Raw genomic sequence first — 63,652 nt, forward strand, 5'->3', positions numbered from 1 at the left:
CTCTTGGTACTTATGAACCAATAGGTGATTGAATATTCTTTGACTACTTGTCTTGCTCTCTGAACATGATTAGCTATTTATAGAACATTTGCACACTGCAGAAGCAACTGCATGCAGTAATGCTCTACAGCTGCTAAAGACTTGCAACGAGATTCACTATATGTATATCCTGTAATTTGAAGATTTTATAAAAACTAAAATTTCTACTGCAATAAAAGGAGTGTTAAATGTAATTTGCTAGGCTCTTCAAGCTTATTTTCTCTAACAACATACTGATGCTTGAACCTGGAAGTTGAGCAGAATGCTGTCCTTGTGTGTATGTGTGCATGTTCTTCTGTTCCCCACTGCTGCTTCTGAATGGGGACATAATGTCTTGTACATTTCTGAACTATAGGGAATTTTTGCCTTCTAAAGTGCAAAAATTTATGACCCTTTCCTTCAATACTTAACCCAAGAATAAGCACTGCGACAATGGTGTCTAATCAGAGCAGAAATCTAGACCTGCTTACTACCATTTAAGTTCTTCAACACTATTCTAGACTCTTTCATGTTACATGGTATATTTTTTGAGTGGTGACATCAGACTGTTCAGCTTTTTGCACCACTGATTTAAAAACCAATTTGGTCATCTAAGTTGGTTCTCCGTACTGGGAGTGGAAGGCAAATGAATACTTCTGTAATTACTGTAAGCAAAATGCTGTGTTACTTCTGAGCAAATTTTTGTGCTCTAAGACTGCTGTTATGGGGGCAGTCTACTGTTCCTTTAATGGTATGCTGTTATTAAATTAGAGAGGAGCCTAAATTGGATCTGATCGCAACTGTAACTGAAGGATGCAAGTCTTGATCTGACTCTGAATGGATGAGGAAGATTAAATGAATGAAATTTCAGTAGGAGAGTTGGAAGACAGTGTCATGAAGTAGAGCTTATATGTGGATGCTGAATTTCTTGTTAACTCTTCCTATTAAGTCTTAAAAATGGGTCAAATGGAGGAAGTTGTTTCACAAATGGGATTTGATTTGATTTGGCTAGTAGTATATTCTTGGCTTTGCAAGGAGTTGCTTGACAAATGAGGCCTGGATTTTGCTTATGGCCTGGTAAAACTTCTCTGATGTGCCAAGAAAACATGGAACAATGGGGTAAGAATAACTTCCAAGTAAAATAAACAGGTCAGCTGGCCTTCAGTCTGCATCAACTTTGATTTTTACTGCAGCCTTTAGGCTGCCTAAGTGATAATACTGAGTTTCCTCAGTGCTGGCAAAAATATTCTGTCCTTGTGCCTGCTTTCTTACGACAGTTTGTGATGGTTTCTATACTAACAATTAAATTAAACACGTGAAATGCTGGTTGTGTCCTGATAACTTGAGATTTTTCTGGTGAAAAGACCTGTGTGTTTGTGCTGCTGTGCTTTCAACAGCTAGCTGTGATGCAGAGACTGTACCAGAAGTCTGTGTTAGAGAAATTTTGCAACTGTATAAAATGCCTGTCAACCCCAAATGTGAAGCTGAGGAGTTTTTGTCCTACTGAAAGATTTTCTACCTGATGTGGTCATTGTTTCCACTGGTATAAATCATGCTGGTTATTGTTTTTATTATTTTAGCTTTCATAAGATAAAGTGCTGTTGCATAGATTCTGTGGGTAGACCTGCCCCTTGCTGTGCACAAGTTTGCTGTAGAAGTGGTGCTCCAGCATAAGACTTGTCTGTTCTCACCTGTAGATAAATAAAGCATCAGGACCTACTGGGTCTGTTGGAGTAGCTGATGACAGTTGGGATTTCTTACATGCAAAGTAATTCGCTAATGCATCCATCCTTTCCTTTATTGTCTTTAATTTTATACTTTCATTGTCACTTTTGTGCTGTCAGTTTTATGTTTTGCTCTCGTCTTTGATGGATGTTGAAGGGGAGCAATAGCCATTAATATTTTAAGTTACATGTTTTAAGGATTATAATCACGAGCCACTATTTGTTCCAACAGTTTTTTTAGTTGCTAACTATATATTTGATAGTACTGTCCAACAAATAATGTAGCTGGTTATTTTGTACTGTCTGTGTTGGACCTTTTTATTGTTGGGCACCAATGTTGCAACATTTACTGTACAGATCCCTTGTTAATTAAGGAAGTGCAGTTCTTGCCCATTTTACAGATAGAAACTGAGGCATGGAAGGAAAGACCACTTGTCTGAGGTGATGCAAGAGCTCTGGCAGAGCAGGAAATAGAAAAAAAGAGTTGGACAAACATCAGGGGGAACTGTGACTTGTTTTACACCACCTATGACTACTTGGTCCTCTTTCCAAAATGATAGTGCTGCTTAAACAGTTTCATAAAGTACTGTACCTTACGGTGCTCAGATTAAGGGTAGAAAAGACCATTGAGCTAGAACAGCATGTTCTTTTAAAGCAGTGTCAAAATTAATTCCCATGTGCAAGAGCTAGGTATGGCCCCTGGTATTATCATCTTTCTGGTGAGGAAAAATAATGCTACAGAATAAGATTGCAAGCACTTACATGCTAGATTTAGTAGGGTATGCTGATCTGTTGAAACTAATTTTAAATTGCTTCAGTGCAAGTATTTGTGGTTGCACTAAGCAATTTCGGTATATATAGTTTATCTTTGTACTGTAACTTTCATAGTGCTATAGTTTTCTTAAAATCACAGGAATAGTCAGGCCTTGCTGTTTTAAATGTCCTTTTAAGGACAGAACCTTAAGCAATCCTTTATTTCAAAGATGCATTATCAGTATGGATAATGTAATTGAATTTAGTCTTAAATGTGGATTCAAAAATATCTTTTTCATAAAATGTCAGCATTACTTATTAACTCTTCTGCAGAAGCTAGCTCTGTGATAATAGCAGATATTGCGCAGGTAAGAAAGTTTCATTGCTTAGTTCTGTGCCATCCAGATGGTACAAACTTCTAAAATGAATTGAAAAATTCATCTTTTACTTGTATTCAAAGACTGAGGCACAAAATGCTAATGTAAGGGCTCAGAGGGGAAATATAGTTCTCCTGCATATTTGAGAAAATGTGAAGTCCTTTCAAGAAAATCTAATAAACATAGTAATCACAGGCTGCTGACACTAAGGAAAAAGCACCTCATTCGCTCTTTCTTTTATGCAGTGATTTACCGGTCCCTACTGATTTTCAAATTGGATCACTGCAGTAAATTATCCATGCCAGTACCTGTGAAAGAAAGCACAGGGATCCATATTTGTTTAGTGGTGTGCTTAAATCAGCAAGAATGATAAATTTGATGGTATGAAATTGGAAATACCAAGGGCTTTTCTCAGTGAACGAGCGAGTATCTCCATTTGTAATTTATTGTGACCCTTTTCCACTGTATGTGCTTTGTACGTCAAATATTTATTTCAAAACAAATTAAATTGTTTTCTGTATTGATACAGCTATGGTTTTGTTGATGTTCTTGAAATCAAATTGTATAGTTTTTTTCTGGATTTAAAATATTACCAATGTTGTGTTGCAAAATAGCATTTGTTATTTAAGTTCAAATCTCTGAGTTACTGACCAACAGCTTTCCATGTTAAATGTTCTAGGTGTGTGTTGCGGGGTTTTTCCTGGTTTATTTGCGTGTTTAGTTGCAGGATGCAGTAAGCTACTGCGGCTTCATTTGCTTTTTCTAGAGAAAAAGGAAGACTAAGCTGTATATGAAAACAAAAAAAAAGCTGATCCCTGTCTTTAAGTCATTGGAGCTATTCTGCTTTATACCTGGCATAGGTAACACCAAGTCCAGTGAAAAAGTTTAGCTATGTGCTTGGTTTACTGCCATATTTTCAGTGCAGATGTTAATACAGAAAGTTGACTGTACACGTGTGTCTTGGGAGGAGTCCTGTCCCTGCCATTGGGGGTTTACATAGGTCCATAGGTTGCTTTGTGAGTATGATGACATCCTACTACCTAAAAAAGGGTTGCTGCTGAATTGAAAATTGTAGCTAGTGCTTGATTATGTGGAATTTATATCAGTATAATAAAAATTCATTTTGCAACTAGTAAGCAAAATTGTAAACTAGTGTTGTTAATAATGTGACCCTAAATTACCCTCTTTTTGAGGGCTAGGCTTAGTTCATTTGTGGTGGCATGTTAAATAGCTGACTTCTGTTCAACCCCAGTGCCAACCAGATGGGCTTTATTCTACCACAGCTGGCTACCACCATACAGCTGTGGTTTTGTAGAAGCAGTAATGTGGATTGTATTCTGGGGAGCCATGAAAGACTGCTCTTAAAGCAACGGCTAATTTGAGTTCATCTCCCTTTATTCTGGTTTCCATGTGCCTGACCGTGATATCTTACTTGTGAGGAGTGAAGTGTTGCAGCAGTCCAGACTTGTGCCTGCAGTGAGGAAACTGGTTTCCTTGAACAAGTGCAGGTCATGGTATTTTCATTTGCTGTGTGTTCCTTTAAATGTTCACTCGTGCACATTTGCCAGTGTAAAGAGCGAGAGTATGTTGGATGAAGATTGTGCATCAGTTGCTTGATAGATTTCACAGGAAAAGTAAGCTGCAAATCAGAAATTTTAAAGGTGCAGGGCTAGATTATCTGTAAGAGTTAAAGCAATGTCAACTATAGCTTTCACAAAGGTAGAAATTAATAGAAGGAAGAAGAATGGGGAGAAAAAACAAGAACGTGGAAGAGGTGCTCTGTTGCTTTCATAAACCCCAATTCACTATTCATGGTTTTATGCCATCAGTATCCTCTGGATAGTACTTAAGTTTTCTAGCTGTAAATTATTTCTAATTTAGTCTCTATTGAAATACTACTGCAATAGCATGTTCAGATGCTGCCATATTGTACAAGAGATGACAGGCTGATCTTGGTTTACTTAAAATGGAGAACGGCTGCAGTGGAATTATGTGTTCTTGGCAGTTATGTTTGAAGCTCCTGTGGTGGAAAAGTAGAGAAATAAACACTTGCTATGGTCTATATTGTTACTGGGCTTCTTGGCTCTTTTTGGTTTTTTTTTAAGCTTTTCTCTGTGTTGCTTTGCTACATTTTTATATTGGCAATCTAGGGGAAGATACCATATGTGCAACTGCATGGGGTTTTGTTCTGATGTATGTTTGTTTCTGTGTGCAAAGACACATATAGAACATGATAGCTGTAACTTAGCATTTTAACACTTTTGGATTTAATTTTTTTTAATCTAGAAAATTTGACCACTGTTTTCAGATGTCAGATGTTTGCCCGTTACAATTCCTTTCAATATGCTTTCTGCTATAGCAACTTCAGTTAGGTTCTGACTAAAGGACAACAAAAATCATTGTGAATCCTTTTGGTGAAAAAAGTTTAAATCAGAGCCACTATTAGCAAGTTTTTTTGTAACGGCAGATGGGAATCTGAAGTTGACTTTCTGAATTCTTGTTGGCATTTTATCAGTTGTATAACTGTATAATACAAAGCAATATTGAAACCTTAAAAACTACAGTTATAGCATCAAGCATTAGTTCAGTATGTGTTTGAGCATCCAGTTCTATTCACAGTTTTAATTTTCAAATGTCTTAACATCACGCTGGGGCAGAGGTAAGCAAGATGCTTAGTTGCATCAGTGTATATGTGCTGTGAATTGATGGTGGGTATGTATACTTACAGCAGCAGATAAATTACTAAAACACAGTATTTTGAGGGTTTTTTTGCCATTTGGATATGTTAATACTTTGCTTGTTATGATTAAAAAGCCTCTTCCTGCCCTCTGCCAGCCTTCTCTCTTTGCAGTGTTACACATCTGTAAGGGAAAGAGTTTTTAAAAAAGATTCTGGCGCTGCATAGGTGCTGCTTTTGTATGGTTAAAAAGTACTAGTCGAGCTTATTTCACATTCTTGTAATCAAGTTTTCTTTTCTTGCAAGCAGAAGAATCAAGCTGCTTTTAAACTGATCCTTGCTTTGTTCATGTGAGACTGTAGGACAGGTGGAGTAGCAGGATTCTGGACCTGATGATGGAGGAAAGTTCCTCCAGTTCTGTGTTCCTATGTATGTCTGCATGTTACTGTAGAGCATAAGAGTAGTTGTTTCAATGTATTATGTACCTAGTATTGTTTTTAAGAATTTTAAACTAGCTTTCTGCTTTAGGATGAAGATGAGTGCTGCTAACCTTAAGAGTTATTTCTCCTTACTCAAAGGCTGGAAATTTTGTGATATGATTTGGTCATTTGAAATGAAATGGAATTATTCTTCCATGTACTAATTTTATTCCAAACTACTGACCTCTAGTGGCTGGTTTGCAACTGAAGCAAAACATTTTAGTAATTTAATGTGCTCCTCATGTGTCTGTTGGCTACAGGAGAGTCTTTTTCCTTTTCAATTGCTCAGGAGAATAATGCCTCTTCACAATTTATTGTACTTTGGCTTTGCAAGTATCTATCTGTCTTATGCATTAGAAAGGAGGTCAAAAGAAAACCAGATTTATGATTAAGATTTCTTTAATGAAGTAGCTACTCACAAGCCCAAATATTTGTTGTGATTGGGAAGCTAGAAGACCCTATGATCTGTGAGAGCATCCCATAATAAAGATCTTAAAACACTTATTGTCAAATCCTTGCAGTTGTAAAGCATGGTAATTAGCAGAATCCTGATTCCTTTTTGCTTAGAGTGTTGCTGCTTTACAGTTGAAGTCCTTCCTACACGTGTGGGTATGCGATTATTGATCCAGGAATATCTTTTCCCTGAATAACCATGAAGCACATATTTCTGGATGTATGTTTTACGAATCTTTCCCTTTTCCTAATTTGATTGTAGCTGCGTATGTCCCAGTATAACTCCCATTGATTTTTGTTGAGATAGGCAAGTGGCTCTCCATTCCCCAGCGGGAGAGCAAATATTTTAGAGTAATGCCTCCCTTTAGGAAAACAGAGCATTGGGTAGCTAAAAGGAGTGCCTGCATTGGCATGCTAAATCAGAGCCATACTGGGTTTTTTAGGCAAATCCCCTGATTGTTCTCACTTACCATGAAACCAAACTGGAATGTCTGCTCTAGGCTCAGTCCTAATGAGCTCTAGTCTGTCAGGGATACAGGGCCTGACCAGTGTGGGGGCTGCATTCCTGCCAAGTTCTCTCTTGTGTGTACCAAGTGCACTTGGCAATGGAGGGTTTCCAAACCATGAAGACAACACATGGTGTCCTGAGGCCTTTTGAGCACTAAATAAAGGGTCAAATGATATCTCTGCCTCGATGTCTGCTGTCTACCCCTCAAAGCTTATTCCATCTTTCCCTTATCCTGATATACTTTCCCTTCTTTACCTGTCTTTATCTCCTGCTGTTGTCTGCTCTTGTGAAACCCTTTCTCTCGTCTGGAATTCCCTCCTTCTGCTTTATTGTAATCCCACTTCAACTGATTCTGTGTTACTGCTGTCAGCTTAGTCCCCCAGAGGATCTGGCATGTGTCACCTGGGTTCCCAAGGAAGGGATGGGGTTGACTGCCTGTGCTGTGAGAGGACTGCAAGCTGCTCCAGCAGCAGCAGGAGGTCACTAGCTGCCTGGCTGCTGCTGGGGCTGAAAGGGCTGGTGGAGCACTGCTGCACACAGTTCAAGAAACTGAAGATGACTCTGCTGGTGTTCAGGTGAATGAACTGCATGTGAATAATTGAAAACACTTATCTGCATGCTGGAAATGAAAGATACTTACTTCTAGTTTATGTTGATCTTTGACCCAGTGACCATGAAATAAGTTTACAGATGTATGTGACTGAGTGGTGCTATGCAGACTTCTGTAGATTCACCATTTTGTGCTTTGGAAGAGTCATTCTCCTCATGTGCCTGCCTGCTATTAATATTTTTCTCTTTTTCTGTTAATTTATTTTACCTGAAAAATGCAAATGTTGTTTGAGATCACTGGACACTTAATGTATTCACGCCTTTTTTTTGAACTGTCAGTCTGTATTTGCTTAGTGTTAACAATATATGCGTAGGATCATAAAAAGGTACAAAATCAAAGCAGTCTCCATTTTAAAAACCTTGCTATGCTGTGTGAAAGACACAAGGCAGGATATTATGGGAATCCCAAAGAGTAATTTAAACTATATTGTCATTACCTCAGCTCATGCTGCTGATCTGGGGACATTGCAAGTCTCCGTCACTGTATGAACTTGAAATCTTTAATGAATTTCAGATTCAAAAGTATTCAAATTGGCTTTATATTACATAATTTCTCATATAAGGAACACTAAAGTCCTTCACTGTGTTTCAGCCTTTACATATCAGCATTCTTGCTAGGCAGTGGCATTGGAGAATTTCATCATGATGTACTGTTGTAGATTGAATAATCCAGTCAGTCACTTATTTTAAATAAACAGGAACAAGTTAAAATGTTACCAAAGGTCTATATTTCAATCCACTCACCTGTCTTTACTTAGAACTGCTTACAGATCAAGAAACTTCAAGTTTCTTCATAAAACAGGTTCTAAATCTTAAAAGGTTGTACCCACACAGTATACGTTCTTCCTGAAGACCTGGTAAAGCAACTTAACCTTATAAGTTTTTTTTACTGGCAAGGTAGGCTTTATACAACAACATTCTAGAGTTTTTGCACAAGGATGCTTGAGGAAATTACCCTGATGTGGTAGCCAGCCTCCCATTTCTTACAAGCAGTATATCAAGATCTTCATGTGATAGGTATATGGGCAACCTCTGTCCCCTAGGCAGAGGTTCAGATGGCACAGAAGCCCCCGTACAAGCATGACATATATAAATAATAGTTTTTTTAATCAGGTCAGAGTTTAGCAACTTGAATGTGAATGAGATTTTTCAATTTTTATTTAAACTGACAATTCAATGAAATATGGGCTTAAAATATCTATTGAATAATGATTATTCAAAATTATACCTTAGGATGCAATTCCAACTATATTGAATGAAAATGTTGCCACTCAAGGAGAAACAAGATCTCACCTATTTGCTATAGCTATATATAGTAGTCTTTACCATAGACAAAAAGTTGTTTAATGTAGTTTGGATGTGCTGAAATACATAAACAGTTCCCAGTCATTTGGGGTGTTTCTCTATTTGTTGCTAGTTATTGATAACTAATGGGTGTGATGCTCGTAAATAAAGATTTGAGATTTTTATCTTAGGATGCTGCAGCTACATGCCATGAAGCATGGTAATTCATTACCAATTGCTTTATGTACTTGGCTGTCCCATGCTGAAGAGGCTGTTATTGATGCTCTTTTGCTTGTTCTTTGCCTCCTTCCTCAGGTTTCAGTGTTTATCAGTAGAAAGGTTCATGTAGAGCCCTTGATCATGTAAATCCTGGTTGACGGCCACACCGGCAGTATCTATTAATTTGTCTGTGGTATTCCAGCTTTATTATTTTCCTTCCTGTTTCATATTTACAACAACACAACCAGACAGTGTAAATTCAGTTACTCAGCTGGATAAAATAATATGAAATAGTTTAGTAATTCCATTTGGTTTTGGATAGGAAATGATAAACCTAAAGAAAAATATTTTTAGAAGTGATGGAACAGTTAGCATTTCTTCCAGAATATAGTAGAGACTTTGGGAATTACAAATTTTTCAATAATTTCTATATTCTTTCAGACATCTTTATGCAGGAAAAATAAAGGGAACTCTGTTAACCTCATGTTTCTTTTTTTACTGTTAGCCTCTTGCCAAAACAACAAGTAGACAGCAAAACATACATCAGCTGCATGTTAGACCCCAAGTAAAATTGGTGAATTGACCTCTTTAACTCCATTGCTGTACATTTGGTACTTAATGATACAGCATCTGTTGCAATATTCCTGATTCACCTGGTATGGCTGTGATTGGACTACTGGGAAGATGGATGTTAATTATTTTAGGCAAGTATTTTACTTCAATCTGCCTCCCTTGGCCTTCTAGGAAAACTTGTATTGGCAATGCTAATCACTAGCTGGCTGGTAAAGAAGTTATGTGCCAGCAAACCTTGTTCAAAATCTAATTGGGTATGTTCAAGACAAGGCACTGTAATAACTCTCAGTGATCAAATGCTTTGTGGATTATCAGGTACATTAATTATCCAAATTCCCTGCCAAGCTAACTTCTGGTGAGCTCCTGTGTTCCTCCCAGTGTGCAAATGAAGACGAGGAAGCCAGAGATGTTTTGTCAAGAGGCATGTAACCTAATACCAAAGCTGTTCTGGAAAAATGTAACAATTGCCCAAATGCTTTTTTTTTAATAAAAGTGTAATCGGATGCCAGTGGGACTAATTACATGCATGGTCCTGAGCCAGACGGTAGGCGTGGAGAGCTGAAGTGCCACAGCAGGGCTGGGATCGCTACAAGACATCACAACCCTCAGACCGCGTGATCTGCAGGGCGCTCTCTGGAGAAAGAAATAGGTGTTTATTAGATTATTAATTATTAGATTAATTAGGTGTATATTGTTTTATCAGCGCTGAGCCAGGAAGCACATTTTAGGGGAGATCTTAAGGTAGGGGAAAGAGTATTTTCACATAACATTAAAACATGCTTGCAAGATGTTTATCTCCCAAAACACTGTTACCTGGTTTTACCTGTGCTAACAGATTTACACACGTTACACACACACGCTCTTACTTCGAGCGTCAAATGAGCAGTTCCCAGCTAAACGCCGGCGCCGCCCGCCCCGCCCCTCCCGGGGCCGGCCGCGGGCGCGGACCTGAGGCGGGCGAGACGCTGAGGCGACGCGGCGGCGCGCGCAGGCGCAGCGGGAGGGGCGGGTGCGTCAGCGGCGGCCGCTGGGCATCGCGCCCGCCCGGCGGCCCCGCGCTGCCTCCGCACATCCGGGTGCCCCGGCGCCGCCCACCGCCGGCCTCCCGGCTACCGCTGCCGCCCGGGGCCAGCGGGGCCCGCGCCGCAGCCGCGCCGGGCTTCTCCGATGCGCATCGCCGCCCGCTCGCCGGCCGCTGGCGTGCGGCGGGCAGCGGCCGGGCTCTGCGTGCGGTCGCCGCCATGATGCCGGCCCTGGCCGCCCAGCGGCGGGGCTGCCGTGGCCTCTACCGCCTCTACCTGCGGTGCCAGGCGGCGCCGCTCTCCCGCGCCTGCCACGGTGAGTCCCTCAGGGCCCGGCCCGCTGCGCCGCGCCGGCCGGCTGCCGGGAACTGACCCCCGCCCCGGCGCAGGCAGGGCCGGGCCGGGCCGGCGCACCCCCGCCTGCCCTGCTCGGGTCTCCTGGGAAGCTGTGATCAAGCAGCGTGCTCGCGTGGGGAAAAGCGGGTGCCGACGCTGGCAGGGGCGGGAAGGGCACTGCCCCGGCTGTGGGCACCGCCCGGGCTGTGGAGCACTGCCCCGGCTGTGGGGCACTGCCCCGGCTGTGGGCACCGCCCGGGCCGGGAGCCGCCGGACGGCGCGGGCTGCCCTCCGCGTGGCGGGTTCCAAAAGAAGAAAAACGTTCAAGCCGCAGCTGCCTCGGTAGGCGAGGCGTATCCTGACGAGCCTAATACCTCACCGTGGCTATTTTCCCGCGCCCTTCGTAGGCCCTGCTGCCCTGTCAGCCCCAGTCTTACGTAAAACATACGTCATCCCCGCGTTGGGGTTGAAATTTGCAGTAATTATATAAAATGAAGCGTGGTTTTACGTGATTATACAGGTCTGAGGTGTGAGCCCTGGCTTTTCCTTTAGGCCACAGGTCCCATGAAATTTAAATTCTGACCGCTTTTGTCCCTCTTCATGTGGTCGCTTATGGGTGAATTGCAGCAAATACCCATTAATGGTTTCTTGTGTATGTATGGATTAATAGGAAAAACGCCCTCTAAACGTGTAGATTAAGTTTCCCTTTCTCAACTGCTCCAGTATCCCCAAAGTTTAGGAAACAACACAGCTCATCTTGTGCCATATATTGTAGTGTTTTATGAGTCATAATCACTAAGTTCACTGAGCTGTGTTGAATTGATTTTTCTGGGCTTTTGTCATGTTAGCAACAACTAATAGTCAATAAGAGCTTCTCTGATTTTTTTTTTGGTTAACTTGTTCTTCTGTAAGGTTCAAGTCAGTGCATGCACATGTGCAGATGCTTCAGTACTGCAGAGGGCTAAGATGAAAGCTGCTGAGACTTTTATACAATAAACAGTTTTATGAAATATTATCATTTTGTGAGAGGTGTGTTGTTCGTATATGGTTAGTCATACTTTGTATGACTTGATTTACCAGCACTGCTTAATTTTTTTTTTTTTTTAATTCTTTTAATGAGTGCTTTCCAAAGCAGCCAGTTTGCCTGTTGCACTTCTGGTTGGAGGAGTTATATACCCTCTCTACAGAAGTGTTTGTGCTGCCTAAAAGAAACTGTTTGCTAATGCAGGTTGGCCTGTACTGCATACAACTCTACTTTTGGCTAGTATTTTGAAATTGAAGATTGTCTGCCCAGGGTGATTTCTCAGTAGGATTTTTACATGCTTATCTTGTAACACGTCTGTTGTAAATGTTGCAAAATATAAGATTCTTCTGTATAAAATGTTTTATACAGTGTTGTGTGCTTTTCTACATAATTTCTATAGCAAGTTGCTCTTAATGTGTAATGCAATGCATACAGTTCAGTTTTTCTTAATTGATAAGCTGTGGTTTGTACAGAGTATACACAGAGTGAAATGAAACGACAACACTGGCTAATGGTTTTGTAGTGTAACTTATGCTGGTTTAGCCGGACCGCTTTCCCTTCTCGAAACATCTTTTTTTTCCTCTGCCCTGTTAGGATGGCAAGCTTCAATGAAAAGTGGGAGTCTCTCTTGTATTCTACCATGCAATCGTCTCCCTGTGCAGTTGATGAGTCAAGTGAGAGTTTATACCTCCAATGGTCAGAAAAAAGATCTTGGATCAGAAGATACAAATAGATCAACCCCTGAAGAAACCCTGCATAAAGTTGGAACAGGTAGTACTAAGCTAAAATAAAGAGTGTTTATATAAATGTAAAAACTGTATGTATTTAACAATGGATAACTTTTTTTTTTCAATTGTGTGATATTATGGTTGCAGAATTCTTAATATTTGTTGCTTGTGGGCATCTATATGTAAATTTCAAATTCAAAAACAGGGAGGAATGGTGAAATTTATTTCTTTGTCATTCCAGTATTTAAAGGATTTAAGTTTAATCACATTTAAAGTGATGATTATAAAATGTGGATTTTAGAAGGGATTAGGTAATTTAAGGGATAAGAAATGGAATGTATTACTTGTCTTTCACCGCTTTGCTTGCTTACTTGAATTCTTCTTGTAGTATTTCAGGCTTGTTGTGTGAAATGAACTAGTGATAAAGATTGAATGAGTGTGAATACTGGGCACTGTGACTTCTCCAGGTCAGGCTATAGATGACTGGTAAAGAAGGTTGAGCTATGTCATCTGCTAGAGCTTTCTAATCTGACAGTTTTCAGAACTGCAGCATTCACATTAAATACTTGATATAATGGATATAACCTGACCCTTCTTGCTGTTCAGTTTGATTGTCAATCTTGTGCTAGTTAGGTGCTTGTGAAATTCAGAACTGTCTTGTCCTTGCTTCATCATAGCATCCTCCGTTTTTTCTGCTTATTAAGCGTAGGACTGCACGGGTACGTGTTTGGAAGACTACCATGCTTAATAGATAACAAATGTTTTTTAAAATGAAAGCTCTCTTTCTGTGTCCTTTTGGCTAAAACTAAACGGTCTACTAAAGAAAATTTCTTTCTCTTCATTGTCAGTTTAGCAGGTATTCATTCTTTCTTCAGTAGCTTGTAAATTCCTGAGACTTGCAGCAGTCTTTAAAAAAGTTAGTAATTAGCCAGCTAAGAGTATTTTCTGATGTTTGGAAGTACAAAAGTAAATGTTAAATGTTGTTCTAAGTGTAACAATTAGATATTACTTCTTAAGTCTGTGATTGGGTTTTAGACCATTTCAAGTTTCTTGGGAAGATGATTGCTGGAGGGTGAGATTCTTGCAGAAGAATCCTGAATACAGCGAAAGACTGTAGGGCCAATTGTAGTTGTTGATATTTTCTGAGTTCTTAATGTGCGGTTACTGGTATTAAAAATCGGACATGTGAAAATAGTCTAGCACTATTGCTTTCATGATTGTCTTAAGTTTATATAATTGTTGACTGTTACCAGAAGGGGTGTTCCCACTTTCTCCCACCCTATCTGATTATTCCCTCTCTTGTGCTGGTATTAGTGACGTTTAGGCCTGTTTTGTGAAAAATCAATTGCTTTCTTGTTTTGCAGAGCTAGGGTAGAGGTAGGATGAATCAGTAAACTGATCCTGCCCCTGTCTCTAAAATGGCTGGAGGAGAAATGCTGCCCTTCGTGGCAGCACAGCCTTGAGTCATAGTAAGCTTTGAGCAGAACTGCGCCACATGGGCACCATGACACTTACCTTTTGTTGAGAGTGGGGACTGATGTATGCAAGTGTATAGGAAACTGCAGCCTAGAGGTGTGCATAGATGAATGATTGCTTTGAAGTTTATTTTGGAGTGCATATTGTTATATGCATGCTTCATATAGGGGTTGTTTTCTGGGGCCTAGTAGATAGAATGTTCTTATGCATTATGGACATATTACTACTGTTTATTTAAAAAAACGTGATATTTTGATAGAATTCTGTAAAGGTAATGTAATATTTGTAAAGATTGCCATACTTTTCCAGTAACTTAAATAATTAGCAAATCGTGGATCTCTTCTGGACCTCCCTTTCTTTATTAGTAAACTTGGGAAATGCTTTTCATGTTAATATGACATTGAAAATAGTAATGTATTCATCTTGAAGGTTCTATCATATCAACTTCTGCTTGACTGAAAGACAGTTATTGTGAATTGAAGTATTTTGTATTTTTGTTTTTCTTCATCGATACACTGTGATTTTGTCCAGTCTCTAGGCTAAGGTAGTAAACTTTAAAACCATACTTGATGTACATAGATTTCTGTGCATAGATATGAATCTCTATATTTTTGTGCCTTTCCCCCCGCCCTCTGAAATCTTATGACCCAATCTTTTGTTAAACAGTGTTGGTGATACTTCTTTTAATGACAGAAATGGTTGCCCGCAGTTTCTGAAAAGAAGCTACTGCTCAGTTTTTGCTAAGCAATCTTAGCTGAATTTTTTTTATCATGAATCTTGATAGATCATGTCTGTCTGGTGTTTTAAACCAGGTAGGAAAAGAAAGGAAAGGAACAGCAAGGGGTTTTTTGCTTTTGTTTTCAAGTCAAACAATGACTGATAGGGATGACTGTTTTAGGAATGATAGTTATTTATGGTCCAGCCTTATTTGTTGTGTAATAAGATCAGTTTTATGAATTTATAAGTGTTATTTTTCCAAGAAGGTATACTTGGATTGTTATTAGCCTTAGTCCTCAGTTGCTGTTAGGGCAATAACTAATTGCCTGATGGAAAGATAGTTATGTAGTCCGTGCTTCAGGAATTATCTGACCTTTGAGTAATTTGAATAGCATGTTAAATTAGGAGTATCTCATTAATTAACACAAACCTGCTTGAAAAATCTTCAATTTTTTTTAATATATCGCTTTCAATAAGGTCAATTTTAATTTTGTTAATGACTGTGGACGTGTGGCAAACCTCCAATGTTAGAGAGTGTTAGGGCATAAAAGAGTGGGTATGTTGGTTTGACATGTTAGAATCATAACGTTTTTGTTCTGAAAGCTGTGTCAAGATGTATGAGACAAGGATGCAGTATTTGTATTTTCAAGTAGTACTTCTGATATCTAAGTAGAAATCTCACTGAAATTACTGGAATTTATTATTTTCCAAATAGTAAGATTCACTTAACAGTACTGTAATTTATATTTTATTGGCTTTTATTGAGTCGTATCCTCAAATTTCAAAACCAGCTGAAGTACTTTGTCTTCATTCTAGCTCCAACTTGTGACACAAGAGTTGTGGATTTTAGTTTAAATACTCTGTGTTTTAAGGACCTAGCTTTTTGTAACTGAAAAAGCATCAGTCTCTTAAAATTGAATTACACCTTGAAAGCCTTTGAGACTCGGGTGATCAGCAGCCATAAACTATATAGAATTTATGTTTACTCATCTTAAATTTTGCATAAAACTTGCCCCAAACTATAAGTACACCATTAAACTATTTTTAAAAATTCAGGATACTTTCTGAAATATCTTGCAAGTTGGTGCTCTTCTACAAGGTGCTAGGAGTTTACAGATCAGTGCTATATTAATGTCTTATTTTGTTATTTATTTTTTCACTATTTCTGTCTTCTATTTTGAGAGTTTCAAACGTTGGAAATCTAGCAAAAATTGTTTTTTGATTGTCAGGTTGAAAAACAATATTAAGATATATTCTTACTTTGCTGTGCCAACCAAACTCTTTACTAAAGAGAAAAGTAGGTACTTCCATATTTACAGTGAGATTTATTTTTATTTTACAGGACAAGATATGACCAATGCAGGTCAAAAGCAGTCTTTCCTTAAAGAGCCAATCCAAGTAAAAGGTAAAGAAATACTTCCTGAATTTACGGCTGTCTGCTAGTCGTCAAAAATGTGTAAGGAAACTGTGATTCTTCTTCAGTTGTGTAACAAGTTATGTGAATAACATTTTAAAACACACTTGTATGTCAGTTTTATTTGGTACCCATTTGTTTGAAAATGACTCCTGAAAAATCAAATATAGTGGTATTCCTTCTAATTACTCAATCTTCTGTGTCTGTTTTTAATTGTTTCATTTAAACTGATGAGTTTGTCAGGAAAAGACTAATCTGTTTTCTCATCTGTTATCACAGTCTGTCATCCTTTCATGTTTTTAGGCATGTCCATTCACCATCTCATACTTGATCTTCCCCTGTTCCTTGTTCTAAGTCTTCCTCTGTTGCTTCTTGTTGCTGAGTTAATCTAATCAGTGTTGCTTCTAAATATATTTTGACCACATGAACTGCCTAATCTGAGTCCTGTAATGTTCCCGTTTGTGCCTGTAGTAATGTTGCGGGTTGACCCTGGCTGGACACCAGGTGCCCACTGAAACCACTCTATCACTTCCTTCCTCAACTAAACAGGAGAGAGAAAAATTATAACAAAAAGCTCATGGGTTGAGATAGGGACAGGGAGCTCACTCACCGGTTACTGTCACAAGCAAAACAGGCTCGACTTGAGGAAAGTTAGTTTAATTTATTACTAATCAAATCAGAGTAGGGTAATGAGAAATGAAAACTAAATCTTAAAACACCTTCCCCCCACCCCTCCCTTCTTCCTGGGCTTAACTTCACTCCTGATTTTCTTGACCTCCTCCCCAAGTGGCGCAGTGGGACAGGGAATGGGGGTTGTGGTCAGTTCATCACATGTCTCTGCTGCTCCTTCCTCCTCAGGGGGAGGAGTCCTCACACTCTACCCCTGCGCCAGTGTGGGGTCCTTCCCATGGGAGACAGTCCTTCGTGAAATTCTCTACCATGAGTCCTTCCCATGGGCTACAGTTCTTCATGAACCGCTCCAGTGTGGATTCCTTCCACAGGGTGCAGTCCTTCAGGCACGGACTGCTCCAGCATGGGTCCCCCATGGGGTCAGACATGGGAATGCAGGGGAATCTGCTCCGGTGCCTGGAGCACCTCCTCCCCCTCTTTCACTGACTTGGTGTCTGCAGAATTCTTTCTCTCACATATTCTCACTCCTCTCTGGCTGCAATTCCTGTTTTTTGTTTTTCCCCTCTTCTTAAATATCACAGAGGAGCTACCACCGTTGCTGATGGGCTCGGCCTTGGCCAGCGGCAGGTCCATCTTGGAGCCGGCTGGTATTGACTCTGTCGGACATAGGAGAAGCTTCTAGCAGCTTCTCTCAGAAGCCAGCCCTGTAGCCCCGCCACTACCTAAACCTTGCCATGCAAACCCAATACAAGTAATGCTTTCGTCTTTAGTTACATTGTTTAAAAACATAAGTGGATAAAATAAGAGCGTAAGTTTCTTTGAGGTTTTTAATTTATCATGACTTGATTTCACTCCATCTTCACTCTGATACTTTTTATTATGGTATTGTGAGAATTATGCTTTTAAAAACTCCTGTGCCTTCTATGTATGGAAATAACTTTATCAAAATAGAAATTGCCATTTCTCTTTAATCTCTGTCAAAAAAAAAAGAAATCTCTGGAGTGAAAGTGACTCAGCAGGCTGTAAACTGTATCAGAATTCTTTCTCATTTTTTCCCAAATTTAAAGGAACATCAAATCATAGTACTTGTTGGTAACAAGGTGAGATCAGTGTCTCTCTGTGTATATTTTCTGTACACTTTTGTCGCCCTCCTTTATGTCAGTTTCTTTGGGTCTGTTGTCAGTGTATGCATGCAGGGGGAACGTACAACATAGGAGAAATTAGACTAAAATAATTGTAAAAATATATATATATCTTTCAGTGAGAAGAGACTTCTGCCTTTGTAAAGTATAGATGTACAAGCAAGAGTGTTTGTATTAAAGAATATAAAGAACAGTGTCTAGAAAGTGGAATTCTAGTCTTCAGATGCTGCTGTGACTTAGAAACTTACTGACCCAAGTATTACTAAGACAATAACATTTTTAAAGGATCACTGATCTTAAAAATTTGTGCTATTTAAGGTGTTTTATGTACATCATCTTTTATTGGGCTTTGTCCTCTTGGAAAGACCAAATTGATTTTTTGTTTTTCCTCCACATTTATTGCCAATTTTGTACAGTTATTTGAACTAGGTGTAGGATTGTTGGGATATTCTGCAATGTACAATTGGTTATAGTATTTTCTTTTAATGAAATTTACCTGTGTTTCTGAAAGATGGATTAGTAAGTGGTAAATCCACAAGTTTTTTTGCTAAGGTTAACATACTTTGGATATATATCTCTTTTAAATAAGGAAAGACGGGAAGCATTCTTCTTGTTTAAAAATTCTCATCCTGTCCTAACCTTAGTAAATGATGGACTGTTTTTAGGAAATCTCTAATTTTTTTGTCACCTTTGCTCAGGAGCATTGTGGGATGAATGTGATTACTCAAGTACTTAAAAAAATTGTTTAAGTTCAAACTGGATGACAAATCAGATTAGTGTGGTAAATATTGATATCTGCAGTGTTAGTGCATTGTTGAGTGTCAAGCAGTGGATTTTGCCTTTAAGCTTTGAAAACTCAGAAATAAGACAATGTAGAACTCTAGGAAGATTTTTCTCAAAGTCTTTAAATGCAGTATCTTTCTGTAAGTATCCTGTGACTTAAGGAGAAATTCTGGACTAACTATAGCAATCATAAATCCTGTGATATGCAGGAAGTTCATGTGTACTCCTAAGTCTTCTCATCTGCAGAATTTGAGGTTTTTATTTTCAGTTGTGTTCTTTAATGTTATATCCTTCAGAAATTGTAACTCTTCTTCCAATAAGCATAATGTTTTTAATGGAAGTGAGTGTATAGTGACTTACACTTGAAAATAAGATGAAGTTATGTATCTATAGACAAGCAGGAAATAATGGCATAAATTTAAAATTCCATTTATCCTTTTTCTGAATACTATGATATTCTTTTCCTTGTGCATGAAAATCTAATGTGATAAGAGTACATCCTCTAGACATAGAAAACATTATAAATAAAGAATGTATATTTTTAATTGTTATAAATGCCCAATACTGAGTGTGCTAATTTTGAAAGTAATAGTTGAGAAAAATGACGTATGGAGTCTGTCTCATTTCTCTGTATGGTCCTCAAAGGTCAGAAATCTTACCTGCAGAAGGTGGAGTTGGTTAAGTATTGGAAAAAAAAGAAATGAAGCTCTGTGTTGCCATTTCAGTTGCTAGAGTGAGGGTTTCCAAATTGCCATGTTTGAATGCTATCTTAGTAGCCAAACACCATCTCTGACATGAAAGTCGGAGAAGTTGCTGACAGTGGCATTTAAGTGTGTCGGATGTTTGAGAGCCCTGAACGACAATTTAGCAAGTAGCATTTTTGGAGGTAAATCATTCTACTCTTACTCATTTCCACAATGAAGAACATTCCTTTCTCTTTCACTGTAAGTTTTTCTGATCTCCACTCAGAGGTATTGTGATATGACACTAGATTGAATTAACTTTTGAATTTCAGCTGTAGTCTCCATGAGTGACTTGCTTATCTATTTTTGTTTTTAAGTGAAAGCAGTCCTCAAAAAAAGAGAGTATGGACCAAAATACACACAGAATAACTTCATCACTGGAGTCAGAGCAATAAATGAGTTTTGTCTTAAATCCAGGTATGATGGGTTTGAGTTGAAATTTAAATTGTGAATATTTATTTGTTTGTATGTGCTTCAAAAGTAATTGTGATTAGAGTGATTTTACACAACAACTTTTTCTAAATGCTTTTGTGGTATACATAATCGTAAGTGTCTGAGGTTGGTTCTTGTTTACTTAGTGTTATAGTGGATTAGGGACTTGCACTTAGTTTGCATGTTTCCATAGTTGCTTCTTAAAGTAATTTATTTGTACTTACATGGCCATAAATCTAGTTGGGGGGAGTCCACCTCTAGAGCAGCTAGTTATGGGGGGGAATGACAAATAACTCTTGTTTCAGCATTTTGGGGTCATGATGGTTTGATGTGAACATCTCTAAAAGATCGGTGGAAACTTCATGTTACATGAGGTCTGTAATTTGGAATAAAATGTAATCTGGTTCCTTGTAACCTAACTGTTGTTACTTGATACGTATTAACTGCCTTTTACTATATGCCATGCCTGCAGCAGGTCTTGCTGAGTATCACTGTAGTTGAAGTGTCTTGTCAGATTTCATACATGTTATGTGTGTGACCCGTATTAAATCTAAAGGCACAGCAGCTTTGTTTATAACTTTTTATGCTGTTACAGTTCCTCCCCAGTTTTCACATATAGTGTATGTCATCGAACTTGGTCTTTGCTGAAAATTCAGTGACAAATTATGCTTAGTCCTTTGTCATATTTTTACTGTAACTGACTTGTTGTGCAGAGAAATACTTGATACAGCTTTGCTGGATTGACCAAAAGGGGAAAAAAAAAAACAACAAAAAACCAGAAGAAAAAAAGCAAAAAGGACTAGATAATTGGTTGAGCTAAAAATGAAATAAAAAAAAAAATCTCTGATGTTTCTCAGTATAGATGCCCTAATGTGTAGCTCAGCACAGAAAATCTGTTCCCCTAAGTAGTTTTACTGTCTCCAGCCTTTTGCAGCTTGTGCTGGGTGTGTACATTTTGAGGTTAAATTTCTTAACTTTTCATGTCATGTGACTTCTGATTTCCATTTAGAGATGTTAAGCCATGAACCTTCTTGTTTAGCACTTGTGCACATTATCCATTACATGCAGATCATTGGGAGTTTTATTATTTGATGTTTTATTACTTTGTCTTCCATGTATAGTATTTCATAGTGTGAGGACATGATTTGGACTTCCGAGTGTGGAAAACACAGTGGTTTTCAATAGCATCCTAGAGATTGCTTGCTTCATGTTTGCATATCTGTTCTGTTTGGCTCAAGTAAACAACTTAAGTTTTTTTGTACTGCAAATTAATAATATCAAAATTGTGGAAGATCACTCAGACATAAAAGTAAAATGATGAAAAAAAGTAAAAATATGAACTACTTGCACTAAACCGTTTGTCTGTTTTCCTTAGTGATTTAGACCAGCTGAGGAAAATTAAACGACGAAGCCCCCATGATGACACTGAGACTTTCACTGTGTACCTGAGATCAGATGTAGAGGCAAAGTAAGAACATTTTTATGAAGGAAAATGTTTGGATCATTTAAAATGGATTATATGAGGGAGAGAAAAAAACCTTTAAAAGTCAGGTTTACAATGTGAAAGGGCAATGATGTTTTCCATTTTCTATCCACATTTTATATCCTCATTATTGTAATAATTACATGGTGTATATAACATTGGAAGTTGTTTCATGTGTGCAGAGATTAAGTGTTTGTCCTCAGCCACCTTGTGCCCAGCTTTTTATTCTGTAAAGTAGTCTGCATAGCTTCTTATCAGAAAGAATGATGTGATGTCCTGCTTTTAGGAAAGGCATTTGTAATGTAGTCAAACTGAAAAGAAGTTGCATAAATGGAACCATTGTTAAATTACCTTTACTCTGTGCAGGTCTCTTGAAGTTTGGGGTAGTCCAGAGGCTCTTGCTAGAGAAAGAAAACGTCGTAAAGAGGCAGAGATCAGGTACAGAGAAAGTGAGTATAGAGTTTTCAAATAACTTCAAATGTAAACAAGAAAGTATGATTGTGAGAAATCTACTAGATGGTGTTTATTTCATTGAGAGCATAGAAATTTGGAGTTAGCAAGTGCTGATAAGGTTTTATAGTGTAGTGTTAGAGTAACACATTACTATCTATGCAGATATAGTCTGTTACTATCTTATAATTTATCATCTATGTGATATAGCAAGAATATACATTCAGTTGAGATCTGTAGTCATACTTACTTTTTGGGGGACTTTCAATTTTTAGTTTATAATTAATATCTTCAGTAGGTTTGGATTTTTTTTTATTGAGAATTTTGAAAAGATTTAGAACCAGTCCAGATCTTTATACCATACTGTTACTCATTTATTTTTCCTCTGAAATCAGTTCAGTTTACCTTTGTTCTTCAGAAGGGGGGGAAATACCCCCAAGTTACCTTTTTGCTTAAAATTATTGTTGTCATCCTTGCTGGTATTATCAATAACAGGTATAGTCAATTCGGTACTTTATAATGGATTTTGATCTGTCTAGTCAGTTAAAATCACAGGAGAGGCAGTATTGCTTCAACATACTTATTCCAATTATGCACCTTAAAATTAGAGGTCTTTTCATTTTTTTTTTTTTTTAAACAGTTGTGCCACTGGAACACCCTCCTAGTAAAAAGGCTAGAGCTGCAGGCACTTGTTAAGGTACCTGTAAGTGTTTGTACTGAGAGTGTAGTCAGTAGCTTCAAAATTTTTAGTGACCAGCAGAGTAATTCTTGGACATAATCCAAAAAATGAGATTAAAAAAATACTACTCAGTCATAATAGCGTACTGAAACGTCGTATACTTGAACTGGTAACTCCCTTTTTTTACAGGCTATCCTTGTACTCTACTGTCTGTTTTAATCTATTTAAATTACTGTGTACAATGTATTTTGTATAACTTTGTAGGGGAGAATCTAGCACTACAGCTTCTAGATACTGTAGTGTACCGATGTTTATTTTGAAGTTACTGATCATCATTAGTGGATGGAAAAATACTGATGTTAAGAGACTTGCTTTGAAACGTCCTTCGCCCTCTCCTTTGTGGTTAAGGGGTGGGAGTGGGGCAGTAGAATGCCTGGATTTGGTGCAATGTATTTTGAGTTTTTCCCTCTGTGTATCATCCTTTGTTGGTAGAAATGGAAATGATGTATAGGATCATAACATATTTTATTTAGCATTTTGCATGAGTATGTAACAATATGTGTTTTCTGTTTAGCAATACCAGGAGTGGAGTTTTTCCACAAAAAAAGATAGACCATGTAGCTCTTACTAGAAGTGGGCTGCTACATAAAAAAAAGACATCAGTTCCTGAAACTACTGGTTACTAGTATGTATTCATGATAACAATTTTGTATTGCAGATCTATTTAGAAACCAAAGGCTGTTGAGGGAATACAAGGAGTTCTTTGGAAATACTAAGGTAAGAGGTGTTTTAAGAGTTTTGTCTAGAAAAATACCACAAGATGTACTATGACACCTTTTGAAGGAAAAAGTTGTGAAACGGTTGCATAAGCTTAACTAACTGAATATTATTGGAAGATTTATTTGCACTGTAATATACCAGATCTATTTCTGGTTGTAATGCAGTGTCAGATGTTATGATGCCAGTTTAAATGGGTTCCCACTGTGGAAATGTAATCCACCAGTAAGTTTTTTGGTGTTTTTTTTTTTTTTTTCAGTTAGTTGCCTTCTTATTAACAAAATTGCAGCTGTGTTTGTGATTTTACCTATGGCCTATAAACATGTAGAGTAAATATATTGTTAATTTAAAGAAATGAAATAGGTTTCTTAAGGGAAAAAACCCCAAAACATTAACACTTTGCTCTATGCCCTACTGGCTCTTCCTCTTTGCTTAAGCAAACCCATTCCAGGTGCTCAGCTATGCTATAATGATTTTTTAATCTTTCTACTGCACAGCTGGCTCCTGTCATTATGGTTGCAGTGGCCCCTGCTGGAGGCTTTGTTGGTTGTTTATCCTTTTTATAGCCATCCGTTTGTAGAAATGTGTAAGACCCAACTGCAGTTTGGATGAGCATTCAGTAGTAAATTAGAAGGCTTCAAACTGTAGCTTCACTTTTGCAATACAGGGCAATGCAAAGTTTTTATTTAATAATTTCTATGGTAGGTCCTTCATGAGATCAATATCTGGTTATTTTGTTTTAATAATCTCTTATTTCTTTATGTAGCCACGCTCCAGTGCAGCAGCTATGTTTTTCAAGGGACCAGGGAAGGTCGTAATGGTAGCTATTTGCATGTAAGTTTGAAAAAATAAATGTTTTGTTTATGCAAGTAGAAAACAATTTATTTTTATTATCCTGGATTTGAAAACAGTCTGTGTATTCAAGCTAAAGATACCAGTGTCTCTGTAACTAAAGATAATAGATTTGTTTATTCATTGATGATGGGGAGAGAGTTTGGCTAAATACATTCATCAATATAGAGAGGTCAGGGTTAGAATATACGTCTGATCAGAGAAGAGCAAATTTTTTGAAGTTGATCAGACTAAACAGTTCATTAAAGGAAAAAGTAAACTTTTGAAGGACGTGGAGAGGTAGGCATTTAAAGTTATCCTTTTTTCTTGCTCTTTCTTGAGAGGAAGCTTTTCATATGTTTTAAACAGTTGTGGTTTAGCCCCTGCCGGGGTCTGAGACCACGCGGCCGCTGCCCCTCCCCCACAAAGTGAGTGAAATACAAAGCCCCAAGACTGAAATAAGGAAAGGTTTAATACAACAGTGCAATAGCAACACAACAAGCAACAGCAATAACAATAACAGTAATAGTGATAGCAATTAACAGAGCAAAATAGCTACCAAATACAGCAGTTTGAAGCACGATGTACAAAACCACGAGTGCACCAAGCGCCAGGATGTGACATCCCATGGTATCTGAATAACCCGGCTAGAGCTCCCCCCCACTGCTGGGGAAACTTAACCCTATCCTGGTTAAACCAGGACAACAGTCTTCCATATAACCAGCAGAAAATAACTCACTTCTCTCTTTGCTGTTACTCAGTTCTTTTCCTCTCCAACTGAAAAGGGGATATTTTGGGAGGTTTTTGCCTTTCACATGCTTTATGAGTTTGAATGAAACAAAACTAAACTCATGATCCTGATTTAAAGCAAATGAACACTGAGACTCTCTGGCATGAAATACACAGAAGTGTGTTAAGTTTCTCTCAGGAAATGGTGGCTAAAATTTACTTGCCATAAAATCTATGAATTTTTAAAATAAATTTGATTTTATAAAAGGTATTTATTTGCTAAGATACTATCGATAATAAGGGAGCAGAATAGAAACATGAGGAAATGCTTTTTTGGCACAGGAAACAACATATTGAGCAGGACATAACTCTGAGTTTTCCTACAAAACTATATTCTTTTTGCTTGGGGGGAAAAAACTACAAAGCTCCTTTGACTGAAAACTTCCCTCTTTCTTTATTGAGTAATCTACTAGTAAATATTCAGAGCTTTCTAAGTTAAAAACATATAAGAACTGCTAGTATGGATGTTTCTAATGGAAAAAAAAAAAAAAGGGGAGGGGATGGTCTATGGTCATTTCCACCTCCTACACTTTCTTACAATGATATAGAGAAAACAGAGCTTTCCTCCTGCTTTGTATATAGGGCATTACTATAAAATCACACTCTCTTTACTTCATAAATACCTTTTGGATGATTAGGTACTTTTATAGATGAATGCCAGTCAGCCAGTCCAGCAGAAGTTTTAGAGCCTGTTATATTCCTCAGTCATCTTTTTGTGGAGCTTTTTTAGAAGTTAAAGGATCTTGTGCCCATGAAATACCTGACGACTTTTTAGAGATTTAAGTCAAGGCCACCATCAGTGCTCCTTTCTTCATGGCCCTAATCTTGACACCAGCATGATTTTTAATGGCTTCTGGTTTTGAGTCAAGAAAGGCCAATCTGTCTTAACTTCTCCAGTTGGAATGATTTGGTAGGCTTTTCACAAACTTCAGGCTTCTTCAGTGAGGATGAAATGTAGTTCAGTCAAAAGCAGAGTCCTCTACAGATTCACATGTGAGGGTATAGACCAGCTGCACTGGCACACTGTTATGTTGTTAATAGAATTCTGTGAGCAAGGAAAAGCTTTGAAGCTGTTAGAGAAAGACAGGAAGGTAATGTTTTTTTTATCAAAAAGGGAATGATATATTATTAGCAAAACATTCTTCAGAGTCCAGCATTGTTGAAGTGATTTCATTGACATGCTAATGCTTTACCTTTTAAACAATACAAAGTTTGCATGGTATATAATACTTTTTAAAAAATACTAGTGGTCAGGTATGTTTAGTAATGTCACTGCTTCTTTAGAAATAGATGTGATGAAATGTATTGAGTTCTTAAATCTAGAGCCCAAATAGAAGATTTTTTCCATAGATTCATAATGGATTTTCAGTTTCGTTTTTTAATGTTGACATTTATTTTTCTACTGTTCTTTCTTCAAAAGCCTAAATATTTTATGTAGGTAGGCAGGGATGGTTTTGTAAATCAGACCAGTTCCTTCTAGACCATTATCTTATGCTGCAAGGTAGAGTATAAAAAGTGGTAAATCACATGATGGTGCAATTCCCTATATATAGATTTCTCATTTCTCCATATTTCCTGTTCCCCATATACATCTTGAGATTTTGAGTTAATTATCTTTGAAATAATTTGGAATGATAAATATTTAAAAGCAAATATTAATGCCTTTTCATTTTTTCAAGTTTACATTTCAGTCAGGATAGATTTATTTGGATATGTTTTAAATGTAGTTTAAATTGTTGTTAGGAACCTTGATTTGAATCATTGATTCTGATCTACTTTTTGGCATTTGTGTATTTTTGATTTTATGTTTCGTTTTTGTTTTTTCCCCAAAGAAAGGCTGATTCTGTTCATGTATCAGTACATTGTAAAGGTACCAATTAAATTTAGACTCTACACTAAAATTGACAAAACTTTTGACATCAAGGAAGATTATCTTTTTCAACACCTTTTGGGTTTTTTTCCCATTTTGTTGGTGAATGCCTTCTATCTGGACTTTGGAGTACAGTAATAAACAGTCATGTTGAATGAAACTGCTTATTTTCTAGGTGCAGAAGAGAGGCTTCTTAGAAAATGCTGTAAAGTACTAGTTTTTATAAGCAAGAGAATTGTACCTAATAAATCATGCGTGGTTTTTTCTTTTGTTATTTCTTGACATGATGTCCAAAACATTACAGTAAATGTTTTTCAGGCTTTACCTAGCTTTGGTTTAAATTCTGTTAAAATTTCCTACTGTTTCAGGTCCATACAGGTAGAAATGAGGTAACCAAATCAGTCAGTTCATTCAGTTCATTTTAGTACAATAGAGAAAGTACTTTATCGATTGGTCGTCTCTAACGTAAAACATAACTTTGTTTCAAGCTAATTCAGAGTATTTTAGCTGCCTTCTCAGAATCTGCTGGTTTTGGATTATTTTTCCTCTGCTGTTTAAAATATTTGTAGTATTTTTTCAACAGAATTTAGTCTTTCATAGGGCTTATTATTTTCAAATGCAGTGGTGAATTTGTTTTTTAAAGCAACACATATTTTACTTGCAGTAAAAACCTGACTTTACCCTTCCCCAAACTAACTTTCATCTATTGTCTTATATCAATGTGAACATCTAGTCAGACAGGAAACACCAAATAGCCTTGATGGCTCTGTAGACTCACTAGGTTTTTTGTAATTATTTCCCATGTAGCACTCTTCATCTTCCTATCCTGTGTCTCCAACTTACTGAACATCATTAACAGATTGATTTTGCTGGGCCTGACATTTGAAAATCTTAGTGTGGTTTCTTTTTAGATTTCTAGGATGTCAAATCCCCCCATGAATTCGGAATTAATAGGGGTGAAATAAAATACCAGCTGAGTGCCTATTGTGTCATCTGAACAGGTGGGGGCCCCACAACTGAATTGTACCTTCAGATAAACTGTCACCTCCATTAATACAACATTGAGAAGAACAATACAAAAGTCAAGAGACTATGCTCATGAATCCCACTGTAATTTATTTCATTTTCTTTCTATGCTAGAGATGCACTATGCTGTGAGTTGGAAGAACTTGTAATTAACACAGGGAGTTTAAACTATGGTTTAGTCTTACAAAGCCTTCCTTTCTTCTTGAGTTATCCACTAACTTATGCTTTTTTTTTTTTACTTCCCACCTATAAATTATGGTGATGCTTCACCTTCTCATGAGGTAATGAGACTAAATTAAAAATTGTAGAGAATCACAGAAATTCTTTAAGGATTACCTTGGAAATGAATGTTATTTATTCAACTATAAAATTTGGTGTATGGCAAGGGGCTGGACTTGTGCTTTCTCTAACTTAAACATAATTTCTTGGCATGTGGTTGTTCAAAAATGGAACTACAAGGTGTTGTTAATACTTATTTATAACAATTTCATTTGAATAATTTAAAAAATTGCCAATAAGATAAACTCCAATATATTAAAAAAAGATAGAGAAGAATGTTAGAATTCTCTAGTCTGATTTTCTTTTCAATAGAATCGTAGTAGTTAACCTACTGATTCTGATAATGAATGTTTGAAGTGAGAACGTAGACTTGTATCTCAGTGCTGATAGTTACTTTTCTCCGTACAGCATAACACAGTGCTTACCCCAGTGAGCTCATAACCTAAAAAAGACTTCACAAGTAACGCTGGACATCTTAATGGAAAAGTTTAATACATAATTTTTACAGTGTAACCTAATGATAGCCTTGTCTTCCTGTCTGTTGTCTTACGTTTGTATCCTACTGGGAATTGCCCAAGCTGAGATTGAAGTGGGGAACCCTGCACTCCAGTATTAGGAGGGGATGTATAGGAGGCAAACGATTGAAGAAAGAAAAGGAAACTGTTAAGGCTTGTATTCTCCCACTGGTAGGCATTAGTTGTTCTGAGTAGTGAATGTGATGGTAGTTTTCAGGAAGCGTAACTTATTCAGGACTGCTTAGAAGTTAACAATTTTGGAAACAACTTTGCATTGTACATCTTTACGTATCAAGTGTAGCTGAAAGGGCTTTTTAACAGTAACCATGCAGAAAATATGTATGCCTTATCTCCCTGTACAAGTCTTTAATGATTAAACTGATAATTGGTTTCACCACTTGCTGGCAGGTAATGCATGATTATACAGCATTTGTAGTTTTGCTGAAAATGTTGCAGACCAAATATTCTGATTTTCTTTAGCTTATTTCTTCTCTTTGTTTTCAGAAATGGGTTGAATTTTTTCTTTAAGCTACTTGCTTGGGTTTACACGGGTTCTGCAAGTATGTTTTCAGAAGCCATACATTCTTTAGCAGACACATGTAACCAGGTGAGTATTTTTTTCCATTCTGCTGAAGTTAGTACGTGTCATAATTTTTCAGGAATAAAGACAGATACTTACAGTAGTTGTATTACACTTGAAAGCAATAATTCAGTCTACTAGTGTTCCTTAGGATTTAAATAGTAAACACCAGAGAAGTGAAACCAGTATTTTATTTAGGACGACTCAGCGCATGGCAAAATACTTTGTTTTTCTTTACAAAGTTTGCTCACAGATAATGTTGGCATTGTAGAGAAGCCTAGAAATTCCAAGTTTATTAGCCACAACTCTTACTAAAAATAACTCTCTGTGAGAGTCTGTGACTGCTGCGGTGTGTATTTACAGTGCTCTTCCTGTGCATTATCTGTGATCATTTGTACTGTTCTGTATGGTTTACATGCTTCCTAGAATTAATAGTAATATATTCTAGGAGGACAAAGCTAGTATTTAATCTAGTAATAATTTAAATAATTTTGAGGCAAAGCAGTCTTTAAGGTGTTTTTTAAATAAACAATTTAATCTGGGAGAGGGTATTCCTGTATTTTACTTTATTATTAAATAATTTCTTGTTTCAGTCATTCAGATTAGAAAGCCTGCCCAGTGTGAGACAAGCTCTTTGTGCATGCAGTATGGGAAAGATGTACTCTTTTTCATGTGTGTGTAGTATAAATGTATACTTTTTAGCTTCCCAGAGAAAAAAACGAATCTCACTACAAAGTAATGTTATTGTTATATACAGTTTTTATCAAACTGTAGACAGTTGAAGGCATATTTTGTCAGAAATTCACATTACTGTAGAAATATTGCTTAAGCCCAGAGCTCTTCCTGTTGTTCCCCAATATGAGCGCAAAGATGCTGTTACTCTTGCAAATATACTCACCAGAACTAGTGGTTTCAACTAGTGGTTTCCACAGGTTTATTTAGCTGCTCTTTTTTTTTTTATATTGATGCCAGTAATTTGATGGAGGGTTTATAAACTAACAGTAGAAAAACTGACCCAGTCTAGAAGCTTTAAATGCAGAAGGAATCTAGAAAGTTACCTGTAATTATAAGTAAAATCTGTTTGAATGGAGTTTGGACTAGTATTTCTTCTAATATAATAGTATTTGTAGTGCATCTACATTATTTCAAACTGCCTGCCCCAATTACTTCTGTTCTTCTTCTCTAAACTATTGTTTTTTCATATAAGGGATTGTTCCGTTCTTCGGTTGCAATTTTTTTTCCCTATAACTATCAAGATGAAAATACACCAAAAGTGGTTGAAGAGGTTATAATATTAGTCATATATGCAAACATTAGGAAGTAAGTCCCAGGACAGGTTTAATTTTGTCACAATGTATATGCATAATGTAACCAGCCTTATCTTTAGGAAGTGGTGTCAGAACAAAATCTCAGTGATTTTAGTTACATGCTCATTCCTCTCTGCCTTGTTCCCTGACCTTTCTGGACAAGAATGATGTCTCAGTCATCTTAAAGTATTATTGAGTGCCTGTCCAGATAATAAAAAAAGTGAAAATTGGGTGCTTTTTAATTTGTATTAATGTAAGAATTAGACAAGTCAGAGTGTAGATTCTGAAGGTATTTTTTAGAAATGAGTTGAAAGGAGTTGTAGTAGGCAGAACTCAGCTACTTCATGGATCATAAGTAGGACTTGAAACTAAGACATCAATCTTATTTCAATCTCTGGGAAAGTTATGGAACAAATCCTCCTGGGGGCTATCACAAGTCAAATGAAGCATGTGATTGGGTAAAGGCAGCATGAATTCACCAAGGACAAACTGTGCTTGACAAACCTGATCGCCTTCTGTGACAGTAATCTGCTCAGTTGATGTGGGACGAGTGGTGGACATTGTCTACCTGAATTTCTCCAAGGCTTTCAATATGGTTCCCCACAGCCTCCTCCTGGAGAAACTGATGCATCTAGACAAATAGTCTGTGCAGTGAGTGGGGAACTGGCTGACAGGCCACACCCAGAGGGTGGTGGTACATAGCTCCTTTGCAAACCAGCAACCTGCCATAAGTGGGGTCCCCCAGGGATCGGTATTGGGCCCAATGCTGTTTAATATCTTCATAAGTGATCTGGATGATGGGATCACGTGTACCCTGATGAAGTTTGCTGTCGATACCAAAGCGAGTGGGGAAGTGGACACTTTGGAAGGCAGAGCCACTCTGCAGGAAGACCTGGATGTGCTGGAAGAGTGGGCTAACAAGGACCTTGCGGAATTCAACAGGACAAGTGTAAGGTCTTGCGCCTGGGAAATCCAGGAGTGCAGCACATCCTGGCATCTACCTGGCTGGGGAGCAGCTCTGTGGAAAGGGACCTGGGTGTCCTGGAGGACAAGCAGCTCAATATGAGTGAAGTGAGCAGTGTGCTGCAGTGGCACAGAAAGCCAACAGGATGCTGGGTTGTATCAACAAGGTGTTACGGAGGCTTCCAAATAAGCAACCCACCACCAATTTAAAAAAATAAATAGATTTATTTTTTCCATAAAACCACCAGTCAGCTCTCCGTAGATTACAGATCCGGATGTCCACAAGAGGAGAACAGAATAACTTTCTGGGGTTTGACAGTAACCCGAAATACTTTACAAAGCCCCACTCCCCGGGGGTTTAACGACAACCCCAAACGAAAACTTCACTTCCTAGGGTTTAACGGGAACCCGAAACGTAAAACAAAGCCTCACACCCCAGGGGTTTAACGACAACCCCAAACGAAAACTTCACTTCGTGGGTTTAACGAGAACCCAAAACGAAAAACAAAGCTTCACAGCCTAGGGGTTTAACGGGAACCCCAAACGTAAACTTCACTTCGTGGGTTTAACGAGAACCCAAAACGAAAAACAAAGCTTCACAGCCTAGGGGTTTAACGGGAACCCCAAACGTAAACTTCACTTCGTGGGTTTAACGAGAACCCAAAACGAAAAACAAAGCTTTACAGCCTAGGGTTTAACGACAACCCAAAACGCTCTATCACTCACCTAGAAAGTGAGGGCTCTCAACCTCGAGGACCTGCTCAGGGCAGCGTCCCAACCCAAAGTACCTCGAGGAGTTTCCTTGGGCAGCGTCCTGACCCAAGGGGAGAGTCCTCTGACCGCAGCGTGCAGCTCCAGGGGACGAGCTCAAAATGGCTCCCCCAGGGGACTCCATTTATACCCAGGCCGAATCTGACCTGTAGTCAATAGCGGCTCCCATTGGTCAAAGGTCTCAGCTACCGCGAGACCCTGAAAACAAAGACAGCCAAAAGCTGCCACGTTTCAACAGCCAGGAAGCTCTGTTTTCACTGGGCGGATGCACCTGCCACACAAGGGCATCACCAGCAGAGATCAAGAAGTCATTATCCCACTCTGCTCAGTGCTTGTCAGGCCACACCTGGAATACTGTGTTCAGTTTTGGTCCCTGCCATACAAAAAAGGTGTGGACAGGCTGGAGAGGGTCCAGAGGAGGGCCACAGAGATGATCAAAGGACTGTGAAGCCTGCCAGATGAGGAAAGACTGAGAGAATTGGGTTTGTTCAGCCTTGAGAAGAGAAGGCTTAGGGGTCACCTTATCACCGTGTTCCAGTGTTTAAAGTGCGGCTACAAAGAAGATGGAGACTCCCTTTTTACAAGGAATCATGTGGAAAAGATGAGGGATAATGGGTACAAGTTACTCCTGGGGAGATTCCGATTGGACACGAGAGGAAAACTTTTCACGATGAGAACAATCAGCCACTGGAATAATCTCCCCAGGGAAGTGGTGGATTCCCCAACATTGGACACTTTTAAAATCCAGCTGGACAGGGTGCTGGGCCATCTTGTCTGGACAGTGCTTTTGCCAAGAAAGGTTGGGCCAGATGATCCTTGAGGTCCCTTCCAACCTCGTATTCTAAGATTCTGTGATGTACAAAATATACCTCTTATTTTGGTTAAATGTTAACTTGAAATGCTGTTCCTGTCAGTTAGTAGAATGACAGACTTTGCTACTTAGTTATCTCTTGGTAGAATAATGAGAATTTGAGCATCTCATTTTCTTTTGATGTTCCTAGACTGCCTTAACAGCCTCACAGACAAGTAGCCACATACCTGCCACATTTACTTTGATAGGTGGTGTAATGGACTCAGAGCTGGGCAGATAATATTACTGTGCAGGGACAAAATTAATGTTGCTTTTTCCACTATTTTCTCCAGTGTGCTTGAGGCATGCATTACGATACCTTGAAATTTCCCCTTCTCCCAGTGTAGAAAGAATCTTTCTTGTTATAGTTGTTGATACAGCAAGGCTTTGGAAACAGAAAAAGTGCTTAAAGATGAGTGGCTGAAACTCTCCTGCAGCTCAAGGAGTCAAGAGGAGTCCTTGGATAGCTTGTGACTCATATAAAATGCAACAGTCTTGTGTGCCTCCAAATTTGAGAAATGTATGGAACCTTAGAGTAGACTTAATATCTTAAAAAGCATTTTAATGTAATTTTGGCTACCTTTTTGCTTCATTTGTACCTAGTATGCTTCTCTGTCCAGAAAGACTTGAGGGCTCACGTTTTCTTTCCTACTTTTCTGTAAATGGTTTTACACCACCTTTCAGCTGTTCCAGCTGAAGACAGGGGTGTTACTAACTCAACTGATCAAAGAAATTTATGGGGAGGCAGCCTTAAAGTGTGTGATTTTCATTTGGCCAAGTGTGTTAATTTATAGGTGAAACAAGTTTGATAGTGGTATTATCTACCACTTGTATGTGGAAGAGCTCTTTGGTTTTTGAAATGTGAAAGTTAAATGTTCCACTGGAAATGTGGTGGGGTTTTGCTCAAGTTTTGAGTATGTGGTTTTGGGAAAGACACAAGAGGAACCTTGCTGCCTCAAAGCAGCTTGCTGCTGTGAAGACTGAAGTGTCTAAATTTTAATACTTGTTATTATGTTTCAATAATTCATAGTCCTAAAACAATGCTTTGCAAAATTGAGGTCTAGATTTATAACTCACTGCATCAATAGTTTTAATACATGCCTAATTAAATATATCCCAAATAGGCGTTTAGATAGCAAGAGGTTTTTATTTCTTCCTTAAAAATAATTTTTTTCTTTAGTCTGGAGAATACGAAGTTCATTACTGAAACAACTTGCAGTGTAAAATTATTGGTTTAAATGTAGTATGCCATCACCATAGTCTCTATAATTTCTCTTCAAGAGGGATTCATTTAAATAGCTTTGTTCCCCTGAACTTCATTCCTTCACATTGAGCAACAACGCCTGTGATTGCATGTAATGTTCACTTTCAGTTGCAATTCTAAAATTATAATGAACAGTAATTATATATATATACACACACTATATAATTACCTATACATTATATATATAGGTATAATTAACAGTTTTTTTGGGAGTGTTAGATTCTGATGACAGATTTTGAAGATTATATTCCCGCTCTAATAAAATACCAGTAACAAAGCATATGTGCAGATCAGCAAATTGCATCTGCCTTTATCTTTCAAGTTCACTTGATATAGAATGTTTATAATTTTTTTTTAACAAAGGGTTTTTTTTTTTCCTTTTGTCATAAATAGGCATTGCTAGCTTTGGGCATCAGTCAGTCTGCGAGGACGCCTGACCCTAGTCATCCGTAAGCTTTTTGAGTAAATAATGATTTTGGTAATTATATATAGGCGTAAGATCAGTTCTTGTTTGTGCGTCACCTTGCTCTTTTTAATCTGCTGTTTTGTATAATTTCTGAAATGCATTGTTTCTGATTTTACAATAGATAAAATAAGAAAAGAGTTTTTTTCCAAACTGCAGGAGTTGTAGCTTCAGTGGCTTGATGCATGGTATATTTAATGATTTTTTTTTTTTTTGTGGTATGCTTTTTGATGTGTATTATGTTAATTGACATTATTTCTTTAAGTTATTCTGGGCTCTTCTACCTCTTCCAATGGATAGATTTACTTTGTTTTTAAACACCGTTCATGTGAATAACAAGATTTTTTTTTTTTAATAAAAAATGCTGTCCTGTTCCTATTTTCAACAAAGTGCTTTTGTGCAAGGCAGCTATTTGTATCATAAGGAGATGTGTTTGTTTTTATCTGAGTAACAGGGATATTATTGATAAATTCTTACAACTTCATGAAAAGTTAGAAGCTATGCTCTCTGTGATATTTTTTTGGTGTTGACCTGCTTTATGCTTCACATGTCTGGGCAAATCATTCATACTGTAAGCACTGGTTCAAAATACATCTAATTTACAGAATTAGTTAAGATTTTCTTTATTAAGAGCATGAGGTAATTTGAAAAATATTTTAATCTTAAATACAACGAATATTTAGATAAATTTCCTTCCCCTCTCTAACGTTTTTCCCTTCTTCCTTGATTTAGTCTCTTATACTATTGGTTTTTAAATGTTGCTAAAGAAATGTACTGTTTGTAATAGCAGTTAATACCAAAAAAAGGAATCAAGGTACACATTTAATACTGCTTTAGCTCTTCCCACTGCTCTTAAAAACTGCAAGTATTGAATGTCTGCAATTAGCTGAACTACTTAAAGATGTCACACATTTGTGATTCTCTCCCTGTACTCTGCTCTTGTGAGACCCCACTTGGAACACTGTATTCAGCTCTGGGGCCCCCAACATAACAACATGGACCCGCTCGAGTGGGTCCAGAGGAGGCCACAAAGATGATCAGGGGGCTGGAGCACCTCCCGTGTGAGGACAGGCTGAGAGAGTTGGGGTTGTTCAGCCTGGAGAAGAGAAGGCTCTGGGGAGACCTTATGGCAGCCTTCCAGTACTTAAAGGGGGCTACAGGAAAGATGGGGAGGGACTCTTTATCAGGGAGTGAAGTGATCGGATGAGGGGTAATGGTTTTAAAGGGAAAGAGGGTAGATTTAGATGAGATGTATGGAAGAAATTCTTTACAGCGGGCGTGGTGAGACACTGGAACAGGTTGCCCCGAGAAGTTGTGGCTGCCGCCTCCCTGGAAGTGTTCAAGGCCAGGTTGGACGGGACTTTGAGCAACCTGATCTAGTGGAAGGTGTCCCTGCCCATGGCAGGGGGGTTGGAACTAGAAGATCTTTAAAGTCCCTTCCAACCCAAACCATTCTGTGGTTCTGTGAAGTTTTATTCCCTTTAAATTAGCCTTATAGGCAGCCAGTCTACGTGTTTTATAAGGCTGGAGTTTTCATTTAGAAGTAGCTGACAGGAATGTTGTTGGCTTTTTTTTTTTACAGTAGTAAAATCCTCAGTCTCTGCTCAGAAGCTAATACAGCTGTGTAAATAGCTTGTTTAAAAACAAGTTAGAAAAATATCTATGCTTGATGTCCTTGCATGTAGTAGATAACCTTTTCCAGGTGTTTGTTTTTTCCCCTGTGGATTAGCTTGGATTTAGCAGCTTTGTCTTAAATAAATGCTCAGTCATATGATGATAATTTAAGACATGTAAAAATTAGTGGAAAAAACCTTGTAGATATCTTTGCAGATATATAGAATCTTATTTTCCTAAATCACTTTATTTGTTTTCATCTAGGTATGGTTTCACAAACATGCGCTATATTGCCTCCCTGATTAGTGGGGTGGGCATTTTCATGATGGGTGCAGGACTTTCTTGGTATCATGGGATCATAGGTTTACTCCACCCTCATCCTATAGAATCTCTTCTCTGGGTAAGTAATCTTGTTTGATATGGATCTAACACTGGTGACATCATAGAAACTAATGGCACAGTGTGAAATGCACTTTCTGAGTCAGTATGAATCCCAACACAATTAACTCTAACCATCCTTAATGAGAATGTGTATTAAGAAAAAAATGTTAAACTATAGCTGATCTTACAGCAAAATGAGCTGTTCTTTAAACCCTACATCTTCCCTTCACACCTCCCAAGAGGTCCTCCTTTCCTATTTTGAAATATATTTCATAATTCGAGTCTTGTTGGTTGCCTTCTTTTTAGGGACAGCTACAGAACCTCATTAGCACAGTGGCTAATGAGGTTCTGAAATGCTGTGCTTAGATAGTCTGTGGTGAAGAGATCTGTACAAATATACATATAATAATTGAGACTTTTTTTTTTTTATACAGGCATACTGCATTTTAGCAGGGTCATTGGTATCTGAAGGAGGTATGCAGTTTCCAGAAACATTTCTATTTTAAGTATTTGTAATCTTGAAGAGAACAGTGTAATTACTGTGTAAGCAAGGACCAATTATTACTGTAAAGTTTTGAGTTCTGTTGCAAATACTTGTGTTGTAAACAAAAAAGTAGGAAAAACTTTTATCTGTCTTTATAATAAGTTGAAGAACACATAATTTGAAAAGTATATGTAGAATGCCCTTTTGGTATTAAACTATCAGTGAATGTTCCAATTTGTATGGGAGACACATATAGAAAAGAAGGTAACTTTATGCTTTGTCATTATTCAAAGTATCAATCAGAGCTTTCTTGGTGATCTGTTGCTGTGATATAAAGTTCCCGCTTTTCAAAATGGAATGAGTCTCTTTGCCTCTAACCATTTTCAGCAACTACTTTGGTGTTGTTTCAGCTACCCTTCTTGTTGCTATAAATGAAATTCGCAGGAGCGCTCGAGCCAAGGGTCTCTCATTTTATCAATATGGTATGTGTCATTATAGCAATAAGGTATGTAGTTACTTAAAACAGAATCTATTTACCAGTATTTGCATAATGATAGCAACAATTTTGTCTGTTTTCCCTTTCCCCTTGCTTTAATGATCTGTTTTCCATTCTAGTAACAAATACATTTTACAGATTAGGTGAAAACCTGTTGATTTAAGTAACACTACTTAGATATTTTTGCTAAACTACCTGCATTTTTCAGAATGAATGCCACTTTACATTTTGGAAACATTTTGGAGAAGCTTCCATAATTGGCACAGGGCTTGTTCTGTGTATTTATGAATGCTTTCAGAGTGTGTGCATATGCAAAAATCCAGTTTACACCTATATATTTATGGAAATTTTTCTTTTAAATTAGTTGCTGGTGTTAGTGTGGTTTAAGTACTGTGCAGAATGTAGTAAAGCTAAGCTTTCCAAAGCAAAGTAATTTTTTTGTTGTATACGCAGTTGTGCAGAGTCGTGATCCTAGTACAAATGTGGTTTTACTGGAGGATGCTGCAGCAGTTCTGAGCGTGGCTGTAGCTGCTACCTGCATGGGTCTCACTTCCTTAACAGGTAAAATTCTGCCTCAGCCTGAGCCAAGCAGGATGTGAATTTCCTCCTGTGCATGATATGAACACAGAACATTTGGTTTATATTGGTTGACTTAAATACATCTCTACTGTTTTTCTGATACTTTTGTACTATATAAGCTTCTGGAGATTTATGCGGTTGTCTGATCTGATTTCTAGTAGTTTGAGTTGAAAGAACTCAAAATTAAAGAATAGTGGGTTTTTTATGTGTCTATTATTGGTGAGGTTAAGCTTGAAAGGGTACGTGCAGATGGGTCTAACTTCCTTTTGAGCTATTTTGTAATGCAAACTAAGGTATTTTTTACTAAAGGTATATTTATTGCACTCAGTTGTATGAATCACTTTCTGTCATGATGGGATTACATAATTTGAGTTTCCTTATTCAGTGGTCTGCAGCTCCATTGTATGTGGGGAAGATTTAAGGAAGCAGTTCTTTTCTTCCTTTTGATATGTAGTGGTATTAGTGTTACCTTCAGATTACAATAGCTGCTACTGAACAGTGTGGCAGGTAGGATGATCTATATGGCAACAGATTCAAAGTCTTTGCTGCACAGTTACGTTTTCTAAAGATGAAAGATTATTTATTTGTCCGTTTTTAAGTATTGGCTTTTGGCTTTTAAATTGTTAAAAAAAAAGACAAGTTTGTTTCTTTGTGGCTTCTAATGAGTTAATTGTAAGGTTCATTTTTTTTTTATATAGATGTCCATCTCTAGTTTCCTTCATAAACTTAAAAATACATCACTGTTTCTACAAATCTGAATATGAATGAGTATGTGTTTAAAACTTACATAAATACTGTATTCCAAAAATGGTTAATACTTGCAAGTTTTTGAGTTACTGATAAAAGAACACAGACTTTTGTGTTACTGCCTGTGTTTAGGCGTATATAATTTTATATTAATAAAGGTAAATTTATACACAGAAAACCAAATAGCTGATGAGTTTTACTCATTTATTAGTCTTGCAGGAGACATGAGTGGCTGAGGGACAGGAGGGTCTTGAGACTTTATCTTAACATAACTTGTTTTCTTCCAGCTTCATCTTGTTACTCAGTAGGAAAGAATTGCCAGTGCATTTAAAAAAAACCACAAACAAAAGCCAAAAGAAAGAAAAAATCCCACCAAAAAGCAAAACCCAAAAAACCCCAAAAAATCCCCCAAACTAAGTACTCTTTCAGTGTGAAATCTGAATTATCTGCTATGTTTTGGAAATGCTCTGTGAAACTAATTTGACATGTCTTCTTTAGGAAATCCGATTTATGACAGCGTGGGGTCTCTAGGTGTTGGAACTTTGTTAGGAACTGTGTCAGCATTTCTAATCTACACTAACACTGAAGCCCTGCTGGGACGATCCATTCAACCTGAACAACTGCAGCGGCTCACTGAGTTACTGGAAAGTGATCCTGTAGTAAGGTAAGAATCTTTACAGCTCAATCTTTACTAAGAAAAAGCAAGAAAATAACATTTGGAAAAAATAGTTCAAGCACATTAAATGAGAGAAATCTGGTGAGATAATTTTTAGGCTGGATTCTTCTGTATTGAGATTTTAGAATCTTAATTATTACTAACTTCTATTTCTGTCCTAAAAATTTCAGTAAGTGAATACTCATACCACTCAGGTGTTCCACAGCTGAAATAAAATTGCAGATGTGTTCTAACAGTTACATTAATTACTGGAGTTGACAATGACATAATGAGAAAGCCATCACAAACTTAAAACTATTTTCAAATGCATGAAATGCACGCACTTAAATGATACTGTAATGTTGCTTTTATAGTTTATTAGCACTTAATATTTAAATGCTGTTACTGTTAATATTCAGTGTCTGTAATTCTGTAGCAGTTGGCAGTGAAGTGCTGCAGTAGTATTTTGATGTAATAGATTCTGCATGTTAGACACTTACAGAATGAACTCAATGCTAATTTCTCTTTGGAAATCTGCAATTTGTAGTGAAATAAACTTAAAGCTTATTGTAGTTCTGAAATCTTGTTTAAATGCTTTTAAGGAGCTATTTTAGCTTTAACCCTATTAACCTTGATTTAGAAGCAAACCCCTTTTTGTTCTTAATCTTTATTCAGGAATATATTTCTGTGTAAATCGGCTGGAATATTTTGGTACTTTTTTTATTCGTAGTCATTACTCTGGAGGAAAAAAACCCAAGCCCATTAGTTAACACCCAGAATACTTGAAAGAAAGTAAGTGCTGAATCATCTCAGTTGCAAGCAACAGGTCTGAATGACATGCCCTTCATTCCAGAAGCTAAACAAGATTCCTATATTTTGGAATAGAATTGTGTTAGAATTTTCACGTCAGTAACTAAATGCTGCTAAAAGTATTTGTGGTGGCCCTGGATTAGTCTGAATGGTGGAGCATGTGTCAGCAGTGCTGTGTTAGAGTAGATGAGTTCACATGGTTATTTGTACATGACTTCTGTAGTTCTTTCTTCCAAAGTGTACATGTGGCTTTTGCTTGTCTCGGGCTGGAATCATAAAATTTCTCCTATCTCAAGCACCATTTTATGTTATATTCCATTTTGTAGATGGCTATAATTTTTCAACAGAGCAGACTTAGTTAATCTCCTCCTTGCTGTAGACGCTTCTTTAAAACAAGAAGTAACAATGTTAAAAAAGCACGAAGAGTAAAAAAAAGTGAAGCGTTGGTAAGAAACTGCATGTTTCTTTTAAGGTTAGAAGCTGAAATACATTTAGGTACTTCTCATAACAGCGTTTGCAGGATCTTCTGTATGTACTTAGTCTTGAGTGATGTCTTTCTTACCTGCTTTGATTTCTTCTAGTGCACACTTTGACCAAGTTCTTGTAACGAGCCTAATATATTGAGCTTGGTTAACTTACATCTTCTAATAAGACGCCTAGTCTTGATCTCAAAATTCTCCAAGATGTAAACGTATATTACCCTTGCTTGTAACTAGGTGTAATTCAGGGAAAAAGCTACTCTAATTTTTTTTTTTCTTAGTCCAACCTTTGGTTAGTTAGGTTTCTTGGTTTGTTTGTTTTCAACTTTTTCCTGTGAAATGAGGAAGTCTTTTAGCATCAGGTATTTCTTCAAAAGGCTACTGGTATATTTTCATCAATGTAGCTTTGGGCTTATAAGAATTTCAGCATTTTCTTTAACATTCAAACTCCCATTTTTTTAAATGGAGTTGTGTAGTCATATGTCCTACTCTTACATTTTTTCCTACTGACACCAAATGTAAAGGAAAAAGCTCCTGAGTGAGTACTGGTCTGCTTCTAAAGCTGTGACTAATATTCGCTCTTTTTATTTCAACCTTTCAGGCTTTTCAGCTATCAAACTGTATCTAAGTTCTCAATGCAATCCTTTTCGCAGTTGCTGCTTCTCAGAACAGTCCTCCCTTGTTCTTTCAGGGAGGGTTTGCAATCTTTATTTTCAGATGCGTTCTGCCATATATGAAGGGGATATATTAAGGAATCATTTAGTATTCATCAGAAGGTATTTTAGATCCAAATTGACCAAAGGATCTAGAGGCTCTGACTTCTGCTCCCTCCTGCCCCATCAGCACCACCACCACTTAACTTACCATTCCAAGAGTAGCTTGCCTGAACATCATGTTCTGCTGCTAATTATGAAGTATTTGATTTATCAGACAGTACTGATTGCTGTACTACTAAAATAAATAATCTGTGGTGTTGATCTTTTTTTTTTTTTCAGCTAAATCTTGATTATTATTTTTTTTTAATCAGGGTTGTTTGACAAGACCTACATTCCTTACAACCATAAAGACTGGAATTCATGCTGTTAATTTTTTTTCCCCACCTTTTTCACTATTTTTCCTTGAGTTGTCAGGTGAAGTTGTCTTTAGTTAAATGGATTGCCTCATTTGCTGTTCTTAAGTTTCGGCACAGTGTTGTTAATCTACTCTTTTTTTTTCATTCTTATCAGTATTGCAGGATGAAAAATTAATTGGCCTTCACAGTTATTCTTAGTTCTTTTTACTCGTGAATGAAAGTTATGGAGCCTGCTGAATTAGAAGCATGTTTTTCCTTTTAAATATCCAGTATGCTTCTCTGCTGCTAATAGGGAAATGCTTTGTTGTACTAATATATTGTTTTGCTTTTTTAGATCAAGAAAACAATGATTATTGCATGTTTCTGTGTATTCTGTATCATCAGTAACAATTTTACCATTTCCGTCTAGTAGCAGGCTTGTTTCCAGGTTATCCTTTGGTTTTGCCATATTTAGAAAATGTTGGTTTGCATCACACACAATGGCTTTTCTTTATGCTTCTATCAGTTTTCTAGACTTCATAATTTCTTCTTTAGGCTCATTGCTATTTATTTCCCCTTTCTTTTAATTTTGCTTGTTAATTTCTAGTGTTAGCCTTTATTTCATTTGTGATCCAGAATAGGCTTTCAGTCAGAGTTGTTCTCAGCTGGAAAATTATTTAATTTTATTTTTTGCTATACAAACATTCCATTCTTAATTCTCATTCACACCTTTGGTGCCTAAATCTTTCTTGTGTTCATCTTAACTGAAGTGTAGGAGATTAGGCTTTCAGAATTGTGAAAGAAAACATATGATGTGGTACAGACTGTCCTGATTTTGTTCTTATGGAATATAATCATGGATCCCTAGGCATAAACTATTCTTAGTGACAGTTTAATCTTTAATTTTTACTTAATTGTAACAGCTATTCAGTAATAATGCTATCTTTGTGCTGAAAATCTGGCATTCTGGTTTGGAGGAAGGAAAAAGTATTACAATTTATGGCTCAAAACCAGTAACTTGATGTCCTCTGACAAATTTTTCTTTAATGTGAAACTTGCTTTTTTCCCTAGTTTGAATTGATAGTGTCTGCTAGCCATCCAGAAGCTTCCATAAGCAAACTTTGTAGCTTAAGTTTTAGCATACACATTTGTATTTTTGAATTATTACTGATTTTTCTCCTCCTGACTCACTATCTTATCTTTTCTGGACAGATTATAAGCAGTAAGGTAGACTTTTTTCCTTCACATTTACAGAATATGCATCATTCCACTGAATTTTATCAGGTTACTGCTTAATAAGAATCTCAAATATCTCTTGTTATCTTCTTGCTTAGCTCTGATAGGCACTTCAAATATCTTCAGCATTTTTGAATCACACGGATTCAAATTCTCTTCCATAACCCTCATTGAACCACATCTGTTATCTTAAATACCCTCTTGTGTGAGGAAGTAGTTTGATGCCAGTTAGGTTATTCCAGTTAATACTGTTTTGATTTGGTAGCTTCCCACAGAATAGTTGTGTAAATTTGATTGGAGCTGGAAATTCTTTATTTCTACTAGTAAGCTGGTAATTCTTTTAATCTGTTCAAATGTTTACTAAGATGTATTTTTTGGTGTCTCTATGTTTAGTTCATGTTCTGTTTCTTTTTTAATGTGCTTACCCCTCCTCCACCCCAAGTATTACAAGAAATATTCCATAAACATTTCCTGTGACTGTTCCTCTTAAATTTCTGCCTCGTGTCCTTTGTTGGCTGTTCGCTCTATCAGGCTACTTCCAAAATACATGTTTTCTTCCTGCGCTGCCTGTGAAGTTAATTCTGATTTATAAATGTTCAGATGAGAAGAAACATTTCTAGTTGGGAAGAGTAAATTTGCTTAAGACAAAAGGCCTGCTAAATTTAAAGATGCTGTGAAATTGCACAACTTAGTAAAATTAAGGTGAAAAAAAAGTTTAGTACTTTTCATCAAGCGAGCTTTATTGCTGAATCTAAATTTTGTGATATTTTGATAGAAAAATGTGGAAACTTACTCTGCAGTGGCAATTTTAAAGTCTACTTAGCTTTAATGATGAACTAAGTTTGTGTTAATCTGAATTAAAAAAAAAAAGAGTATTTTATTTTATGATTTCATTTTATATTTATTCCACTGGTGAAATGCACCACAATATGTCTGGGTTCTGAGTTCGCTTCATACCTTATTTCTCTGAAAAATAGAGGGCTTTTTTGTTCATTACCTATATTCACACGTCATGGAGTTTATCTAACAAACTGCAACAAAACTATGCTATAGAAAAACATAAGTTTTCAAAGGACCAAAATATAAACATAATGCATCATTTGTGTTCTAGTATCTATTAGGAACCTTCAAATAAATACACATTTTCAGCATTTACAAACAGCTGTACTGTGATTAGTTGTGATGAATAATTCAGTACGATCAAAAATTAGTTCCAAACACAATACTCATAACTTTTTCTTATAACAAATGTAACTTTGAATAGAAGATTCTCTAAAAGGTCATGTCTTTACAAATTGTAATTACCTAGGAAAGGACACTTCTGTAATTGCAATGTGTGCTTTGAGTAATTGACAGGAGGTTATTGTTTCTTACCTCAGCATTAGGGGTGCTTAAGAGATTGTTAACTAGCGTCATGTACATGTATATGCACAAAAACTTTTATGCAGTAGCAAATAAGTTGAATTTAAAAGTTTAACTCAGAATAGGGAAGTTCTCACTTTCTATTGTGGGATTGGGTGTGGTTTTTTTTTTGGTACTATTAGTGTAGTTTTAAATCTGCAATGCTTCTTGTAGTCTGTCTTTTAATGCAGCAAACCATTTATAGACATGTTGGTGTAGCAGATATCTGTGGAAGTGATATAACCGGTTAAATATAAATCAGTATTTAACGGAAGTGTGCTGTGGCAAAGCCAGGATATGTTAAGTCAAAGGCAGTGGCCTTTTAAAATTACAGGATCGTTTTACTGTGACGATATTGTTAACCTCCGAAGTCAAACTAGCTAGTTGTTTGTTTTATGTTGTTCTATATTTCTTTAAAAATTATGTGTTTCAGAGCAATTCATGATGTTAAAGCCACAGACATGGGAATGAGCAAAGTGAGATTCAAGGCAGAAGTAGACTTTGATGGACGGGTTGTTACTCGTTCTTACCTGGAAAAACAAGACATTGAACAGCTGCTACAAGTATGTTTTACAAAAATATTTTGTAACATCCAGTATTTTATATTTACCTTCCAATTTCAAGTATGTCTAAAACCAAGATTTTCAAGTAGGTAAGATATATTCCACTTCATTTTGAAGGATTGCAGATGTTTTTACTTTGTGTTAGTGTGTTAAGTATCTGTACACAGAATTGTATCATGTGCTGCTGAAACAGAGCCGCGTTCCGCCGAGTAGGGCCTGAGTTAGGAGGAGGGCAGATTTTTTTTCATTTTTTTGTTAGAAAGTACAGATTTGTCCAAAATAGTTTTAATGAGAACATAATTCTTCCAATAAATTTTTACTGAATTACAAGATCTCTAGTTAAAACTGGAAGGCTCACCTGAGAATAAGCATCTGTTTCAGCACAGCCATTCGCCTTGGGTGCTGAAGAAGCAGTGTTACGGTTTACAGATCCTGTTCTTCAGACTAGGCTTGAATGTGGATTGCTTGCATCCCATGACTTAGCATTTTGACAGCATTTAACAATTAACCACCCTTAAGTAAGTGTCTGTCTCTGATTTTAGTGTCATTCAGAGTAGCTTTTCTTATTCCCTCTCTTCAATACAGAAATGCAAAACTGCTTTCAGCTGGGTTCTACATGGCAAAGCTATGAAGTATGAAGATAATTTATTTAAATTACAAGGAGAGTTTTGCGTGGGCAAAATGTTTTGCTTGCTTACCCATTTTCACCAGTGACTTGCTTCTATACATTTGCTTGTGTACCTACAAGATTTCTTTCTTCGCTACCCTTTCAGAATGAGAAGTAGATGTCAGATGTCTGCATTTTATGTCTTCTGTTAAACATGACTTAGAAGTTATCTGAGTTTACATTTAAGTTACTGCAGTTTTTTTAAACCATTAGTCAGTGTTCCAGTTTTTAAAAAGTACTGCCCTTTAATGTCAAAATAAGAATGTATGTATATTATATATAGTGCAATATGTGGTCTGTTCATGTATTGGATTTCAATTTAATACATTTTTGAGAGAAAGGGTGCTATTGGCTTTGTACAGCTGAGGCACTGCTTGGTTTTACATTGCCAAGTCTCAGTTGTTTTGTTGTTGCAGCTGTTTAGTGCACTGTGTTTCTTTTCAAGGCCTTGTTAGCTTTTTTTCTTTACCCCTATTCCGTTTGACAAATGCATACGACCTTTGCTGGTTCTTCCAACTAGTATTGTTGGAAGAGTTCTTCCTGATTTTTTACATAGGTCATTGTAGTTTTATATAGTAACCTCGCATCAGCTACAAAACCATTGTTGAAGGATGGCTGCTTTCAGCAGGACTCAGCCACCCGAAGTCAAGGGCAGACATAGTGCTTGCTTTTTGATCTCTAGTTTTTCAAATAACTAGCTCATTCAACTAGCATTGCTATCAGCATTACTCTTTCTAAAGTTGTGAAATATTGTTTGAAATGCTGCCATTGAGATTAATCTAATTTCTTGTTAGACTTGCTGTGATCATTGTCATAGGTTAGTGTGGCTGGGATATCTTTTAAGCTCACTCAATTACATTATTCCTCTTCAGTTTTAGAGTAATGGGGTGGGGGGGGGGGGGGGTGGGGGGAGAGAAATTGATACATTGTAGTTGTATACACAAGAAGAATTAGCTATTTAATAATTTGTCTGTTAGCAGTAACCTATTTGTCCTAAACATACCGCAGCTGTATTGCCTAAACTATGGCTGAGACACTACAAGGCAAATGGCTTCTGGGCAGCTTGGTGTGAGACCTCCAAGGAAAGCTCATGACAATGCTGTAATACCTGCTTTGATGCTTCTGATGTCTCTGGGTTTTTTTGAGGGAGGAACATAGCATCCTGTCTTCCTTAACCATATTCTTTCAGTCTCGTAGGCTATGAGTCTCCTAGTCTGACTTCCTATCAACTATCTTTGAGTTTTTTGATATTATGGAGGAGCCATATTTACAGCAGCATTCATAGTAATCCTTGTGAATTTTCAGATGAGCTGGAGTAAGCATTGTAATGGTATAGCAAGAATGCATGAAATTGAGGAATGAGTACACAGGGGCACCCTGCTCTGCCTTGCTGTGAGCAAGGGATACCCCAGAAACTTCTGAAAATTAATGAAATTCTTTAAACTTATTTGGAAAATAATCCATTAAAGATAGAAGAAGGTTTTATATCAAGTATAGGTGTAATGGTAAGCCATCTGTTTTCATTGAATAGATGCTACTTTTCTGTGTCTTTGAGACATAAGAACAGATGATGTTTTGAAAGGAAATGGCAAAAGCTGAAAAGTGATTGGGTTTTTCAGTGTTGTTTTTTCCCCCCACATGAAATATGTCAGGACCCTCTGTAGTCTTCTTTCTTTCTTTTCTGTCCCTCATCTGAACCTCTTAAATTTGATTTCTTCCTAGGAAATTCAACAAGTAAAAACCCTTGAAGAATTGGAAGCCTTCATGCTTAAGCATGGTGAGAATATCATTGACACACTGGGAGCTGAAGTAGACAGACTTGAGAAAGACCTAAAGGTAAAATTTAGCTACGTATTAGTGCTTATTCTGTGATATATATTTTAAACAATATCATTGCATCTGCATTTTGGGATTTTGTTTGTAAATATGGGAGAGGGGAAGTGGTTGATAATCCTAATGCAAATTTTCTTGTTATAATATCATTAACTAAGTTCTGACCAGCAGCAAACCCTTACTTTGCCATTAATCTGTTTGTTACGTATTTTGTTCAGTTTTATACCCGTGTAGAACAATATTTTCTTGAAATACGACCTGATTGTGTCTTTGTTACTGTATTCTCAGAATGTCAGGTTATTTACAGACTGTTGAATTCTGTTTTGGTTGTAAAGAAGCAAATTTCCTTTTTTTTTTTTTTAATCTGGTACTTAGCTTTGTATCAAATATATCAGTGTGTGATAAGGGCTTTACACAACATTTTTTGCTCTTGTTGAAGCAGTACAGTGTTTACTTTTGTAGACCAGTCGTAACTTTATCATTACTTCTTTTTTCATTCTGTGATTTAAATATCCTTTGGTTGATGCAACAAAGGATTTTTTTCAATTTTTAATTTTATAATTACATTGTGGCTGTTAGTCTTAACGTTTCTAGCATGAATACAGAACTATAAGTGTACTGATTGCCAGACAAATACAGTCCTGTCATGACTGCCTTTTCTGGTCACCAGGAGACACTGCTCCAGAGCATGTCTGTCCTTGCTTGTTATATTTGATAAATATTCTAGTTTTAGTTACCCCTCAAGTGGTGTTGTTTAAAAATAAAAATATTATTTTTAATTGCACGAGCAGATCCAGTTCTTCATGGTTTTTGAGGAGTAGGATCATGACTAATTATTTTATAAACATGAATACTGTTTTTTGGTATAGGCAGGGATTTCAGTGATTGTGTTGCTGTTGAATATGCTTTACTAAATATGCTAGTCAGGTTCACATGCTGGATGATTTTGTCCGTAAACCTTTCATGGATTATACAATCCATATAGTGACAATAACATTTCTACAATATCAGAAAATGCATATTTCTTAACAGAAACAATATTTTAAATATTTATAAATGGCTTAGAACAAAATAACATAGAACAGGTTATTTCAGCAATATTATCCATTTTTCAGGAAAGTATCTGTTAAAACTTTTTAAAAGTGAGATATATATATATATGTGTATGTTTATTTGGACAGTTTTATATAAAAACTGCCTTTTTAAAATCAAGAGAGCTGCTTCATCCTTTATAAAGCATAAGAACTAATTTATTTATGATATTGAAAAGTATTTGTCAGATAAAAAGATGACTTAGCCTTATATAATTGCCTTACATAATTGCTTATAACATGGGCAGTGTTCATTGAAGCTATTCCTCATTTTAAAATAGTTCCTATGTTACCAGAAAAGGGGATTTGTTACCCAGTTGCCAACATCATACCAGAAATACATTATTTGTATCCATTTGCAAAAAAAGTATTTGAATGTTTTCAATAAAAATGTATTTTTTTAAAAAATTTTATTTCAGCAACGAAATCCTGATGTTCGTCATGTGGATTTGGAGATACTATAGGCTTGGCAGAAGAAATCTTCAGGTTGCTACCATTTGGGAAAGAAGTCATGTAAAGGGCTGAAAAAGCTTCTGAAATTGCAGTGACCTCAGCACTATACCTCGCTTACTTTTGCTGTAGGCTTCCTGGACTGTTAGCACTGTTTCTGTTTCTGGGAGAGCTCTAGACGCGCAGACAAAAATTTCCATGGCAAAATCAGTTTTAAAAAGCTGCTTGACTTAAAATTCCGCAGGAGACTCTGTCGGAGTATATTTACTGCAATCCAGAACTTAAGACTTGAGGTTTAGTTATGCAAATATAGCTGCCTGAAAATATACAACACACTTAGTTTTTCCATTTGTGTCCCTTTGCAGCCAGTTTGCACTTCTTTAGTTTCTTTCAAGATATCATTCAAGGTTCTTGGGAGATATTAAGATTAGCTAGGAAGAGTTTGTTCCAGTGGAACCTGCCAACCTTAAACTAATTGTAATATTTCAGCTGTGTGATTGTTTCACAGTTTTTCTTTTCTATGAGATAAATTCTTTCAAACAGGCACTGGCCTTCTCTCAAGTACCATGACCTGGAAACCCGCTTTTTGCCACCCTTGTGATTACCAGCTGCACTTCAGAAAAATAAGGTTTTTCTCCTCAGTGGCGTCAGCTGTTTGTGGCTAGCCAGAGTATGTTACGTTACTGTGAAGAAGTTGCTGTGTAGAGATTTCAGTGAACTTCCTCTGTTTAAATTTTGTTCTTTTTTCCTACTTTGACACTTGTTCTCTTATTTGTAAGTATCTTCAGATGTAATCTGAGAGATATTTATGGTAGTGCTTATTAAAAGTTACCTGGCATTTTTGGCTTTTTATACTTCTAATAGGCTGTTATTGCCAGATACGGTCTTTGCTAGAAGGTGTATGAGATATAGTTGGAAGTTACAATAGTAAAAAATGTATTAGAACTATTTATAATTAAACAAATGAATACATTGTATTTCTAATTTATTTATGTCTAGGCATTATCTATTACCTGAATTCTAAACCACTTTGTGTTTTTTAAGAATTGACCTTGCTTGTCTGGGAAAGTAAAATAATTTTATTAGTGGTTCTCCACAACCCTGAGATAAGTCCTCAGAGTTTATAACTTTGAAATGTTCAATTCTAGCACTGTGTATAATCAGCCTTAAGACTTTCTGCAATAGGCACCCAAATTGTACTGGATTCTTTGAGACCCAGTCCTTATTAGTAAGGCCGTGAGTACTGATCATGCAAGTTGACGTATAAGTGAAATAACTGCATATAAATAACTCTGAGGAAAATCTTCTATGCACTTTAACATATTTCAGTAAAATGAGAATTGCTCATGGGTGAGAGGTGGTAATAAGACCCTCTTAGTGACTCAGTTGCTGAGTAATGACTGACTTGCTGAAAGAAGAAATGTTGATATGAAACACAAGTCCTCAAAAATCAATTTAAGATCAAATTATAAGTATTGCAGGAAATAATAATGGTGGAGACCAATATGTTCAGAGTTGACTAAAAGCTTTTTAGAATGTTTTTTTTCATACTGTGTCCCCAGTGAATTACAAGAATTTAAAATAGCATGCCTTTTGACAACTGCAAAGCACTTGCATGCTGGTCATTTTAAGTAGAAAAACATTCCAGAATTTAGTTACAGACAGGACTTCACATACAGTAATTGTGGGTGAAGGGGTCTCTTTAGTACCCTTGTCCATAATGCCGATTCACCAGTGGTTTCTTTATAGTGTATTAGTTTATTATGGCTAGTCCAAAAGAAGGCTTACTTTATCTGGTTTTCTCTGATTGTAGAACTAGTTAGTATATTTAAGTCTGATGATTTGAAATGCAGTTTAAAGGTAATTTGGAAGTATACTGTATTGAGTAAATAAGGTATATTTTAGCACATTATAAATTACTTATCTTTCTCCTCACCCTTCCATGTAAACTTCATCTCATCTCAGTATGCACTCTGCTGATGTTACTCTTATTCATGAAGAGCACTGGAAACTGATGATGCATAACCTTTTTCCTTCTTCCTAGAATATTTATATGCATTTTGAATTTGAATGAACACTTTAATAAATCCGTTATTTCAGAAATCTTAAAAACCTGAAAAGAAATAAAACTGGGAAAATGTTCTTATTGGGGAGGTTGATGGAGACAGCCAGTGTGAACTAAGTGGTTTGTGTGTTGGAGTTACTGATGAATGAGTAGAGTTAGTATGTACTTTGCAGGGCAGAAATTTCACTGAGAGGTTAGTAAATGTTATCTCAATACTGAAGTGTTCCCATATCTTGTTTGAGGGGACACATGAGTTTATATTCTTACAGGGCATCTGCTCCAAAAGCCTATTACAATGTTTTCATATTCATCAGAGATGTAATTTGCATGAATTCTGATCTTAATTTCCTTATCTGAGTCAGAAGCGTCCCATCCACACACCTTTTGTTTATATTCCAAGATAAAATTCAGATCCTTGTCTCCCAGTTATGTTATTGATTATAGCATCACAATGTTAAATTTAAGAAGCCAGAACTTGAATGGTTTTTAGTACAAAACAGTTGCATAGTTTGAGGTCCCAGTTCCATTTTTACAAATGATGTGGATGGTAATGTACCACAAAAAGGCAGACTGGTTTTGGCAGTACCTTGTCAGTTTACATGTCTTGCACTTGGATGAAAATATGGATTCGTTGAGCCTGTCAGGTTGGAAAGGAAAAGTAATTCCAAGCTGTTACATTTTAATATATATTATAACTTGCAAATTGTTTGTAACAGTTTTGACATTTTTACTGCTTTTTTTTCTTAACTGTCTTCATGGTCTAAAACTTGAGGTGACATGGGTCCAGCACTTAGTTTACTTTTGTTTTAGTGTTTTGGGGGAAAATGTTTAGTTAATACATTTATGTGACAGAATCCTCAGAATTAAAGAAAACTTATAAAGTGTGGAGGAGTGGATTTTTTCTTTATCACAAATGAAATTACATAATGTTTCTTTTAGATTGATTTTAAGATAAAGGATTTTAAGGAAAAGGAGTGAGGATTTAGCTAAAAATAAAGTTATGTTCTAGGATTTTTCAAGAAGGTGTGGTCTTTAAAATTATTTTTGTAGACTGGCCTTGCAGGTTCTGTTTTTTCAGATTGCTTTCAAAGTACTACTGCCCTCTGCTTCTTGAAAGATTGCTTATGTGGTGCACAATCTCTCATAATTCTGGAAAACTTGTGATGTTTGAAAAAATTGTCTTAGTGTTCCAATATACTGAGTGATCTTAATGTATTTTAAGTCAAAGTTGGCTGGACACTAATAATGCGTGTTTTCCTGTAGAATTTGTTTTTCTATAAGAGATAAAATTCTGAATCCCCCATGATTCAATTTCAAGTCTAAATTGTTTCCTTTGTACACTATGAAATTCAGTATTGGATGTGGTCCCCCTCTACCCCTCCGCTTTCTAAAGCATTTGTTAAGCATGTAGTAGTAAATACTTTAGTGGACTATTGTATTACAGAGACTGTTTGTTGTGTGTTCTGGTCTAGAAGTAGCAGGGACTCAGGGAACAGAAGAACATATTTTTTTAAGGACAAGTTGCATCCTTTATCCTCTGTGACTCATACTCGAACTGAAGGTTTTTTAGCCTCTGCTTTTCTCCTTCAAATTCCCACACAGATTTTTTTTTTTTTCATAACTCTTAGAGAAGGAAGCCATTATGAGCATCTTATGTTTTTAATAGCAGGGCTAGATACTACTCTTGGTCTCTGGATTTTGAACTGTACTTCTTGTTCATTAATAGTTGACAACAGTGATTGCTGTTTTGAAAGCTACAAATCATGTTAGCCAAAGCTACCACGTTTTCTGATTTTGGTAGGTGCAGTTTTTTTCAGCTATATCCGGAGACTCAGTTTTTATTGAGAGGTTTTTACTGGCTTCTTTTTGATAAGGGGGAATACAGGGAAGAGTTTTAGGTATGTTTTGTTTAGATAATACACTGATTGCAATTCCGTGTTCTCCTTACTTGTTACCATTTTAGCTGACATCTTTTTTCCTTAACAAAGAAAAAATTATGCATTATGGAAGTACCTCTGCTAATGATGAGTGCATCGAATACAGGCTTCCTGCAAAGTTTTTAGGCTTTTATATATTGGAAGTGTGGCAATTTTTGAAAATTCTAAAGTAATCCTTTTTCTAAAGCTGATTTAGATGTGTTTCTTACAAAAGAATCCACAGAGGCATATTGTTTAAGATTTGAAAGTATTTCATTTTATGGTCATATGTTCTTAAGGCATTTTGGTTTGGTAGAATAGAACAATTGATTAATATTGACTTCTGTACAAAATCTGAACTTCTGTGCATGCCTTAAGGCTTACATCGCAGAAGTGAATATAAAATGACAATGTACTTTTTTTCTTCTATCCTAAGTATTGTGCTGCTTCTGTTCTTATTGTTAGCTTTGAATAGAGAGTACAACTAACATCTCCTTTGCAGTTTACCTGCTTAATGCAAGTGAGATGTCGAAGTGTACCAAAAAAGATTTTTTTGTAGTAGGGTTGTGTAGCTTAAGTAATTTTTCCTTTCTTGTTAGTGAGACACAAATAATTAAGAACAAAAGTAGACTATATCCTTATTACATATTAAAAGAAATAGGAATCCAGGCTTTAAAGGACAGTAATCAGATTCTTGAAATGCATTGTCCTTTGAGGAAAATAAAATGTGTCAGGAGCTCTAAGTGGTTGTATGGACTATAGAAGCTGTAGTCAATCAGGCTTTGCTGAAGCAAAAGAAAAGAAACTATAACAAAGTGTGTGGTAAAAAGAGAAGAATACAAGGAAGGAAAAAACCTAAGGTGTTGAGCACTTGGGAATAGGAAAAAATGAACACAATCTAAAAAAATGTGTCCAGAAACAAGAAATTATGATTGGAGAGGAAAAGAACAGTAAGAAGTTGTTTGATTAGAATGCATAAAACTATGTAGTATGACATTCTCTTAGCAATATTCAGATAGTTGGGTGATTCCTCCTTCCCACCCCCAGCAAAAACTCATCTTTTTTTTTTTTTTTTCTGTGATGAAAATCAGTGCCTCCGTTTTAACTGTTTCCTAATACGGTATTCAGTCTTTTAGGTATAAACCTGTTTGCCTTCTGAAAACTTAGTCTTATTGCTAAGGCTGATGGTATAATCTCCGTCTGGAGCTTTGTTGGTGAGGTATGTATTTGGTCAGTGGAGGGTGAGTAATTTTAATTGTGGAATGAGAACTGGAGTGAATTAAAGAGGAAATGAATTGGTTCAGGCAGAAAATGACTGAAGCACTGTACTGGAGATGTTATGGAAAAAAAAAGGTGCAGTGTTCTAAGGTCTACAGAATTCTTGCAATGGACTGTAATTGGTGAATATGTTAGTCCATATTTTTCAAGTTGCTTAAATGTCTGTGGATAAGCAAGATTTCTAGTTAAATCATCACATTCTGAAAAGGAAAAGAAAACATTCAAAATGTAATGTGAAAAGGAGGTACATTTTTTAAATACCACAGACAGCTACTATAAGATTATAGTAGATAGGCAGAAAATTGTTGTTCTATCCTCTATTATATGAAGCTCTTGAGGACAGTTTCTTTTTTCTGTGTAAATCAAAGCTGCCAATTAAAATAAAAGGTCTTGGTTACTTTTTGTAAATGTTACACTAATAGTAAGCCTGGCCAGATTTCTGTATTGCCAGTGTTCATAGTGCTGTTGTGGGGAGAAGGTGGAATATAGCTCCACACTCTAGAATACATTTGATTTTTGTAACCTAAATTTAGCCTGTATTTAAAACTTTTGAGGTTGTGATCAGCTGCTTCAAATCTGAAGACAAGAAAAAAAATATGCAGTGTTGTATAAATGATGTAATATAAACTTTTTTTGGTAAGTTTCTCTTCAAATTAAAGATGCTGAAGAACTGTGTGAGAAGAAGTGTTTGAAAAATGCCTGAAGCACTTGGAAAGCATTTTGGCTATTGACAAAATTGTATTAAATCTGAAAGTCAATGGTGAAGATTTTCACTGGTGGTAGAACTTTCAAAGGCAATCTCAAAGTTGAAACGTGTTTTTCCATGCAGCCTTTTAACCAAATGTATTCCCTGCCCCCACCCCCACCCCCCCCCCCCCCGCCCATGCTTTTTCATTCTGTGTCTTGGTTACTTCATATTAGTATGAGGAAGTAATTTTTATTTGTGAGGTGCAGACATTTAAATATTTCTATGCATATGTTCTTTCTTTTGTAATTATACTTTAATTCGGTACATCCTGTAAAATGTCTGGAAGTTGTAATTACTCAGTAAAATGTTACATAGCCAGTAAAGGTTGTGTTCTGTTAATTCAAGCAATTATATCTATATTGTAAAGGTAAGCAATAACACTGGCTTTAGGCAGTTGATTATTTCCTATGTTTCTGAATTCAAGATGGACATAACAATATTTTATGAATGCAAAACAAAGGTTATATCCATCTATTTGTGCTAGTTAGTTTGTGATGTTGACAGTATGCACTGTTAAGTAGTATACACTCAGTGTGTGAGCCACCTGCCTAGGGTTAGCCAAGCTGTGTGCCTTTCATCCTGTGCACCCCTGCCCCCAAAGAGTGCCGTTCCTTCCCCGGGACAGAGTAAGTTCGCTCTGCCTGGCTCCAAGGCCCCACTGGCACTGTCTCCAGTTTGATCTACCAGTCCTGATCCATATCTAAGGATGACGTGAAGAAAGGCAATGAGACAGATGGGTTGCACGTCTGTATAGTGAAGGGTATGGAGAATTTCTTGAAGAGGTTAGGTTTATGTTATTAGACTTGCGTAATAACAGTAGTTTGACAATCCCAGCAAAGTTGTCCAGGCCTCTTAAGAAAAAACTAGGTATCGTTCACTTGAAATTAGTCAGCTTAGAAAGGATTTAACATATGGTTCATTAAAAATGCCATTTTTTATCACCAGTACTGATGAAAACTGGTGATTTATAGTGTTATGGAAAGAACTAGTTCTAATTGGGCTAAAAAAGTCTGTATGTGGCTGGAAATGTAGGAAGCTTGGACGATAAAGTGGAGAGACTTGACAAACTGGAGTTTTTGTCTGTATGGTATCAGATACCAGAAATAAGGTGATCAAGCAACATATTTCAGGAAAGATTGCTAAAGATGCTTCATTTCATAGTTAAGAGACTTCCTTTCTTCAGGGATTTTCTTGCAGGGACACTGGACAGTAATGTATGGTGTTCAGATTCCAAAAGGCAATGTTTGTCTCAAACTCATCTCCTGTGTTCAATAATGTTATTTTTGGGTGGTGATACCATTGCCAACAGTTTTGGTTTGTGGGGTTTTTTTAATTGGTTTGGGTTTGGGTTTTGTTTTTTTTTATTTTTTAATGAACCAAGTGGCACAAAATCTGCATGAGCAGGGAAAAATCCAAATATTGGATTGTCTTTTGGGCTCCTTGAACAACCAGGCAGATGGTCTCAGCCACTTTGAAAGAGGGAGAGTTCTGTTTTTTTGCATAATGTAACCTGAAATCTTCAAAATCCTTTCTTTATTTACCATTTGTGGCATTTATTGAAGGGCCATTCTTAATTAATTGTATTAAACGGTTGGTAATGGGTTGAAGAAGGACTTTGCAGTCAGCTGGTTGGAGGTTATCTTAACAGTTCTGTTCAGGAATCAATTTTGTCTGTCTTTCCTAATTTTTTATGGGGGACTTCATTAAAAGATCATGAAAAGTAAACCTTCCTTTACCATTTGAATTGAACATTTTGTAAACATTAGGAGACAGACGTAATTTCTGCCTTCACAGAAGCCATGCCAGTTTGGCCTCTAGTAAATTACCTATATTGACTTAACCAAGTTCTGTAGTGACTTCTTTTTTTTTAAATTTAGATTCCTTCAGTTCTTCTGGTGCTGAATTGGGGCTTAGTAGGATCTTTTCTAGGTCCTCTTTCCTACAAACGAGGTGGCTTAAAACTCAGTGCTCTAGTGTAAATTGATAGTGTTTTAGAGAATTGTTTTTTTCCCAGAAATACTGACTAAACAGCATTGAAATAAATCAGGCCACTCTAGATACACAAAGCATTAAGTTTAGGGTTGAAATGTTTTTTTCCAAAGAAAGCTGCAGTAATAAAGAAAATCCATCTTGCATTTCGTACACATAAAATACATTTGTACGTGAACTTGTGTCTCTGCATGTTATAATTGTATGTAGGTATCTTTGCTTGTAGATTTGTACCTTGCTGATTGTGTTTCTCATGAAAGAGAACCGATATTTTAGCAAAAATAAAATACTGTGGAAGAAGGTTCTAATGAATTCGGACAATTTTGAAACCTTGATGAAAGGAAGACTTTTCAGTGAGGCTGTCTTTGAGAAGACCAAACTTGTGGTGGTCTCTGTTCTGCCCTATGTTTTCATCCAGCTGCTGGCAGAGACAGCATAGAGAGGTTTAACAGACCTGTGGCTCAACCCTGTGTGGCTGCTCTTACATCTTCAGTCATTCAGACTGACTGGCATTAGAGGAAGAAGGTAGGGAAAACTGAGTGATGAAACAGTTAACTTCACAAGTATATTAAGCAAGACACCTTACAAGGGGATACCTGAGCTATACCATCATGTGTTACAGTGGAAGCTAAAGAAGTTAACAATAATGGAAGGGATGCTCTTCACAGCAGGGCGAAGTTTGAATAGTTTTATGACAAAGTTTATTGCTTTGATATCCTCAATCTCCAGTGTACATAACAGAAAATTTTCAAGTGACCTGGATAGAGATGGATGATTATTTTCACGTTCCTTGGCTCACTTTTGTTTGCTCAGGATGCATAATTTTGACTTCTGTATGCTAAGGATAAATTAAAGGTATGTCAGTGCTAATCCTTACCAAAAGCTGATGCCTAAGCAAGACACCCAGGGCTGAGCTCAGATTAATTCCTCTGGGAGAATACTTTTGGCAGCTCAGTTTCTCTTGACAGCCCATTTTTTAGCCCTGTTCCATCTGGAGAAAGGATCAAAATGATGTATCCCCAGCAGAACAAAATTAAGCAGAGAACAATGAAAATAATATACCTCCCTCTTGCATGGTGGTCTTCCAGCCCTAGCCTCAGACTAAAGTTGAGGCACTGGCAAAGCACCTCAAGTCTAGTTCTGGGGACAAGTTTCTCATGGGAGAAGTCTTTTTTGCAGTCTTTAATTTCAGCAGGCATTGGTCAATTAAATACAAGAGATAAAGGATGAGAGAGAATGAGCCACATTTGTGGTGGTGTTTTTTTTCTTAAAGTTGAATGAGATCTCTGCCTTTTAAGAATTGGTCCCGTGGCAATAGACATGAAATAAATAATGTTTGCTTTGGTAATTGTTGAATTTGAATGAGGAAATTTTCTTGCAAGTTGTGGTTGTACAAAATTTCCATGATATACCTACTTATGACCCCAAGCACTTACGTCTGTTGGTGGAGTGAAGCTCCTGAATAGATATGCTGTTCACATTTCTTAATTCCCTCTGAGCATAAATAGGATAATGTTTGTTCTTTCTTCTGTTATTGAAGAAAGCCAAGCTTTCTTAGAACCTAATTGTCCCCAGCTTCTCTAAACATCTCAGATGTGTTGCTTGCACTAAGAACTTAGGTTTTGATCAGAGGAAATAGGTAAATACTCATCACAGAGAATTTAGCAAAGGACTACTTTTAGCTAGGCCTGTGCAAAGCTTGTGGACTTTGACTCTTTGTGCTCCTTCCACTTTATGCACTGATTTACTCCATTTTGACCTTCAATATATAACTTCAGTCTCCAGGTGGTTCAAAATAAGGGGTTTAGGTGGAAGAGGCTTTCCAGAGTCTATGTTCTAAGAGCTCCATCTTCTCAGTAGACAACTGGATGCTTCTGGATCATCAGGGGAGATGCGCAGTGATGTTCTGGCTAGCGTTTGGTGGGTTTATGAATGTGCCAAGGTTAATATTTTTTTTCTTGGAGATCAGTCTAACCCTGGAACTGTCTTTCTGATGCTGTGAATGGGAAAGGTAGCCTGGGTGTTTCTTTCACATTCCTTTTGTCATTAGACTGTGTTAGAACTGCTTGCTGCTCTTCTTCTCATTTTGGATTATCCTTTACAAAAAAATCCCTCTTTCCATCAGTTCAATACGTCGTTCAGTTGTTGGCTTTCAGGTTCACATCCTTTTGCAAGAAGATTTTTCAGTTTTTCACTGATGTTACTACAAGGCATTTTTCAAAGGTTTAATTAGACATTTTCTGCTGTACTACTGACCCTGTTCCTAAATGGGAACTAAATTTAATATTAACTTTTCTAATGGGAAACTACTTTGAGTCATTAGCAAACCTGTTACTTTCCATTTTCCTACAAAGACTGCCTTGCCTGTGGCAATTATATCTGCCAGATGAATGGGAGAGTTTAGTGTTTTTGAGGACAAAAGGTTTTTTAGCCTTTTCCCAACACTGTTATGTAAGTTAATGTCAGATTTTTTTTTTTTTCTCTTTCGACTCAGGTAATTAATCTGCTGGTGTGGATTTTTTTTTTTTCTTCCTTAACGCCATACATCTGCAGTAGAAGCTGCTTTTATACTTCGGATGCTGAAGAGTCTTTGGAGGAGGGTTTTTGTATTGACAGGGCAAGGTCCTAGACAGAGATCTGTCAAGTATTCCAAGGGACTCCACACTGCAGCAGGGAGGATTTATCTGTGGAGAGCTGTTCATATATGAACTTGCTAGGAAATAAGCAAGACAGAGCCTTTGATTTAAATAGGCCCCACTCAAGTGCTCAAGTCACATCAGTGGTATTTGTTTGCTGTATCAGTAACTAAGATTTATTTGATTGTCACCTGGAGCTGTATTCCTGCTTTCCTCCTGCTGAAGCACTTGGAGACTGTTTGTAGTCACCCATGGTGCAGATGAGCACCATGAGTAAGTGACAGGTAAGGAAAGACAAGTTCGTTCTTCTCTGTTCTTTTTGCAGTATCATCTATGTGCATGTTTACAAACGAACATTAAACTTTGCAAGTCTTGTTGTCCATGCTGTGTGAGCTGGTTGATTGCAAAGCTATGAGAAGAGAACATTGTGAAGAGAGTGTCGTGAGGACTCCGATGTCAGGAGAGAGAAAAATTAATGCTGCTGTGCAAATGTATCTCAGTCTCCTTGTGCCTGGGAGCCCTTATGCTGCTGTTGCCCCGTGTCCCAGCCTTCTGCAGGAGGTGGAATCCCCATCCCTGGAGGTGTTTAAGAGTAGGGTCGATATAGCGCTGGGTGATATGGTGTAGATGGGAACTGGCAGTGCTAGGTTAATGGTTGGACTAGATGATCTTCAAGGTCCTTTCCAACCTAGTTGATTCTGTGATTCTGCTGCTCCTTCAGCGGTGATTTGGTGTTTTGTTTTATCCTCACCATTTGATCTGTGGCTTGGTTTTATGTACTGCAGGCACTCAAACTACTCTTCAGGCAGGCTTGTTACTGTCTTGAAGGGCTTTGTGCTTAGCACTATAGCTCTGGTTCTTCAGTAGCACTAATCTTCACAAAACCCTTATGAAAGAAGAACTATCCCAGTTTTGGGCACAGCAGGCTGAAGGTTGAAACATGCCACTTCATGCTGTGTTCCCTGCGACTCTGATGTTTCAGGCTCCTCACCATGATGGAAGCACTTCCTATTCTGACACTCCTTCCACTGGCTTCGGTAACAGGAGTGCCTCAGCAGAGGGAAAGTGGCAGAGAAAACAGCAATTCCTTGCCTAGCTGAACTGAGGGCTAGATTTTGGAACTTGAGTAGTCTTAGTAAAAGAAGATTACAAAGACTTTTATAATGTGAGTTTGCACATGAGCTTGTTCTAAGCAAATGAGGTAAAAACTAAATTTCTTCATGTGCATAACATTCAATGACTGACTTTGACCTTAAAGGTCCTTTTCAGGGATATTATCTTAGTACTTGAGCAAATGCATAACTGCCAGCAGTGGTGGGCCATGCTTCTGAATGGACCAGCACTGTGGCAGAGCAGGAACACGGTTTGATTATAGCCTTGCCAGTATGTTTAATAGGTATTTAGTGGAAGAATGACAAAATGTGACATTACTGAATTACACCCCTCAACCGTGCTGCCTGTTCCCCTTCGGTTCTGTTTCTCCCCCATCCCAGAAACCTCTTCCTTACTCCTTCCCTGCCAGCCTTCACTGCCGGTTTTCTGCCTGTACTGCCCCACCACCCCATCGGTTTCCCTCATAGCCCATTCCCATTTACTCCTTCCTCTGATATTTCAAGTCATTGCCCAAAATTCTGGGAAGACAAAGCTTTCTAAAGAGAAGTTAATTACACATTTTTTTCAGAGGGATTAACACAGTTTTTTTACCTACATTTCCCAGAATCACTTGAAATTATTTTGGTGAGGGCTTCACTAATAAAGGTTTTCACTAATGAGGATCTTCACAAAAAACACAGTATGCTGAAGCCCCTGATCTAGAAGATACCAGCCCAGTCCCAGTTAGTTTTGCAACATTATAGGCACTCAAAAGCATTGTTTTGTAATGGAAATATTTAGCAACCGTTTCTAATGGATGACACCAGCCTGCGGTCAGGCCCGTCTTGCTTCACAGCCCAGCAGAAGGGGTTTGCAATGGTGAATGTCACCGTAATTCCTCTACAAATTATTTGGAGCTGGGATTTTCTAAAGCATTTAAGAGAACAGGAGACATTCAGCTGTCACTGAATTTTGAATTAAAACAGGATTTAAACTTCACTGCTTGAAAATCCAGGTCTTAAGATTGCAGATGGTTACTTTCTATGAGCGGTGTTTCTGTCTAACCAGCACATAAATATATGTGGTTATATTTTGAGGTGAAAATGATTTATATTATATTCATACTTGAATTCTTCATAATCTTTCACTGTGCTTGCTGGTGCTTCATACCAAACAAGCATTTAATGCAAAAGACAACCTTTAGCCCTTTATATAAATCTAAGTCTAAAACTTTTAATATCTATTTTATAGTGAGAACCAGTTGTGATGGCTGTCACACCAACACAACAACGCCTATAGAGAAAGAGACAAACAGGTTAACCAGAGACTAACTTTTATTGTGCATTTTTATGCAACAGAACAAATGGAACTGGAGGTATGTAGTAATAAAACCAATATCCAAATTAGAATTAACACCTGAAATAGTAAACTGTAGGTAACAAATGTCTTTATAATTAAAAAATATTGACTGTTTAAAAAATTCTCTAAGATTTTATATTCTTTAAAAGAAATGTGTGTTGCCACATAGAAAACAATTCACACATCCTATAGAAATTGTCACAAAAACCTTACTAGTCTATATTACACTATGCACTTTTTTTTTGTACAATATCTGGTAGAGGTCTATCCCTAACCTGTACTTACTCTACACAGTACAATCATCATTAGAAAGTATTCATAGAATTAACTACACCATAACAATAAAAATATCAGGATTAATGGTTTTTTTAATCACAGTTTCTCCACAAATATTTGTCATAGAAAATATAGCAAAGGCATGTTGGCACAGATGGGTGTGTGGTACTGCTACACAAAGTTTAAGAGAAGGCAGATACATAAATGACAGTAAGATTAAAGAGTATGGAAGGATAAGACAAGAATCTCTATCCTCCTGGGACTTTCTGGAGTGACATGATAGATAGCGGTTTCCTTCTGTCGCAAGCCTGCTGTCTACATCCAGAGCTGGGAAGGGATGTGCTGACTTACAAAGTACACTGCTTAAATATGGATATCGCACTCTGCAAGGGCTTACGTGCTATCTATTATTTCAGGTCCCGTAGCCTTATACCTAACATCTTGCAGATATATAGACACTTCAATGTGTATGGATTTATAATGTCTTATGAACAAATTAATCCGAATAAGCTGTTGGAAAGACTTGGGGTTTTTTTAAAATGAAATGGGTGGGTCAGGAGTCAAGTGGCCATGATGGGAATTAAAAACAAAGACCGACAACTGAGAAAAGTTGTTGTACTCAGTTATTTTGAAACCAAACATGAACAAACAAAGATGAGCTGGTGTCTGCTAATGCTTGTCTGTGACTACAATTCATGTCACTGGCCAGTGCACACAAGCAACTGAGGGCAAAATTTT

The 63,652-nt window shown here is 37.1% G+C and overlaps 2 protein-coding genes across 4 annotated transcripts in view; both read left to right on the top strand.

Moving 5' to 3' along the window:
- Positions 1-233, top strand: part of TMEM33 (transmembrane protein 33) — a 9,354-nt gene extending 9,121 nt beyond the window's left edge. For both annotated transcript variants that reach the window (XM_074822422.1, XM_074822421.1), the window contains one exon: positions 1-233. This exon is cut by the window's left edge and continues 1,558 nt beyond it. The gene's annotated coding sequence lies outside the window, so the exon portion shown is untranslated.
- Positions 234-10,714: 10,481 nt separating this feature from the next.
- SLC30A9 (solute carrier family 30 member 9) lies at positions 10,715-60,567 on the top strand. 2 transcript variants are annotated; one of them, XM_074822423.1, is made up of 18 exons: positions 10,749-11,012; positions 12,651-12,827; positions 16,320-16,382; positions 20,007-20,106; positions 21,497-21,589; positions 21,971-22,053; positions 23,452-23,510; positions 24,277-24,344; positions 29,325-29,427; positions 34,949-35,004; positions 36,897-37,032; positions 37,448-37,487; positions 37,908-37,979; positions 38,447-38,554; positions 39,818-39,983; positions 45,385-45,514; positions 47,904-48,017; positions 49,525-60,567. In XM_074822423.1, exons 1-18 carry the CDS (start codon positions 10,916-10,918, stop codon positions 49,567-49,569), a joined length of 1,710 nt encoding a protein of 569 aa, XP_074678524.1. In that variant the 5' UTR covers positions 10,749-10,915; the 3' UTR covers positions 49,570-60,567. The 2 variants fall into 2 exon arrangements, 1 of the variants encoding a protein (XP_074678524.1); XR_012623062.1 differs by lacking the exon at positions 45,385-45,514 and having other exon boundaries at positions 10,715-11,012.
- The last annotated feature ends 3,085 nt before the right edge of the window (positions 60,568-63,652 follow it).

This window comes from Strix aluco, chromosome 4 (assembly GCF_031877795.1).
Source record: "Strix aluco isolate bStrAlu1 chromosome 4, bStrAlu1.hap1, whole genome shotgun sequence".
NCBI classification, from domain to species: Eukaryota; Metazoa; Chordata; class Aves; order Strigiformes; family Strigidae; genus Strix; species Strix aluco.

Bases quoted from the DNA above. Each gene is read 5' to 3' on its own strand.
- SLC30A9 (XM_074822423.1), top strand. From the start codon at position 10,916: ATGATGCCGGCCCTGGCCGCCCAGCGGCGGGGCTGCCGTGGCCTCTAC. The intron at 23,511-24,276 runs GTAAGAGGTGTT...TTCTTTATGTAG, and splicing joins AGTTCTTTGGAAATACTAAG to CCACGCTCCAGTGCAGCAGC. The intron at 39,984-45,384 runs GTAAGAATCTTT...TATGTGTTTCAG, and splicing joins GAAAGTGATCCTGTAGTAAG to AGCAATTCATGATGTTAAAG.